The 72,089-nt window shown below is 46.9% G+C and overlaps 2 protein-coding genes and 1 pseudogene across 2 annotated transcripts; 1 reads left to right on the forward strand and 2 right to left on the reverse strand.

Annotated features, from left to right (window-relative positions):
• The first annotated feature begins 555 nt into the window (after positions 1 to 555).
• LOC149344960 (uncharacterized) lies at positions 556 to 1,768 on the forward strand (annotated as a pseudogene).
• A 45,189-nt stretch (positions 1,769 to 46,957) lies between these two features.
• LOC149344961 (cuticle protein 10.9-like) lies at positions 46,958 to 49,385 on the reverse strand. The gene is made up of 3 exons (XM_089542695.1): positions 49,368 to 49,385; positions 48,033 to 48,113; positions 46,958 to 47,317 (listed from the first exon to the last, which is right to left on the reverse strand). Exons 1-3 carry the CDS (start codon positions 49,383 to 49,385, stop codon positions 46,958 to 46,960), a joined length of 459 nt encoding a protein of 152 aa, XP_089398821.1.
• An 18,769-nt stretch (positions 49,386 to 68,154) lies between these two features.
• LOC149344962 (uncharacterized) lies at positions 68,155 to 69,197 on the reverse strand. The gene has a single exon (XM_089547329.1). It carries the CDS (start codon positions 69,195 to 69,197, stop codon positions 68,367 to 68,369), a length of 831 nt encoding a protein of 276 aa, XP_089403455.1. The 3' UTR covers positions 68,155 to 68,366.
• Between the last annotated feature and the right edge of the window lie 2,892 nt (positions 69,198 to 72,089).

Genomic DNA, 72,089 nt, shown 5'->3' on the forward strand with positions numbered 1-72,089 from the left:
GCGCACAACCACAGCGACGGCGCGAGGTGGGCCCCCGTTTCTCCACTGTCGTGACGTTATCGTGTCACGTGGTGTGACGTCATGTATCACGTGATTTGGAGGCGCACAACCACAGCGACGGCGCGCGTGGGCCCCCGTTTCTCTACTGTCGTGACGTCATCGTGTCACGTGGTGTGACGTCATGTATCACGTTATTTGGAGGCGCATAACCACGGTGAAGGGCTGAAGTGGTAGCTAAAGTAGTATGCTTCGCATAAAAGATATAATCTTCGGTTGAATTTGTCCTCAAATAAAGCTACTTTGCCACTGCGAATGAGGAAAATGTCTTCGCATCGCATCATCAATCTACGTGTAGTCAACACCATCCAGAGGCATGCGCAACCATCTGTATTATTTTGCTGCTGTACAAGCCACTAAGGGAAGTAGTTCAGAAAAATGACTATTTGGTTTAAGTCTTGTCCTCAGCTTTTCACTCGAGAGCAGTGGGGCAACGAAGCGCTTGGAAGCAAAAATTGTCATAACTGAACGACATTCTTCACGTATTCTTCACGTGGGCTCGGTGACTGCACTGTGGCGCAGGCACCTAGACCACTCCCTTTTGCGATGCAGATGACCATCCTTGGGTTTGGCAGCCTGCTGCTGCCGTCTCTGGCGTGCCTACCTATGGGGGCGTCATCGCCAATTGTACTGCTTCGCACTGGATATGGATACGGCTACTACCACCAAACACCCGTCAGCCGCACCCCCCGCTAGATCTGCCGCTAGAGCAACTTCCGGAACTCACCCGACCATGGGCAACCGCATCATCATCGACATCACTATGTTTAAAAGGTCGTCATCCACCGACACGACTCTGTCGGCTCGGTGACTGCACTACGGCGCAGGCACCTAAACCACTCACTTTTGCGATGCAGGTCAGTAAACCGTACGTCCTCTTCGCTAAAAAATCAAGTAACTATATGCTAGTGCAGTTCCCGAGCCCCCAGTGCTGTGTTGCCATTGCTGTTGAGTGCGCTTGTGTAATTCATTCTTTGTTAATGTTATCAGGCAACGTCGAAACTAACCCTGGTCCCGAAACTAACCCTGGTTGCTGTACAGGCTGCATTAGAGAAATTAACCGCCGGCCACACACAACTGATTGCCGAGATACACGGCTTGAAAACCCAGCTAAGCAAGACGGATGAAACAATTACAGACCTAAACAAACGAATTGCTGAACTAGAAACACACTATCAAACACTTAATCTCTTAAGAACAGATATAGAATGTAATGCAAGCAAACGCAATAGCCATGAATAATAAGATGTACGAACAGGAAGCACACCTTGACGACGCAGAAACTAGATCTCGTTGGAATAATCTTATTTTCTCTGGCATCCCCGACAATAGCACTGAATCATGGGATGAGTCCGAAAAAATAGTTATTGATATTTGTCAGAATAATCTAGGTATACGGGTGGAACCTACCGCCATAGAAAGAGCACATCGTCTTGGCAATCACTCAGCCGATCGAACTCGTCCTGCAATAGTAAAATTCTTGTCGTACAAAACCAAAAACGCTCTTCTATCAAATGGCCGGAAATTTAAAAACAGCGGTTACAGTATCGGTGAAGATTTTTCCCGCCCCGTTCAAGACGCACGGAAGCAATTGCTAACATTTGCCAAAGCACACTCTGACAAGTACTCTTTACGCTTCAAAACACTGCATATCGGTTCAGAACGTTACACATTCGACGCATCGTCTGATGCTGTTCGAGAAGTCGCATAGCAGTTGCATAGTCACCAAGCATCAACAAAACATCGACTTACCACGCCCCGCAATGTTCTTTCGTTTTCCATATTATTCACTAACATCCGAAGCTTCCTTCCTAAACGTGAACTCGTATCAAACATCATCTCGTCATCCAGGAGCAACATACTCATATTAATAAAATCCTGGCTAAAAAGTGATGTAATAGATGCTCATCCTAACTGATTTGCCTGATTTCAATGTATATAGAAATGATCGGAAAGATTCGCGGGGGGGGGGGGGGGGGGTGTCTTTGCTGCAATTCATAGGGATATATCATGCTCTGTTGTTGACCTCACTTCTGACATCGAATCATTATGGCTCATTTGTCACACTCCCCCCGTAACAGTACTGCTCGGCCTTTGCTACAGACCTCCGCAGACTAATCCTGACTTCCCACGTCATCTCAATAATACCATTCATAAACTTCTTTCCACATATTCAAATGCTTACATCCTTCTTTTTGGTGATTTTAACTACCTTGAAATCGACTGGCAGAACTTAACTAGCTCTGAAATAACATGCCATGCAGAGGCAAAGAACTTTATCGAAATGTGTCTAAATTTGACCCCACCCATTAGTGTCGCAGCCACTCCGTGTGACAGAAGAATCAGCAAACACACTCGACCTGATATTAACCAATAGCCCCGAAAAACTAACATATATCAGTTTTCTTCCGGAAATCAGTGACCACAAAGTCATACATGCTCTATTTTCATTTCACTCCACTAAAAAGCAGACATCTGAAAAACCAATACGTCTATACGATAAAGGCAACTATAACGCAATAACTGATGATCTTAGCACCTTTTCCCCGAATATGGATCCACATTTCCCACTCGCTCAATTCATGAAAGCTGGTCAATCTTCAAGAACAAATTAAACAGTCTCACTGATACGCTTGTCCCGACGATTACTTTTCGCACTATCGCAATAAACCTGGTTTACTCGGCCCTTAAAACGCATAGCAAAAAAAAAAACGATTTTTTTTTACTCCGCCAAACGCATCGACACGCCTGCCGCATGGAAAAAATTTTACGAAATCGAAAAATTATACTTACATTACGTTCGTGACGACAAGCACTAATTTTATCACCACGACTTACCAAACCTACTAATAAGCAACCCAAAGCAATTTTGGCAGGTCTTAAATCCTACGCACTGTTCCCATATTACGTTAACTAATGACTTGCGTGAACCTGTTGCTGATAACGACTGTGCAGATGCTTTTAACTATGCATTCGCATCTGTCTTCACCACCGAGTTTGACGCGCCTCCACACTTATCATCCTTTAACTTGGAATCCTTTATGCCGGCTATCACCTTCAGCGAAGAAGGCATCTCATCCATAATTCGTAATAATAAACTTTCGTCTGCGGCTGGTACGGACCTAATCAATTCAAAATTTTTGAAGAATGTGAACACTATTTGTGCAGCCTATTTATGTCTTTTTTTTTTCACAGTCACTGTCTTCAAGAATCATTCTAGCTGACTGGAAACAGGGCAAGGTCGTTCCAGTCTACAAATCGGGTAACAGAGACTCACCTTTGAATTACCGCGCGATTTCCTTAACTAGTGTACCGTGTAAAATAATGAAGCACGTCATATCCTCACAAATCATCAATTTCCTTGACGCAGACGAATTTTTCCATCCTTCACAACAGGGATTTCGCAAGGGCCTCTCATGCGAAAACCAACTAGCACTCTTCCTTCATTACTTACATGCTAATCTCGACCGTAACATGCAGACCGATGCCATTTTTCTAGATTTTGCGAAAGCCTTTGACAAGGTCCCTCACCGCCGACTATTACTAAAACTTTCGCAGCTTAACCTACACGCTAATATTTTAAAAAAGATTGAAGAATTTTTAATTAATAGTTCGCAGTCTATGTTAACGGCCACCTGTCTAAGTCCGTCCCAGTAACATCCGGTGTCCCACAAGGATCTGTCCTTGGTCCGCTTCTATTATTATATTGATACGTGGCGGCTAGAAGCAGCAGTAGAAAGAGCAGAGGTAACCTGCTACGCAAGGGACCGACGGCTTGGAGTAGTCGTTGGTTGGTTGGTTGGCCTCAAGTAGAATCGCACATACCCACTACGGGGGAGTGGCCAAGACACAGGCGGTGAACTGTTTGAATGATTAAGAGTTTTAGAGGAAAAGGAGTATTAATAGGGTATAGGCTGACAGATTGGACGACGCAACGATAGGGGACCTGTTAGCAGGGAGATCGAAGATGGGAGGACGGCATTATGTGCAAATTTGAATGCAACATATGGAATGATTCAATTTTGTATTGACTGAAAGAGAGACAGAAAAAAAATAATAATAATAATAAATTAAAAGTTTGAGAATCAGAAAATTTAAAACAAATAGAAAAAGAAAAAAAAAGAAAAAAAATAATATTAGCATGGGAGTCGCTGTGTTTCTAAAAGAAATTTTTGAACTGCACAGCGCGCACTCCTGTTGCTTCGTCCAAGCGAAGTAGCGCCAAAGGAAAGAACAACCTCAGAGGACACAGGCAGACCCAGCTGGTGAAACGGATTTTCTAATAGGCGCCTCCTCAAACAAGAGAATCGGCGGCAGAACAGCAGGAAGTGATCCACTGTCTCAGGCTCGGCACAAAATGGACACAGTGGAGAAACCGCCAGACCAGATCTGTGAAGGTAGAAATTAAGCAGAGGAACTCGGCATCGCAAACGCGTGAAAGAGACCTCCAGTCTGCGCGAACTCTAGTCTTTGCTGCTCCAAGGGTGCAGAAGATGCTTGTATTCGGGGGATGAAGTAAGCGCCGAGGCTGAAAATTCCTGAAATATTGTGTAACTGCGAAACCTCACCGCAGCTGTATATGCGCAGGTTGGCAGGACAGCAATTATTGGGCCACAGAGAGAGGCCCTTGCTAAAGAATCAGCAACATCATTTAACTGAATGCCCACGTGACCCGGTACCCAAAGCAACCTCACCGAATTTAGATGAAGCGGGATCAGCTGCTTAAAGAGGCGTAAAGCCCGAGACTCAGAGGGTGATGATAATGAAAAGCAAATAGACAGAGAGTCCGTCATAACCATGACTTTGGAAACGGCAGGATCTAATTTACGTAAGGCTAGAATGACAGCTAATAATTCGGCCAGATAAATTGGAGTGAAGTCAGGGAGACAGAGAGAAAATGACCATCCCAATGCAGGTGAAAAAATGCCCACACCTGCCTTTTCACGATCCTGCGAGGCATCGGTAGCAATGAGAATATGAAAAGGAAAGGATCTTAGGTGGTCCTGTAACAAACCGAGAAGGAGAGGAAAGGGCTGGAGCTTGGCATTCGATGGGAAAATGTTATCAAATGCAATCTCGACTGAAGGTGAGATGTTATGCAGTGGATGGATATCTGGGAGCTTAATGTTTAAGGGATCGAGGAGAGACTGCACGAAACATATCTGCGGAGTATGCAAACGAGACCAGGTGGCATTTAAAAAGACTGCGGGCTGACTAAGAAATATTACATTGGATGTGTGGAGAGGAGAGTCGTACAAATTTAAAAAGGTTTGGACTGTTAAAAGGCGAAATCTGGCTAATAAAGATGGAATTCGCGCCTCAAGGTGCAGGACAACATTAGCTACATACTTTGGAAGTCCCAAGCAGAGGCGCAACGCCTCACGCTCCAAGAGCACAAGCGGTCGAAGTTTATAGGCAGGAGCTCCTGAGAATAAAACACATCCGAACTCCAAAATTGGGCGGACATACATTTTATAGATCAGCAGAAGTGTGTGCCTTCTCATCCCTGACCTAGTGCTACAAAGCCGACGCAGGATGCCAATGGCCCGAGCTCCTTTTAAAGAAACTTGCTCAATGTGAGGCCGCCAGGAAAGAGTAGAGTCATAGATCACTCCAAGATACTTCACTGTTTGAACCTGAGGAATTATATGATTTCTATAAGAAACGCAGATATGTACAGGATGAGAAACCGGGAAGACCAACAAGGCGCATTTGTTCACATTGAGGGACAGATGAATACTTCCTAACCAGTTGTCAAGAATATTGAGGTAATCCTGCAAGATCTGATACAGAGAGTGAATATCTTTTGCAGAAGCAAAAAATGCGATGTCATCAGCGTACACGTAAGTTGACACATTATGGATGCATGGAATGGAGCTGAGAAAGATGTTAAAAAGAACAGGGGAAAGAACTAAGCCTTGCGGAACACCTCTTGTCTGTCAAAATTTCTTTGAAGAAACACCACTTCGGCAGCAATAAAATTCTCTGTTTTCCAGGAAAGCAAAGATCCAGGCTACGAAATAGATTGGGAAATTAAGGACCTGTAATCTGTGTAACAGCATCGAGTACTCGACGCTGTCGTAGGCTTTACTGATATCCAGAGTGACAAGCGCGGCAAACTGTTTAGTGCTGCGAGCTAATTTAATACGGCTCTCAAGGTCAGTATGAGCACACCAAATCGAACAGCCCGGCCTGAAACCAATTTGACAAGGATTCAAGATATCATTTGCAGAAATGAAATACATGATACGACGAAGCAGAACCCGTTCCACCAATTTCACTAAATTCGATGTTAATGAAATCGGGCGTATGTTGTCAGAAGTGAAACCCTCCCCTTGTTTTTTAAGTATTGGAACTATTTCCGCAAGACGCCACTCATGGGGAATCCATGGACGTTTAAGGGAATGGTTAACCAGAGCCAACAGATCTTCAGGAGATTCGGTAAACAAAATTTTAATCATAGATGTAGTGACCTTATCGGGGCCAGGAGCCGCTGGAGATAGGCGCAAAACAATTTGCGAAAGCTCAGGCATAGTGACCTCAATGAAATCACTTGAGATGCATGAGAATGTAGGTGGATAATGAAGTGCAGATGTGAATCGACGTTCTAGGCCACCCGCAATTCCCTCTAAGGCCTTAGCGATGTCAGCAGGGGATTGAACTAGGGATTCAATATTGACAGCCGGAGGAATCACTTTCCTTCTCCTCATAAAATTAAACAAGGCCCGTTTATTTCCTGACTGAGAAAGAAAATCATAATGACTTGTAATATACTCCTCCTTCGCGCGGGAGATAGTGCGCTTAAATGTTGCTGCGACATACTTATAATCCAACCAATTTTTGGGGCATTGGTTTAGGAGGAGTTTCTTCCAGGCTGCTTTCCGCCGTCTATAGGCACGCGTGCACTCTGCATTCCACCAATTATTGGTGATAGCATCCTTAGATCCTGTGACAATGAATTCAGACTTTTGCCTTGCGCGTTCCAACAGTGTGCATATATGTGTAGCTTTACATTCGGAACTCGTAGTGGTGTTTCGGTCCGAATCGATTGTGAGAGCTGATTTGAGAGTGTCTTTAAAGCGAACGTAATTTATGAAGGTGCGCTGTTGTCGTTCGGGAAGAGTTAAGTTACACGCAACCCTGAAACTAATCGGTAAATGGTCACTGTTTGTCGCGCAGTCAACAGGCGCCCAAGACGAGACAGAGACTCCTGGGGTGGAAAAAGTTAAGTCTAAAACAGAGCGGCAGAGACCACGTACAAATGTAGGCATTCCTGAATTGTTGCAGTCTATGTTGTTGTCGCAAATCCAATCAAATAGTCTAGAGCCGAAACAATCTGTTTTAAACCCCCACGTCACGTGGTGCGAATTAAAATCCCCAACTAATAAAACCTGAGATCTGCTGCTAGACATCAATGAGTCAAGGGGCCGAGTGTCATGCACACCTGAAGGGAAATATGCGTTAGCTACAGTAAAGGGCTGTTGACCTGGGATACTGAGATCAACCGCAAGTATTTCGCACTGACTGTCCGCATACTGAAAAGAAATGAAGGCCCTGTGACAAAACTTTAAGGAAATCAGCAGCAACAACCCTCCCTCTCGTGAAGACCTGTCTAGCCGGAACGAACGGTAATGTTTGAGATGATAATTAATATCTGAAGAAAGCCATGTTTCCTGTAATGCAATTACATCCGGTTGAAGTTGATTACATAGGCAAATTAAATCTGTTGAAGCTGAGGATATAGATCGGCAATTCCATTGAAGAACACTTAACGACCCTATCTTGGCGGGAGTGCTGCAGCGGCAACTGCCGCTTCGAGAATCCTGGTCTTAGGATTTTGATTTGCATGACTTTTCTGGGACTTGGACTGGTGACAAGATGGATCCGGGATACTCAAAGGAGACCCACTTCGTTTTTGGGCGCGGGTATCGAATTCCATCTCAACACATTCATCAGAGGATGCGTCCTTAACGCTGTTCGGGAGAGATTTTTCAGGAGTCGTTTGTCGCTCATGCTGACTTTGGCCCTGTGGAGCGCTATTGATGTCCACAGATGGTGGAGGAGCAGCCGAAACCATAGAGGACAAGAGCGGAACGGCGTGCGCTTGCAGCAGATTAGTCATCTGGGTAGCTACTACCTGTGAGATGCACGTGGATACCGTTTCCATAATACGTTCCATTGCATTCGCCACTGCTTTTTCAACCGCAGCGGTAATTGCTTGTGTCCAAGAGGCGTCCATTGCAGGTGGACATTTTGCAGCCACACTAGAATAGCATGAGGCTCTTTCTTTGACTGCGGCAAAGGCCTCTCGTCGCGTGCATCGACGTTTATCTATTATCTCTAGAACTTGCACTTCTTGAGCTCGTGCAGGACAATCAGGACAGTTGGCAGAGTGGGCACCACCACACAGGCAACATTTTTCTTGCTGTTCAGGGCATTCTTCTCTAGCATGGCTTTCGCCGCATGCACAGCAGCGTGAGCCCGATTTGCACGCTTTGGCGCTGTGGCCAAATCTCCAACAGTTCTGACACTGAAGGGGACGAGAGTTAAATGCGTCAACTCGAAACACTAGTGGCCACACTTTGATCTCTGAAGGGCACACTACTCCTGCGAATGTGGCTATGACGGACTCTGTAGGTATTTTCACCCCCTCTACCATTCTGCTGCAACGATGGACCGCAATGACGCCCGCAGACGAGAGGTTCTCCAGCGTTTCTGAAGGGCTCAATCGAGAGTCAACACCTCGGACTAAGCCCTTGGAACATGCTAGATGAGGCGGAATAAATGCGCTCACCGGGTGGTTGGCGAAGGAGGTACACCTCAAAAGGTCGGCGACACAATCCTTCTCCGGTGACCTGCACAATATCCCACCCTTGCCGAACTGCCGCACATCTGTGATTCGCATAAAATGAGGCGATGTAGATTGAAGGGCCACCTGCACCGCTTCCGGGTTGTTCAAACGAATGGTGCCTCCATCAGTTGGAACTAAAGCCACAGGAATGCTGGTGACTCCACTGCGAAAAAAGACATCGATTGGGAGCTGGTCCTGTGGAAGAGAGGCCGACCAAGGGGAAAACCCTTGGCCGGGAGAAGAGGTAGACATTAAGCCGTCGTCCCGCGCCCTATCACCCTATAACAGGAGCAGGCACAGAAAACAAGAAGGACAAATTGGGCAAGCTAGCAAAACACCGCCAGGTACTCAGCCGCTACCCCGCTGGTTATCGACTACGCCGGGACGAACGAGGAGCTGTTAGGCTCTGTCATCATGGAGTAGTCTCTCAGCACACAAGCGCGCACCTCAGCGTCGTCTTCGTTACAAACCACTTCGTCGTCCTCCCAGCGTCCGTAGCATGACCCCCCCTCGCGGCAAAAGCACCGTCCCGGTGCGCACTACACAGGCCAGCGAGACGGCGAGTTGTAAGGTTTGAGGCGGGACACATGGACGATGTCGGTGCGGGGTGCAGCGGGCGGGGATGGCGGATGTAGCGGGGTGATCTCGTACGTCACCGCGGTCACCGGACGTACGACCCGATAAGGGCCTGTATATCGGGGGAGCAGTTTTTCACAAAGGCCCACACGGCGGGAAGGGACCCAGAGTAACACAAGGGATCCAGGAAAGTAGGTTACTTCACGACGGCGACAGTCATGACGTCGTTTCTGATTGACTTGGGAGGCCGACAGCCGCTGGCGGGCGACAAGACGGGCAGCGTCGGCGCGAGCGATGGCGTCCCGAGCGTAAGGACTCGTGGAGGCGGTGGCGGGCAGTACACTGTCGAAGGGCAGCAAAGGATCTCGGCCAAAAAGAAGGTAAAAAGGGGAGAAATCGGCTGTATCGTGACGTGTAGAATTGTAGGCGAATGTAACAAATGGGAGGCTAATATCCCAGTCGCGGTGATGGTCGGAGACGTACATGGAAATCATGTTGGTGAGGGTACGGTTCAGACGTTCAGTGAGGCCGTTCGTCTGCGGATGGTAGGCCGTGGCGAATTGATGGCGGACGGAGCAGGAGCGGAGGAGTTCGGCGACCACGTTGGAAAGAAAGCAGCGGCCGCGATCGGTGAGCAGGTGACGGGGAGCACCGTGGTGGAGTATGACGTCGTGCAGGAGAAAGTCAGCGACATCAGTTGCGCAGCTGGTTGGGATCGCTCGAGTAATAGCGTAGCGCGTGGAGTAGTCCGTCGCGACCGCGATCCATTTGTTGCCCATAGCAGACACCGGAAAAGGGCCGAGCAGGTCGAGGCCGACACGGGAAAACGGATTGGAATCGGCTGAAGGTGTCCGGGAGGGAGAACCGAGGGCGTCTTCCGTCGTTGGCACAGCTCGCAAGCGGCCACATAACGGCGGACAGAACGGTATAGACCGGGCCAAAAGAAGCGGCGGCGCACGCTGTCGTAGGTGCTGGAGACTCTAAGATGACCGGCCGTGGGAACGTCATCAAGCTGCTCAAGGACGCTGCTGCGCAGGCGTTGAGGGACCACGAGCAAGAGGTCAGCGCCGTCAGGCCGCATATTGCGCCGGTAGAGGACGTTCTCATGGAGCACAAACGGGGCGAGGGACGCATCACAGCGGTTGGCAGTGAGGCGGTCGATGAGGGAACGTAGCGAAGAATCCAAGCGCTGTTCTTGTGCAATGTTGCGGAAGGCCGAGATGGATAAGACGCAGGCGTCAGCCTCGCATTCGTTGGAGGAGGGCGCATCGACAGGGTAACGGGACAAGCAATCCGCGTCCTGGTGCAAGCGGCCGAACTTGTGGACGACACAAAATGTGTACTCTTGAAGGCGAAGAGCCCAGCGCCCCAGCCGGCCAGTAGGGTCTTTGAGCGACGAAAGCCAGCATAAGGCGTGGTGATCCGTGATAACAGAGAAAGGGTGCCCAAACAAGTAAGGGCGGAATTTTGCAATAGCCCAAACCAGGGCGAGGCATTCCCACTCGGCGATAGAATATTGCGCTCTGACACAGAAAGGAGACGGCTGGCGTATGCAATAACGCGAAGCTTGTTGCGTTGCCGCTGAGCAAGTAGGGCGCCAATGCCATGGCCGCTCGCATCGGTGCGAAGTTCCGTAGGGGCTGAAGGATCAAAGTGTGCCAACACAGGTGGAGCAGTGAGGGCACTGATAAGGGCTTTGAAGGCGTCAGCTCGGGGGGGGGGGGGGGGGTCCCCAAGAGAACGGGATGTCCTTCTTAAGGAGCGTGGTAAGAGGTCGGGCTATTTCCGCAAAGTCCTTGATGAACCGGCGGAAATAGGAACATAGGCCGAGGAAGCTGCGCACATCACCGGAGGAGCGCGGAGTAGGAAATGAAGGCACGGCGCGGACTTTGTCGGGGTCGGGTTGGATCCCAGCAGAATCGACCAAGTGGCCAAGGACCGTGAGCTGACGGCGGCCGAAGGTACATTTCTTCGAGTTCAGCTGAAGACCAGCGCGGCGGAAGACGGCAAGGATGGCTGAAAGGCGATGCAGGTGGCTTTGGAATGTGGACGAAAAAACAATCACGTCATCTATGTAGCAGAGGCATGTCGTCCACTTAAAACCGCGCAGGAGGGAGTCCATCATGCGCTCGAAGGTCGCAGGGACATTGCACAGGCCGAAAGGCATGACTTTAAATTGGTACAGGCCGTCCGGGGTGACAAAGGCGGTTTTCGCCCGATCCCGTTCATGAACAGTGATCTGCCAGTACCCTGAGCGAAGATCGATGGAGGAAAAGTAACTGGCGCCGTGCAAGCAGTCGAGAGCGTCGTCAATTCGGGGCAAAGGGTAGACGTCTTTCTTTCTGACGGCATTCAGATGGCGGTAATCGACGCAGAATCGCCAGGTTTGATCTTTCTTTTTAACAAGCACGACAGGGGACGCTCAAGGACTACTCGAAGGCTCGATGATGTTGCGGGCCAGCATCTTGTCCACCTCTGCCTGAATAACACGGCGCTCTGCGAGGGAGACCCTATAGGGCCGTCTGTGAATAGGGCGGGCCTCGCCAGTGTCAATGTGGTGGGCGACAACAGAGGTTTGACCCAAGGGACGGTCCCCAAAGTCAAAAATATCACTGTAGGAGGACAAGAGGCTTTTAAGAGCTGTAGAATCAGCAGAGGGCAGATCGGCCGCGATCATCCGGGAAATAGAATCCTCACGGGAGGGCTGCGATGTAGGGACATTGGAGACGGCAGTCGTTGGGTCAGGAGCCAGGACAGAAACAGTGCAATCGGTCAATGGGGAGAGATCAGCAAGTGAAATGCCGGTCGGCAGTACCTGAGGGGACAGGCTGAAGTTGAGGACAGGGAGGCAGGTGCAGTTGTTGGTGAAGTGGACAATGGTATGGGGAAAGAGGACGTTACGATTCAGAATCACAGCGGTGATAGGGCAGGCGACGTAGTCTCCATCATGGACGGGAGGAGAAGGCGACATAGGGATGTAGACAGCAGCTTGTGGCGGGAGACGATCACACTCGGTGGATTGAAGGCGAGGTGAGGTGGTGGAGTCGTCATTGCACAGGGGCAGATCCAATCGGAGAAGGCCTGAGGAACAGTCAATAAGAGCTGAATGGGCGGTTGAAAAGTCAAGGCCAAGGATTATATCCTGAGGGCACCTGGTCAGGACGGTGAACAGAACGGGTATATGACGTCCGGGAATGCTGACTTGGGTCTTGGGTTCGTCGGGTCTTGGGTCCGTCGGGTCTTGGGTCGTCGTGTAGTGTGGTCCGGGCGGGGTACGGGGCTGGGGTGAGCGTCGAGGTCGGTTCAGGTCGGGCGGGCTGGGGCATAGCCGGGCGGCGTGGACCAGGCACTCACGGCCGACGTCCACGGCAGGCACAGGACACCGAAGCTCCGGAACCAGGTTGGCGATGAAGGGACCCCAGCACCTCCACCAAATGTAACACGGCGGCCAGCCGAAGAATGAGACGTGGTGAACCATGGCTATGAGATGATTTAATGGCCGCTGGCCTAGCGCGGGCGCTCCGTCCCGCGCCACTGCCAGCTTCGTCTTCGTCACAATATTGCCCCACTTAGTTTAGACATCACTCTACCGGGTGCTAGGGGCCTGCCGGCTGCGCTATTCCCAGTGTGCTCGCCAGGTACTGTTCGGCCATGGATAGAACGTTCTACCGGCGTCCGTGACATTTTTGGTGCAGCTGCTGGGTACGATCTATGTACGAAGAGGTCCCAGGAACCTCCAGCGCTCCGTCACACCCCCTGGACACGACCCCTGTCCACAAGTCAAGCCGCCGCTTGAAAGGCTTAGCCCGCGAGTACAAACCCCTCAACGCGCCTTCCCGCAAGATGACCTCTACGGTGGCCAGCCAGACATTCCAGCAATCTGTGAGTTCGCCACCGCTGCTTCTTCATACGCCTCGAACGCCCGCGTCGTTTCATGGTGACAAGTTTGAGGATGTGGAGGACTGGTTGGACGGGTATGACAGGGTCGCTGAATTTAATCTGTGGGACGAGGACCGCAAGCTTCGGAACGTCTACTTTGCCCTCCAGGACGCCGCCAAAACGTGGTTCGAAAACCACGAGTCCGCCATCCACACCTGGCAAGACTTCCGGCGGCAGTTGCTGGATACGTTCAGCAGCAACGAACGGAGGGAGCGTGCTGAATTGGCCCTGCAATCGAGAGCGCAGCAGCCAAACGAGTGTGGCGATGTTCGTGGAGGACATGACCCGGCTTTTCAACCGCGCTGATCTTTCGATGTCGGAAGCCAAGAAGGTGCGCCTTTTGATGCGGGGAGTGAAGGAGCAATTGTTCGCTGGGCTCGTGCGCGATCCACCGGCTACGGTCGCCGATTTTGCAAAGGAAGCGGCAGGCATGGAGCGCGCCCTGCAACAGCGGTTTGCGCACTACGGCCGTACATCAAACATCACTGCTGTGGAGTGCCACATGCCGAGGCCCGGGGATGAGAACACCTCCCTCCGAGAGCTCATCAGGAGCATCGTTCGCGAAGAGCTGCAGAAGCTCCGCCCTGTGGAGCAGCCTCCTAGTGTCACCGCCATCTCGGATGCTGTCCGTAACGAAATACGCCGCACGGTGCAGCCCATTCCACCTCCCCAACCTCCAGCGCCCTATGTGATGACATACAGCGAGGCATTGCGAAGACATGCGCCACCATCGCCGGCGTTCTACTCTCCTGCCCCTACCGCGCCGTCCCACAGATTCCCGTATACGACAGCGCTGCCAGACGACCGCCCACCCGTCACGAAGGCAAACATGTGGCGAACGCCGAACAACAGGCCCCTGTGCTTCCACTGCGGCGAAGCAGGCCACATCCGTCGTCACTGCCTGTACCGCCGGATTGGCCTGCGCGGCTTTTCGCCTGACGCACCCCTGCCACGCTATGGTGAACGACCCCGCGAGGTCGGTCAGTACCTAGCGGCCAACGTCCCACCTGCACCCACTGCCCAACGTCAGTCCAGGTCACCGTCGCCTCGACGGTTTTCTTCACCAGCCCGCCAGTCCTACGTCCGGCAGTCCTCCAGCCCGCGCCGGGAAAACTGAGGACGGCGACCCCCGGAGTTAGGGCCGCCGTCACCAGACATAATGACGAACATCCTCCGCTCACCGACGTTAGCCTGCGACCCGACCTCCGACCCCACGCCGCGACGACCTTTCGACGCCCAGAGACGCCTTCGCTTGACGCCTTAATTAGACAATCTGAACGACCCTTAAGTCCGACGACTTTTCGACGAACAGAGACGCCTCCGCTTGACGCTCCAACCCGACCGCGAGAACGATCCCCTAGTCCGGCCTCCCCCGCAAAGTGTTTTATGCGAAGCATACTAAAATAGCCCAACCCAGCTCCTCGAGCGCGGCGGTGTCGTTACCATTGACCTTTCGTGACCTCCATGTCATACCACGTGATGCGTGACGTCACAGCAGATGAAAAACAGGGGCCCAACTCGCGCGGTCGCGCGAGGCGTCGTGACCAAGGATGACCACATGGTGCGTGACGTCACAGCAGATGAGAAACGGGGGCCCAGCTCGCACCGTCGCGCAAGGCGTCGCGACCAAGGAGGACCACGTGATGTGTGACGTAACGACATAGGAGAAACGGGGCCCCAGCTCGCGCCGTCGTGCGAGGCGTCGCGACCAATGTGTTTCCTGCTTCTGCCGCTAGGTGCGCTGTAGTGAACACGTGATGCTGGAGCGGCGGTATACGAGGGGGTGCGCCTGCCTCTGCTAGGCGTACACGGGATAGAGATGCCTCCTGGAGACAGGGCTGCTCGTTGGAATGAGAAGCAAAAGTTGCGGCGTGCTACAGAGACTGATGAAGAGCGTGAAGAACGTCTAGCCAAGCGGCGTGCTCGATATGCAACTCGGCGACAATATGCTTCGCATCTGACTAGGCTTAACCTAAGCTAAGCCTCAGCCATTTTTTCTGAAGGTGACCAAGCTTCGGCTGAAATCTCGGTCATCGTTGACGGCCGCCGCGTGACTGCTCTCGTAGATACCGGCGCCGATTTCTCCGTCATGAGTCGTGGTCTGGCGCTTGTCCTGAGGAAAGTACTGACACCTTGGCCTGGAACGCACATCCGGACAGCTGGAGGCCATCTGGTGACACCGCTTGGCGTCTGCACCGCTAGAATGGAGATTCGTGGTTTCACCTTCACTGCCTGCTTCGCTGTGTTGGCTCATTGCTCGAAGGACCTCATCCTCGGGTTTGATTTTCTTCGAGAACACGGTGCGATAATCAACCTCCGCGAACTTGTCGTGACGTTCTCACCTCAGTGTGCCATAGCCGACAGCAGCGAGCCCGACAGGCCTGTTTTTCGCGTGTGTGATGACAATGTCACGCTACCACCACGCTCCAGTTTGTTTATTACGGTGGGATGCTCCAACCCACACACGCCTCACGGGGTTGCGGAAAGTAACCTGTCGTTACTGATGAGTCAACAAGTCTGCGTTGCGCGGGGTGTTACTTCCCTCCGCGGACTGCGAACGCAGCTTTTTGTTACCAACTTTAGCGCCGAATACCGCCACTTGCCGCAAGCAACCGCCATAGCCTATTTCGATGAAATTAGTGACTCAGTCCCCCACTGCGCCTTGTCCCTCAACGATATCCATGCGTCGACGTCTGACGCCCCCGTTATGACTGACGTGAACCCCGACCTAACCGCCGACCAGAAACACCGCCTCCACATGATCCTCGACTCTTTTCGTGACTGCTTTGCGACCACTTCTAAAGTTCGGCAAACATCGGTCGCTAAACACCGCATTGTAGTGGATGAAGGCGAGAGGCCTATACAACACCACCCCTATCGAGTGTCTCCGAAAGAACGGGAGGTGATTCGGAGGCAGGTTGAGGAAGTGCTCCGCGACGAGGTTATCCAGCCGTCAACAAGCCCGTTGGCTTCGCCCGTTGTGCTGGTCGCCAAGAAGGGTGGCACTCTCCGATTCTGCGTCGACTATCGTCGCCTCAACAAGATTACTAAAAATGACGTTTATCCGTTGCCCCGAACTGATGACTCGTTCGATCGCCTGCGTCATGCCCGATACTTTTCCTCTCTTGATCTACGCAGTGGGTACTGGCAGATCGAAGTCGATGAACGTGACCGTTAAAAGACCGCGTTCATAACCCCCGACGGTTTGTACGAGTTCAAGGTGCTCCCCTTTGGCCTGTGTACCGCTCCTGCCACCTTTCAAAGAATGATGGACCTGTCCTGGTTGGCCTCAAATGGCAGTCATGTCTCGTCTATCTTGATGATGTGGTTATTTTCGCTGCGACCTACGAAGAACATCTCAAACGCTTGAGTGCAGTATTGACGGCAATCCGATCAGCCGGTCTATCTCAAAAACCCGAAAAATGCCACTTCGCGTACCAACGGCTGAAGTTTTTGGGCCATGTTGTGACACCTGAGGGCGTCAGCCCCGACCCCGACAAGACGGCCGCTGTAGTTGCGTTTCCGACTCCCACTGATAAGCGAGCTGTGCGCCGGTTTCTTGGCCTCTGCGCATACTACAGACGCTTCGTGCAAGACTTCTCCAGGCTGGCTGAGCCTCTCACACGGCTGACAAAAGACGATCAGCCTTTCGTCTGGGCACAGGAACAGCAGGACGCCTTCGAAAAGCTGCGCAAACGCCTACAAACAACGCCCATTCTTGCCCATTTTGACGAGGAGGCGGACACAGAACTTCTCACCGATGCCAGCAACATTGGCCTCGGTGCAGTCCTCGTCCAGTGGCAAGATGGTGTTGAGCGCGTGATTGCTTACGGCAGCCGCACGCTGCCTCGGTCCGAGGCGAATTACTCAACCACTGAAAATGAGTGCCTAGCTGTTGTGTGGGCCATAACGAAGTTCCGGCCCTACTTGTATGGTCGCCCGTTTCGGGTCGTGAGTGACCACCACTCACTGTGTTGGCTCGCGAATCTTAAAGACGCCTCGGGCCGGCTAGCTCGTTGGAGCCTTCGCTTGCAAGAATTTGATGTAACAGTTGTCTACAAGTCGGGCAACAAACACAGCGATGCAGACTGCTTGTCCCGTGCTCCTATCCCGTCCAGCTCTGATGACCTCGAAGATGACCCTCTATTAATTGGTGCTCTGACCACGTCCGCCCTCGCTCAACAACAGAGGGACGACACGGAATTGCGGCCACTCATCGATTACCTTGAGGGTACCGCCTCGTTACCGCCTCGTCTATTCGCGCGTGGATTGTCGTCGTTTTGCTTGAGAGATGGCGTCCTCTACAAACGAAATTACGGCCCGACGGACTCTGGTTACCTGCTCGTGGTTCCAACGGCGCTCCGCACTGACGTTTTGCAGGCATGCCACGACGAGCTTCCTTCCGGCCACCTCAGATTTTCTCGAACGATGGCACGAGTTCGTCACCGTTATTACTGGCCCAGGCTTTCTGCGACTGTCAAGCGTTATGTATGCACTTGCCGCGAGTGTCAACGTCGGAAGAAACCACCTTCCAAGCCAGCTGGCTTGCTCCAACCCATTGCTCCGCCGAGAATTCCTTTCCATCAAGTCGGCATGGACTTACTGGGCCCATTTCCCACGTCATCATTGGGTAACCGGTATATTGTGGTTGCCACCGACTACCTCAACCGGTATTATGAAACGAAAGCCCTTCCCCGCGGCACTGCTGCTGAAATTGCTGACTTTTTCATCATCAGCATAGTCCTCCGCCATGGCGCCCCTTATGTTGTTTTAACTGACCGAGGCACAGCGTTCACGTCCACGCTTACTTAGTAAGTTATGCGGCTCAGTTTCACAAGTCATCGTAAGACCACAGCTTAACATCCTCAAACCAACGGCCTAACCGAGCGCCTCAATAAGACTATCGCTGATATGATTTCTATGTACGTCGACGATGACCATAAGAACTGGGACGAAATACTTCCGTACGTCACGTTTGCCTACAATACTGCTCTTCAAGAGACGACGGGGTTCACGCCATTTCGTTTGGTACACGGTCGTGAAGTCGTGACTATGTTGGACACGATGTTGTTGCCCGATATTGCGCGCCCGTCCGTTGCCGACGCTGATGCATTCGTTCGCCATGCAGAGGCTGCTCGCCGGCTGGCTCGGGAACGAACCTGCGTGCGGCAAGAAGTCGATGCTCACCGCTATAACCTTCGTCACCGCGAAGTCATTTTCTAGCCTGGCGATCAAGTGTGGGTTTGGAGCCCCATCCGTCTGCGCGGTCGATCCGAGAAGCTTTTGCGTCGTTACTTCGGCCCCTACGAGGTACTCCGCAAACTCAGCGACGTTACGTATGAAGTGCGCCCGCAAGGGAGTGTTCGTTCTTGCAGACGCCCGCCGACATCCGAAATTGTGCACGTCGCAAGACTCAAGCCATACCATGCCCGCTAGGACCACTCTCACCACGTTCAGTGCCTGGGATTTTATTAATGCCCACACGTGGCTCACCCTCACTTTCAGGCATCGAGTCGATGCCTTTCCAGAGGGGAGGGGCAATGCCGCACTTAGTTTAGACATCACTCTACCGGCGCCCCTGTGCGGTCTGTCTTCGACCTTCGTCGCGCGCCGGACTTCGTTCTTTTCTGCTCGGTGCTAGGGGCCTGCCGGCTGCGCTCTTCCCAGTGTGCTCGCCAGGTACTGTTCGGCCAGGGATAGAACGTTCTACCGGCGTCCATGACAATATATTAACGACTTGCCCATGCATGTTTCCTGCAACATTAGAATGTTCGCGGATGATTGTGTCATTTAACGTACCATTAACAATCGTGATGTTCAACACACCCTTCAGGCAGATCTTAACAGTGTATTAAACTGGTTCAATAATTGGTTGATGTCCCTTAATCCTACCAAATGCAAACTCATGTCTTTTTCTCGTCGTCGTAACTCTTATCGCTTTTATTACTCTGTTTCTAATACACCGATTGAGCTAACAGAATCGTACAAATATCTCTGAATCACCGTCTCTCGTGACCTCTCATGGCGCGCTCATATTAGTAACATCATTTCAGCACCAAATAAAACACTAGTTTTCCTTAAGCGTCACCTCCGTCTTGCCCCACCTGAGGTACAGCTGCTCGTGTACAAATCATTGGCAAGACCGAAATTAGAATATGCATCTGCCATCTGGAACCCACATAAAGTATATCTAATCACTGGATTGGAATCTGTTCAAAATCGTGCCGTCCGGTTCATTCATTCCTCATACTCGTACCACACCAGTGTTTAAACTTTGAAAGTGAAATCCGGATTGCCACTCCTTTCATTTCGTCGCCGCATCGCTAGCCTCGCTCTCTCTCACAAGTTTTTTTATTCTTCTCTCAATCAAGCACCGTAGATCACAGCCGCAGCACGCATATCTAACCGCACCAGTCATCCACTGCAAGTTGCACGCCCACCATCGCACACTACTACTTTTTCTGCATCGCTCTTTTCTCGAACAGCTTCAGACTGGAACGGCCTTCCCTATGACATCGTCATCATCACTTCGCCATTTGTTTTTCAAGCGCATGTAACAGATCATCTTCAATGTTAATCATTGCTGTTTTTTTTTCACATTTTCAAGTGTATTCCCAACCCTTATGTAACACCTCCTGAAAAGGGGGCCTTTAAGGAATAAAACTGAAGTGAACTGAACTGAATTGAAAAGTACCTCAGAGGATGTTGGAAGAGTGGGTGCTAAATACACAAAAATATTACATTTCGCAGGCCATCCTGCGCGCTGTTTGCATGCCTGGGAAACTTAGGGCCTTGTTAACAATCCTTGTGTTCAAAAGAACAAAATCAGCATAATTCTACGGAATTAGGCGACCCTGATATAATCTATGCCATCGCTATCAAGGAAGCACAAATAACCGTTGTCCTTTTTCAGTGCAGCCAGAGGCTGGGGAACACCGCAGTGCGTTATAACTTTTCGATTGCCGTGTAGTCGGAGCGATTACACCGTGCATAATATGCACTCAGCAAAATATTTTGCATATCAGCAATATATGCAAAATATTATTGCCACGGGCGAAACAACTAGGCGCTGTCTATTTGCAGTTCAGTCGCATCATTTTAGCCGCGACGAAGCCGCATGCAATCCACGCCTCACGCATAGCACGCAGTACGCCACTGGCGCATGGAAGCCAACATGCCGCTGTAAGGGGGAAATGGCGGCACGGGGTAGTACAAAGGGTGGCCCCGCCCTGAAAGCGGAGGCGAGCGGACACTAAGTCATGATGTAAAAAATAGCGCACAAGGAACACACGGGACGGAAAGTAAACGACGCAGACAAGCGCTAACTCACAACTGAGGTTTATTGCTGACGCAATAAACCAGGAGGGACTGTTTGTGGTTGTTTTTGTTTTATGTTTTTTAAAGTGACTACCTTATATTTCGCGCGTCAGCAATAAACCTCAGTTGTGAGTTAGCGCTTGTCTGCGTCGTTTACTTTCCGTCCCGTGTGTTCCCTGTGCGCTATTTTTTACATCATGAACGTTATCCAACTTGCCCAACTTTCCGCTTTGCTGGACACTAAGTCACCCTATTGTCACCCTTCGAGAGGCGTAACTCAGGAGCGGCGGTGAAAGGGGAAGAGGAGAGAAAATCACGCGTAGAGGGCGAGAGCTACCGCTTGTACATGGTGTCAGGAATTTTTATTCTTTATACGTCCTTTCTTGACAAGCCCTGGGCTGGATTGTGCGCGTCCCTCAGGGCGTTTTGCTACCTTATATTACAGCTTTACTGGTTAGCGAAGACCAGGGTGGGCCTAGAAACATGGCTGCCCTAACTTCTTTATTTGTGAAACATATAAAACTGGAAGAATAAGCATTAGACACCAGTATTGACTAGTCTAGCTAGAGGGTCCGTGCTTGGCACGTACTTCACGAATAGCTAGGCTTTAAGCCAGAACTTCGGTCGATAAATAAGGTGTTCGAGTGCTGTTTGTCTGTGCGAGATCGTTCATTTCAAGTTGCATTTATTGAATTTGTCTGCATGACTTCGTTTCTGTAACTTGCAGTTCTCAATCTTGTAAATTATTATAAATACATTTTCTCGTCTTCATCTTCTCTATTCATCGCTCGCCTCCACCCTCATCACCGCCGAATAACCATGTTTGAAGCGGCTTGTGCCCCTCCGAAGAAAGAAGACAACCAACCATCGAGAAATTTACTGGTATATTGCAATTTTCCGCCGTTGCCTCGCAATGAAAATTAACGTCCGAATGCAGTTAATTGTATTACAAACATAGGATACCTCGGGGGATTGCCTGAAACATTACGCCATTACCAGCCCTTCCGTGGGTTCGAGCTAACAGGCTCGAACCCACGCTAATTTACGCAGTTACTGATACACATCATACAGCTATTTAATAGTTGTCCTAATTAGGCGCATATTACCCCTCTCTGAAAAAACAAGCCCGAAGCCCCAATTTAGCCACAACAGCAAATACGTGAAGTTTTCCTCTCGTTACTGGCGCATGTACGCGCGGAAAGTGGAACTTTGCACTTTTATAAGTGCATAAAGATGTGCAATTTTGTATTTTGGATAAATACCTTGAAGGGCGACCGCACTGAATTATCGTTTTCATAGTGTTTTCCTCAGCTTCGTTTAAATGTCGAATACCCCGTCGTCCAGTAATGCATTAAGCTTGTTGTGAATTTGAAGACTGTTGAAGCAGTAGTGTGTTGCTGAGTGGTATATCGGTTGCAGTATGTCCAGAAATGTGCCATCCTACTTCTGCGAATCCTGCAGTGTCGTTGCAACGCCCTGGCAATATGTTGTGGTACTGAGCATTGTTTTCAAAGAAATGCTCACTTCCTGCGACCGGGAGCATGCGGCATGATATGCAGTCACGTTGAACAAAATCGTAAATAGATTGGTTGATACACATTAATAAATTTCTGGCGCTGAAACTGAAGCGCACACAAAACAAGCCTGACCATTGAAGTACATTTCTGCAAAACCTGATAATGTTGCTATTACTGTCCATCAGTGAGGTGCCATTCGGGGAATTTTTCTTTTTTCAAGGAACTTTAGGAGTGGAATTTGGCGCAAAGTGAATTCTTGCTGAGTTTGAAAGAGTTTTGAAAGCCAAATCTCTGAATTTTCCTAAACAAGCGGAGGTTTCATGGTGCCTCTGGAGGAAAGCACCTTAAATGGGATTTTTTCGTCCCAATGAGGTATTTCTCGGTTACGGCATAGAACATCACGACTGCCCATCGAGCCACTTCACGACGTATTTTAAGAAAGGTCGGTATGTTATTATGGCAAGTCACTACGTGACGGATATGTGCTTTGTACGTTTTCCTTTTACAGCGATATGTCTTCATTCTGCACTTTGTGCTCGAAGGGCTGCGGGCGTTGTCAAACGCTATTATATTTCTTTTTTGTTGTGGTTCTGCTTTCCCGATCAAAATCAATTATACACAAAGCTTCCGCTTCCACTGCAGTATAATAGTGGTGGCGGCGCTGAGACGATATTTTTCAGGTCACTTTCGATGGGAAACATTGATCCTGGGGGACGATCCATGGTATTGCTTTACAGCGTGTCAGCGTTACACTTCTGTGAACAAGTCAACGTCGCCTGACGAGCTCGCGCTATTGACACGTCTCTAAAGGGACGGCGGCGACTACGATCCCTTTCGAGCTGAGAAACTGTTGTGCGCTGAGCCCCTTTCGATCGGCATTAAAGCGACCAGTGTGAGCACTATTGCCACGGTTTGTGACATGCACTTTTCACGATCACTTCCTGTCCGTAATGCCGGAAGTCAACTTCCGGTATGCCGCCACGCTTAACCGAAGACAAAAGAGACATGACCTGCAGGGCATAATGACTCTCAGAGAACAGACCGCTGTCCGCAGTCGCATGTCCACGATGAACTTTGCTTGCCGAAACCGTGCGCTTTGATCGTTCCGATTATAAGAGTGCGGCACGGTGGCTTATAGGTCATGGCGTTTGGCCGCTGTGTCTGGCCACACATAACATACAGTGGTTGTAGCATTTGGCACCGCTATATATTTTCCCTATTTTCACTGGCATCATAACAATAGCGCGTGCCGTTGAAGATGTAAAATTGGGCTGAGGCTGTTGATACACAGCGCGCCGAGAAACGGAATGCTGGTTACATTACGAGCAAACATGACACGTGCTGCAGTGGGCATATATAATGGCAAACATCTAGCTGTACCCGGAAATTATGAACTTGGTAAAAGCAGCGTAAAAGCGTATGAGTGGATCCGTGCGAAAAAATGGCAAGATTTTCAGCTGTCATTGCAGTCTACAGAGACATGTTAAGATCAGAGAACTAGTAGGACCCTCTTTTCCACTGGGATATCTTGCAAAAAACTTTTAAAAAAGAACTACCTGCTACTCTTTATCGCATCCGGTTCCTACCTATAGAAAGTGACGAAGTGTCATACGACATGTTTATGCTACTGGGCCTCCACAGCATCTGGAAAACGAGGATGGCGGCTAGGCACGCAGACGCAAATGTACGACCAGTCAGAGAAAACTTTATAGAATGTGTAGCTTTTCTGAGAGATGTTCTCCGCAGTAAACTTCAGCCACCGGACTGGGTGGCAGTCATGGAGAAACTGATCGACAAGAAAAAGTTTTAATCCATTGCCTCAGCCAAAGTATGGCTAGCGATTTTTATTCTTGTGCATGTATTGTTTACCGGCAGTAAAAAAAAAATCAGAGAACTAGTGGTTGGAATCCTAGCCTCTGTTCTCCAGTTCTTCACTAATGCTTTTTTTACTTTTGTTTGTTTTTGAAAGTTATGTTTTCTTCTGTGACTATAATTTGGATTGATTTAATGGGCAGTGGCCAGTTCCGCACTCACCGCCAGTGCAAACAGCCTGGCCTCTGCCTGTTTCAAGGCAGGTGACTATGCACCCAAAGGGAATTCGTATCTTCAAAAAGAAAGCGTTCGGCGATCATTAGCTGGCAAGCTTTTTGTTGATCTTGTCTCGTCAGAGCCGACTACCGTGGGCGCTATACCGGCCAGCCATTTTACTCTGTCACAAGAAGCTCAAGTTGCGCAGCTGTTTTTTAGGTAGCGCATTGCTCACAGGGAAAGCATTAAATCGAATACCCACTGTACGGAGAGCGCATTGCTGGAGCAGCCGATGACACTGCGTCCATTGTCCGGCATCGCGCAAGCACCACTAAACGTTCCTCTGCAGAACAAACAACTTGTGTTTCGGGCAACCGCCCGTGCACTACGGAAACTGTTCCTTCCTCTAGTCGTCTCCCACTATATCCTTCATAAACCGGGAAATCCCCCCTGTCTCGTGTGCGGAGAGCATCCCTCAAACATTCATACATATTGGTTATGCCCCCGCGCCACTCATTCTCCCACCGTACCTTCCTCGCATACCGTGCCTCCCTCCTTTCACCTCACGTGGGCACGATGGACCGCTCCACCAATCTCTCAGCAGCCCACCCTCTGGCCGCTCCTCGCCGCCCACATTCGACACATCGAAGGGACACGTGGCCCTACTCCGCCACGGCCGATAAATAGCGCCCACCAAACGGGCAACTAAGAACGCTCGGACTTGAGCTGAAGAATAAAAGTTATCTCTCTCTCTTTAGTTGTACGCACTGGTTACGTCCGCAAGAAGCGGTGAGCAATGCCCCAGCACTGAATTTTAAGGGGAAATCCTCAGATGGTCCTTAAGCAGCAAAACTCGGTGTCCAGGATAAGTGATCCACAAAAATTCCAGTGCTGGCATCAGGAAAGAAAAAAATTTCTACCGAAGGTGCGGTGAATTGAACCAAGCCCCTCAGATCGCGACTCGAGCTCGCAATTCACAGGACTTTAAACGGCGTCGCTTCTTGGCGAATAAAGGTGGACCTACTGTATGCGTTGCCTATATGCTAACAAGCAGGTGCGTTATTAAAAAGGAAGAGAAATATATAAATTAATAGAATAATAAAATATAAATTATAATTATGTTAATAGAGTAATAAAAAATATAAAAAATGATAATGCTTTCGCATTCCAAGCTGGAAAGTAATCTGAAGTGCCCTTCGTAATTTTAAGCAATGCGAAATGGGAATTACGCCCGCCGCTCATTCGGGGCCGCTACTTCGGTCCTCAAAGCGCCATTTGCGGAGCGCTTGTCAAGCGGTTATAATAATTATTTGTTCTAAAATTACGCCCGTGGCTCATTTAGGACTGCAACTGAAGCGCAGATTGAGACAGTTGCAAGGCGGTTGTGGAGCGGATATGAATCTTCTTTCTTCTGGTGCGCAGAACCTGACATTGTGCATCGGAAATGCATTGCAGTTTAATTTGTAACTACTCTATAAGAAGTCGCAAATTTAACACAAAGTCTACGCCTTCTTTGTGCCATCTCAACACTTTTCTGAGGCGCACGTTGAAAGCTTGGGAAAGACCTAAGGGGTCTAACTCTCTTTAAAGGCGGAGTAAATGCTTATGTGCCTTGTGGTAGTTAAGTGATCTAAGAGACCACGGTATATCGTACACTAATTCCATGCTGAAAAAAACATTACAATTCCTTTTCCTCTAAAGTAGTGGTTCGCTGCCTCAATGCTATTTAGTTTGATAAATGTTAAACTGATTCAAGTGTCAAATCCAGGTCTATCGTGAGATCTCCATTAAACTGCAAAAAACTGGTTTACTCCCAAGTGTCATATCTGCCTTTAAAAGCACAGGTTTTTTTCCTTCAAAGAGACCTACGGACCTAGTCATCAAGAAAGTGGGCTGAAGCCACCAGCGCCCCGCGTGAGTAATTAGTTAGAATCGTATTTGTGCAGGCAGTTTCGCTCTTTGTCGACGACAGTTCTTCAGTACACCGTGACGCCATGATCGACTGACCAACCTAGACTACCACGTGCCTGATGACGTCGGCGACGCGGACATGCACCAGTTCTTTTTGCGAACAACCAAGGGGGCTGGGGACGTCAAAATAATTAGTGCTAGTGCCCCTTCAAGGCACTCGATGTGGCCGAAAATCACATTAAATTATGTTACTCACAACGCCTGCGACGACACTTGCTAGAAGGCTCTTTCGCGCATGAAACAAATCATTTAGTTTGTTAGGGATCGAAATTTTGTTTCTTCACTGCTTTATTAGAAAAACGAAGATTTAACCGCACTACGCAGATGGATTCGTGACACCACAAAATTTTTCTTACGCGATATTTCATTGTAGCTGCATCACACTTAGCTAACTGATTACTTCGCAGCTTGTTACAAACAAAATGGAAAGCGTTACGCTCCGTCTCCAGTAGCTTTGCGTCCGCATGAATTTGAACCGAGCCTCAACGATACTGTCCATGATAAGTGAAATTTGGGCCCTAGTTTCCGCTGCTTTATCCAAGTTTGTTTGGTTGTGAAGAACAATGCCAATGGGAGTTGTACATTTTTCTATAATTTCTCTGTACATTTGACTCAAGAGCTATAAATTTACACTAGAACTCTGAAATTGGACGAAGCCTCCCCTTTTAAGGCCGTTCTTAGAAAACGGCTGCACTAGGCCGGTTAAAAATCAGAAATTGAGGACAAGCAATACCTCACAAGTTCGATACTTCGAAATACCTGGGTCTCCATGTCGTTGCGCATTTTGATTTAGCCACCTCCGCCGCGCCGACTGTGTGGTTATGACGGTCTTTTAATTAGTTGTTTAAATCAGGCAATACGCGAGAACACTCTTGTACTCCTGTTTTTGGTGCAGAAGCTTCGAATTCTTGATGTTAACCTAAGACTTTCAGTCCGCCTGATGTGTAGACATCTAAGTGATAATCACATTTTGATCGTAAAAATTATTATTTTGCGGTGTATTGCGTTAACAGAAGATTGAAGCCACAGTAGCAGCCCCATAGCGAAGAATGGTAATTTTGTTAACACTGCAACAGCACGAAAAAAAGAACAAGTGACAAGCGTACGTATGCAGCCTTCTTCTCTTCACTGTCGTGTTTTGGTGCTGTTAGTTTCCAGCAGGAGCCCAAAACTATCGTAGTAATCGATTGCAGGGCAATAGGGTATTTGAGAAAGGCGAAAAAGAAGCAGTTAACATTAGAAATATAGTTGTAGCAGTATTGTCATTAAGTATGCCAGAAACGACGGCTGCTATACACGGTTTCTCTAAATTTAGCATCCGCGTGCATGTGTTTCGTTTTTAAACGATAGCTTTAAGGGTCTTCATCGACAGAAAAGGTGCTGGTGTCCGTTGCTGGGAGGGAAAAATCAGGATAGGTCGAAATGGGGGCTACGTCACACGTGCAGAGGCGGATATGAAACTTTATTTAAACCATTAGAAATCTGATGATCAGAAGGTGGCTACATGACTCAAATGTCATTAGGAGATGTGCGAAGTAAATGAATTTAACTGAAAAGAAAATTGGGTAATTAGTAATGAATCGAACCCTGTCCTTATGGTTGGGAGCCAGAGAAGCCACACGTAGGGCACGCTCGCACAACCCCTACGCCTTTGTTAAAGCGGGGCTTTCTATGTATGTCATGTGGTCTATTACGTTAAAATTCAAAATTCAAATTCAAATTTATTTAGCATCAACAACGATGTTACAAAACTCGTGATGCTACGGGGTGCTAGCAAAAAGCCTGTAACGGCTTGACAAAGGCCAGCACCCCGTTCACAGAGCAATACAGCAGTGGACAAAAAGAGATAACGATATAAAGAAAAGATATATATATATATATATATATATATATATATATATATATATATATATATATATATATATATATATATATATATATATATATATATGGCGACGGCTTTACATCATCATAAAAACATATTAAGTGATCGGGCTAACATTGCGGGTTTATAATTGCGAGTGTTAATGTCTTGAGTAATTATACATACACTGATTGATAGATCACTTGGACGTGTTATCAGAAGAGTTAAGAGCGTGTGGTAGTGTGTACGAGGGGGTACCCAAAAGAAACCGGACTTATTTTTGTTTGAACTTATTTGTTCACATTTTAAGCACAGACCTTCAACCTCCTTCAAAGTATTCCCCACTTGCAATGACACGCTTGTCGAATTTTTCATTCCATTTTGCAAAACATTGTTTAAATTCATCTTTTGTGATGCTTGACAGTGCCTCCGTCGTTTTTTCCTTCACCTCTGCAACATCAGCGAAACGCTTTCCATTCACCTATTTTTTCATTCTAGGAAACCAAGAAAGTAGCACGGGGCAAGGTCGGGAGAGTAGGAGGGTTGAGGAATAGGGGTCATGCCATTTTTGGTCCAAAATTGTCATAGAGACAGGGCTGTGTGAGCAGGGGCATTGCCATGATGAAAAAACCAGTCACCCGACCGCCACAAATCTGGCCGCTTCCACCGCACACTGTTGCCCAATCTTTTCAAAACATGCAAGTAGAAAGCCTAGCTAACTGTCTGACCCTGCGCAACAAATTCTCTACGGACGACTCCTCTCACGTCGAAAAAACAAATCAGCATTGTTTTGAGGATTGGTTTCACCTGACGAGCTTTCTGGAGGCGAGGTGAATTTGAAGTTTTCCATTGGCATGATTGTTGCTTTGATTCAGGATTCGATTCAAAAACACTTGAGTTGTCCCCATAGCATCCTCCTTGTACGTCTTCCTTAATATTTCAAGAGTTTCCATTCAACTTTTTCCGAGCAAAAATCAGAATTTCACCGGCGCACGATGTTCACGAAAATCAGCCATTGCAAAAACGACGTTCACACAAAACAGTCATTACTCTAAAACTCTGCCTAAACTAGTCTGACCTCCTTCAACGACGGCACTCGGCTTACTGACTCTGGAATGTTCATTCTATGCGCTCCTAGCGGTAAAACGCGGTACCACAGAAGCTTTTGCCTACCAAAAAATTTAGTCCGGTTACTTTTGGGTACCCCCTCGTACATCATCATTTGGCGGCCATAGTTAGTACGGGTGTGAGGAATCTTCCATGTCTGACTGTTTCGTGTGCTATATGCTTTCGCAAATGGAGAGAGGGACGCAAGGTTTTCAAGGAAAGGGTCATTATTCAGATGAAAGGCATGATGACGTTTTAACTGAAGTGCATTCAACAGGTTGGGTAATGGTTGTAATCTAAGGTCATCAAAAAGAGGTTTTGTGTGTGCGTCATTGCGTTCATTTGAAATAATTCTTACAGCTTTTTTCTGCGGTCGATAGATTTTGGACAAGTTTGTGTACGTTGTTGTGCCCCATATCAAGTAGCAATACGATAATGTGGATGCGAAAAGGGAGTTATACAAAAGTAATTTAATGTGCTTTGGCAGAACGTAACGAAAACGTGCAAGAATACCAACTATTCGGGATAGTTTGGAGTGAACGAGGTCAGTGCGTGCGTTCCGCTGCATATTTGATGAAAAAGAACACCTAAGGTTTTTATTACTGGTACCACCTCTATGACTGAAAGACCAAGTTGCAGCACAATATCTGAATTAACTGGTTTATTTTTAGGGCGAAAAAGAACTGATTTTGTCTTCGAGACGGTTATAGTTAAGGAATTATTTAGACACCAAGTGTTCAATAGATCAAGTACTGCATTCGCTTTCTTTACAAGCGGGGGTAAACTGTGATGGGAGAAAAATAAGCTTGTGTCATCGGCATAAATAATAAATGATGTATTTAAATTTATGTTAACAAGGTCATTAATATATAGGTTGAAAAGTAGTGGCCCGAGAATACTTCCCTGCGGAACGCCATGTAGCAATGGTTTGAAGCTGGATCAAGAGTTATTTATGTGCACCCTTTGTTGGCGGTATTGTAGGTAGGATTTAATAAGAGAAAGGAAACAGCCTATGAAGCCATAATATTCCAATTTTATTAATAGTGTAACGTGATTTATTTTGTCAAATGCCTTTGAATAGTCTATGAAAATTCCAAGTGAATACAATTGATGTTCAAAGGCGTTAAGAATGATTTCTTTTTGCAGTAGCAAGGCGCTTAGTCTTGTTTCCAAGGCGCTTGTTTCCAGACATAGTCTGAAAACTGTCCATGTCTGCGTAGACAACCAGAGCTGCTGCCGGAAGCCACTAACGCTCCCGCGTCGTAATCCTGAAGGTGGGGCTTTAGCGGCCCCCTAGTTTTAATTTTTTTGGATGCTAAAAAGTCTCAATCAAGTAACATTTTCATGGCATGTGGCGTCGTTACGTAAACAGATATGACTCGTGAAACGAGCCTAAATTTTCATTTTCAATGCAGCCATACAACCTAGACGCCTGTGTTATTCATTTCTCGCGTCATAACATAGTATTCTAAATTGATGACAATGTTCTCTGGATCGAGGAGGTCGTTTCCGGTGCCCCTCAGGTGTCCTATACAACTCCAGCCGTTGCAGCAATGGCGACTAATTTGTCCAACCTTTTTCTCATTTTGGGGTTCACGAAAACGTCTCTAACGCAATGACTAGTCCTAATTTATTCCTCAACATGAACTTTGCCCGCCGATAAAAATAATTAGTGGCTTGTTTTTTGTGGAGTAGCAATTTTAAAGCAAATTACTGACAGGCACATCGCAATCGCACATGCCTTTATTAAGAACGTAATTCTTTTACACCCTATGCTGGGAATCTATCTATCTCTTCGTAATTATCATCACCATCTGACTAACTGCGCCTTATGCAAGACAACGGCCTCTCTCATATTCTTCCAGTCAACTCTGTCCTGTACCAGGCGCGCTCACCTGATCCCCGGCAACTTCTTCATCTCATTCGCCCACCTAACTCTACCGACCCTTGACCACCACTGGTTATCTTGCCTTCTCATTACATGCTCTGCCCAAACCCATTTCTTTTTTTGATTTTTTACTACGGTGTCCTTAACTTGCGTTCTTTCCCTGACCCACTCTGCTCTCTTCCTGTATCTGAACATTACACAAATTTCCTTTCGCTCTCTTCCTACAAATCTCAAAAACAATAACGCACTGCGTACAGTGTTCCTACGTTCCTAATACTGCGCATACCTGACATTTACTGTTTAGATGCTGCCCTGTCCGGTGCTAGTCGTTTGTGGTGTGTTGCTACGCCCTTGTACTTTTGCGCCTTTTGTTGCCTTTTGCGTGTGTTCATAGCGTGAATGCGTTCCTGTGCGCTTGCGTATGCATGGTATCTGGCCTCCGTTTTAGTTATTTTATTGTTGCGTATTTCATGGCACTCAGGAGTGTTTCTGGTTTAGTAAGATGTATTCTATTCGGCTTACTGTTTCCAGTATTCTCTTCGTTCTATTACATGTGGAAGAGGTGTAGAATTACAACCTATGTCTTGCATTAATTAGAGAAAGGAGGCAAAACAGCAATATCCTCGTAAATTTGGGGAAATAAAAATTGAAAGCTCCACCAGGTCAGTTGACAAGAAAACTCGAAGTCCGGAAAGTTTATTCCTGCCGAACAAATTACGCTGTACAAACCCTAAACCACCGCATTCCTTCGCTCTGAAATTCCTACTTGTCCAAAAACACCGACGTTTTACAGCAGAATGCTATAGGCAGCAAAACAGTATTTTCTTCAGTGAAACATAAACCGTACAAGACCAGTATTATTCTTGTATAACTAATAAACTAATTTTTCATTGTCATTTCACTTCTGATGTATTTCTTTTTCGGACAGTGTTCGAATCCAATTGTGCTGCAATTTCAAATGTGCGAGAATTTCATAGTGCTTCATTTTTGATGATTTTGTAAATTTGCATTGCACCAGAGAACATGAGGTTTGACTTCTATGTATCTTCACTGTCAGCACTGTGTAGCTACCATGTCAACCAGTTTGTGTTTCTAATCCTTTTCTTGCATAAGTTATGCTGTCAAGTGCCAGCTGTCGTTTTCGTTTAGGGTTAGCTTCATCTCGCCCCCCCATCACTGATGGAAAATAAAGCTTATCTCTCTCTCTCTGTCTCAATGGCGCCTTGAGAACATTTTTTTTGTTTTTCAGTTCTCTTCTTGAAGACGTGCTTCCTCTCAATTTTTGTATGTGTTCATTTGTGCACTACAAACATTGCATCTTGTGCCTTTGAGGCGATATGGCTTTGTACTTCTTTGACTTTAGCGCTTGTAGGATTGGACGTGCAAACTGCTGCTCTAATATAGTCTGTCGCATGTACTTGGCCATGATTTTCTTAACAACTTTTTGCCCAGGTAATTATCTGGAGTTGTGTACACGTTTTAAACAAATAAAGTAGAAATCGAAAGTGTCAGTGTTTATAGAACTCCGCCCTTACGAAACGCTACCCTCTTGTAGGGTACCAACAACTGCATCTAATTGCTACGTGTCCCGCTCACAAGCGCTCCCTGCTTGTGGGCGCTTAGGCAGTAGTTTATTTTAGGCACAATGAAATTGTATTCTCTTTGTCGCATTGCGTTATAGTGTGCATTGTGTACGCTTAAACGTTTGCACATTATTCGTGAAACTCTGAATTGAGGAGTACTGATAGTCCATGCATTTTGATACTCCGTCCCCAATCGGGCCTTGTTTGTGACGCTGCGGCGGACAGTACAAAAACTAAAATGAGTGCTGCACACCTGCCGCGATGATGCCCTACACAAGTCGCCAAGTATTCTGATGAATCCGTAGGCCAGGTTCGTAGTTGACGTATTGTTAAGTGTTGCGCGCGTGGCCCTGCGCGTGGTTCGCAATTCCTACAGTTACACTGCCGCGATGCAACAAACCATGCCGGCCAGTCACCCCTGCGGACACGTGTCATCGCTTCCGAGCAAAACGCAATAGAAGTAGAGGGAAACTGCGGGCACGTTTCTTAACCGCTCTTCGCGCGAATTGGGGCGAACGAGGAGGCACCGGACGCCGGGTGGGCGTTGTTTCGCCGCTCTTCCTTTGTCCGCCAGCCCCGTGGCGCTTTCGGCGGACCACAACCTACGCCGAGACACGGCCGCGAGCCGGGCGCGGCGTTGTCTTCCGACTCTGCAGTGGAATGCCAGCCTGCTCAAAAGGCAGCGGCCCCAGCTGGACATTGCGCAAATGGCAGCGACGCCCTGAGCCACACTGCTTTGCGTTCAGCCACGGGAGTGCTCTAGCGGATGGTGCGCTATTCGTTTTTTTTTTTTGTCCGCATGAGGGCAGCCATTGAGATGTTTCGCTTTCGAGCTTTTCCTTTCGCTCGGAACAAACAGGCCGTGCTCTTCTTGCGGCATCTCTGGCTTTCCGGCGGGTGCGGTCCCGTGAAGGGAGGTGATTAGAATGCGTGGCTTCAATCGAGATCCAAAGTGGTCTCCGCACGCACTGTCCTACCGTAAGTGCACTGCCCAGCGGAAGTTTAGCGGGTGACTGAAAAGACCTTCCGCGTTTTTTTTTTTTTCATGGATGGTAAAAAGGGCGACTTTCTATAAACAGGGGTCTCAAATTGCTTGCGAATGCTACGTGACCGACTTTGCAAGACGGTGGGCGGAAACCAACCGCACAGTATGTCTGTACGGAAGATAGTCGGTAGTGCCGTTATCACGTTCCGCTTTTCGACAGATTTATTTCAAAGCTATTTCGCTGTTCAGAACAAATATAATGTCACTTCGAGCTGTCCGTAAGCGCGCTATCAGTACCGTTTCCGGCACCTTCCAGAAATTACCGCACAACGGAGCAAATCACTATTTTGTTACCTGGTGCCACCTCAAATTTAGACGTGAAAAAGAAACTGACTGCATTCTAAGCGCATCTGATTCGTCAACTGTTCGCTCCAACTTACCTTAAGGTGACCGGACTCGTCTTTCGCAAGCACCACAAAAAATTAAGAACTGAGTCTTGGTGAATGAGAAAGCGATTGAAAAAAGCAGGAATTTTTACTCGCATTTTTACGTCCGGTTACCTTAGTAATGTACAGGATAATCGACGGAGTGTTTTCGATTAACACACGATTTTATTGAATAAATTCGGTATTTGTCTTTGCTTATGCAAGGCTTAAGAGGGCTTTCCCCTCTCCTACTTAAGAGGGAGTTATATCTTTAAAGGACCCCATATGTGCCAAAATGTGACATCTTGGTGTTTTTAGGGCAAAGGTAGTGATGATCACTTGATTGCTTTGTTCAAAGCTCTGGCTTTGTTTTCTCCTTCCTTAGAATACCGCGGGGGAATAATTGATTGCTAAAAGGCGTAAGGGAAGCATGAAGAAAGCTATGGATATAATCAAGAAGCCGTGGTGCTGCGGAGCTTTAACGTCTCTAAAAATGGCTTCTATCGAAAAGAGGGCAGGTAGATTGCTTTCTTGACGCAACAGAGAGAGAGGCAAAGAAACCCTGGTGTACTGCTTCCGACCAGAAAACGTGGCTATTTGTACAAAACACTGTGACGTTGTAAGTCCGGTAAGCAGCTTGAGTTGAGAATTTAGCAATCTCTACAGTGAATGCCGAGATGGCACTGTAGATAATGTAAAGATCTCAACTGAAGCTGCTAACAAGACTTCAAAAAAAAAATAAACGCTGGCATGGGGAGACAAGTTGATAAGATATTGTATGAGCTTATCGAAGCGGCCATCGTACAAACGTTGAAAGGTAAGTTCGTGAGCATGCCTTCAATTTAATTGTCAGAAAAAGAATCAGTCTTTCTCTCAAGAAACTGCAGATTTACGCAAAATTCTTTAGCACGCTATGTTTTTCTCACCTCTAGTTTGATTTGTGCTTTTTAGTAGATGACCGCTGTTTTTACCTCTTTTTTTTCGCTGTTATTTGTTGAGCTTTTATTCTTATACCACCAAGCCTACTACTCATATATTCACCCGATCATCGGTGTTTTTAAGTTTTTGCCGTGTTTTTTCTTGGTCTTTTATTATTTTTAGTCTTCATATTGTTACCCCTGATTTCATTGCGGTTTTCAGCAATTTTAATTTCTAGCAACATTATTATATCTTACTCACCGTAAATTAATTTCGTGCCATTGTTCGACCTTCAAACTGGTCCTTTGGCACGGATTTATTCTTGGTTGTTGATTGAAGAAAACTCTTCCAAAGTCCGTTTCTGTGTGTGGGAGTGGCGGTTGCTCTGGAGCCATCACCCGAGATGTAGCTTGATTCCTTTTCAGAGATTCACCCTAGAAGGATTTCAGTTGTCTTGTGGTCAAGACTTTTCTTTCGCTTCAGTCATTGGTTTCATTTTTACATTTGGTTTTTGGCTCTTAAATGCGGCTTCGCCTCTTTTCGAGATAAAAGTTGTTGGTTCAGCGCTCCGCCCAGTCGTCTTTCTTCTTCTTGTGTTCTGTTCATCCTAGCGCTGTGTCCTGCAAACATGTTTATTACAAGCCACACTAATACCTTCATCTAAGAAACGCGTGTCATTTTACCAAGGAGGTTGGAGAAAATGAGGTATTTTCAACTTTGTAACAGGAATTTTTTCTGCGTTGAGCTTGAGCAGGTCGTTCTTATTTACTTAGAATTATGCTAGGCTAATGGCAAGTAACCAGGTAAAAAGTTCTTGTTGAAAGCCGTGAAAAATAAGCTGAAGGCTATGCTTTGTAAATCTGCGTTCCATTTGGCCCCATTCTTCGCGAGGTGCTCGAGAGCAAGGTGCTTGTATGCATATTGCACTCGACTGAAAGCTACGCGCAGTATCAGAGCATAAAAGAATGCTAAAACGCAGCAGTGCTACTCCGTTGCAGAGGGCTAATTTTTTTTTATTCCACTTTATTCCCCTTTTTCGTTCCTTCGCCTCGTAATGTTCTAGGAAGCCCAACACGTATTCAGTCGTTCCTCGGTTGTGACAGTCAGACTTACAGCAGGGAATCGTTGCCAGCATTTCCTGTGCCTACAAGGCCGACATTTTCAATTAATTCGTTCCTTACCAAGCCTATTCAAATTGTTCAATTTGAACAATGGCAAAAAGGAACCCTTGGGCGTGATGCCAGCCGCTCGCCAGTATATTGAAAAAGAACTCTACTTCGGTTTCGAATGCTTTTTTTTCCACCGCTATGAGAGGGTGTCTCTAAACTGATGACAAAACCTATGCAAATGTACTGATAACAGCAAGAATGGCGTCCGAGATAGCTTTCTCGCCTCGCTTCGACCCTGCTCAATAACGGGGGTGTGCTGGCTATTACGCAGCTTGACATTTGATTTTGTAGACGCAAGAGAAAGCTCTTTGTGAAAAGGTGGCGTCCATTCGTCTGAGTTTTGTTCGGACAGAGATGATTCCTCCACCCACTCTCGACAATCATCAGGTGCTAGTGGGCAACTTTGTTTGCGCCGTTTTCCAGTTAATTCGCTGCTTTTCGACCCTCCCTGAAGGTGCGGTCTTTGCCAAAAGTAACTAGGCTTCACGGTTTGCTTCTCAGTCGTATATTACAGCTAATATGCCAGCCGTCAAGCTCTAAATCTCTGCATGGTTAGGAGAACCCCTGTTTTCACCTTCAAAGAAGTTTTTGATCTTTAGGGTAGCCATGAGGGCTCGGCTGTGCGGATGAAAGGAAAACCACTCAGCCTGGTTTCTTTTGGCAAAGACGGCACAAGTCATGTTCTAAACGATTCCAGTGCCACTACTAGTGCGGCGAGTCGAATTCTGGCGCGGGATTTACTTTGGAACTGCAGTAATCAGTGGTCCAATGTGATTTGCGCTAGGAATGAATTTTTTTTCTTGATTGCCAAATTTCTACGAAGGATTCTTTAACTTTGTATTCTCGCTTCGGACATAATAGACCATAAAAGAAATAATGTATATTTTTATGCGCCAAATTTCTTACTGCATATATTAGTTATTTTTGTGAATTTTTGTGCGAGTTGTTAAAATTTGGCCAACAAATTGTTTTTTCTTTATAAGTAATTCATATCATGCTTTGTTCTTCATATCACTAAAAAGATTGGCCTTCTAGCTACACTACGATGTTCTGTAATAAACTAAGAAGTTTTTTATCTAATGGTTGAACAAATGTGCGCGAACCCATCTAAAATTGCATGTTTTCCACTGATTAGAGAACAGTTATAATTTAGAAATATTTATATACTCATCTTTAATATAGTAGAATAGACCAAATTATACTTTCATAAATACACACTGGTAGAGGAGGTGAGATAAAATATAAGTGTGGTTGACAAATTTTCGCCCTTTTTACAACCATCCAAGCCAGCACTATTTTTTTGCGCTTGATACAAGAAGGGTCAAAGTCACCTCCATAATGCAGAACCTATATTGCTTTGAGGATTATTTTACCACGTCTTATATTTATGTACATAATCCATTCGTTTTCACAGCATACCGACTTGGCTTGTACAGAAGAGCATTTTTTAGGCCGAGGCTTTTTAGCAGCACCGTTGGTACGACAGCGGACAACTCCGTCGGTTCGTTAGGCACATTTACGGACTGATCTCAAACATTGGTAGAGATGCCTCCTGGTATAACTTTCGCTGATCAGAATGTTATCGGCGTTGCCAGCGTCTTCAGTGTTGTCGCCGTAGAGCGTCGTATGTTGAGACTCCAGCGTTACGCCAGAAGGGTACCGCGGGGCGGGTGGTGGCTACGTTTGCGGGCGGTGATTTTCCCAGTGGAGGGAAGAAGAGCCCGAGCGGGATGCTCACAAAAGTGTAGGTTTTTTTTCCCTCAACACAATTGCTTGAAGCCGAGGAATCCAGCCCTCAGAAAAGGGAACCTACGCAGATCGCGAACTTTCTGATCGAACACATCTCTTAACAGGTAATGTGTGCGAGCGTTCTAGCTCCGGACTGGACTGTGGTGCGCCATGTGCGGCAGGTGTTAGGTCGCCGCTTTTGTAGCGCGTTTATATTTGACTAAGTAAGTAGTGACTATGTGCCTCATTGAGTAGTGTGGAGGTGAGATAAATTAGGAGTCCTGCAAGGATTGGTACTGCGCAAGCTAGTTTTCCTTTTTTACGTGAATGGCATTATCGAAGACATAAGAACACCTGCAATAATCATTATTGGAGACGACTCTTTTCTTTTTATTAAAAAAAAAGCAAGGCATTGGGTGCCATAGCAAATCGGCGAATTCTTATTGAAAGGAATTGTCGATGTGTTAGCAGCAAAACAAACTTCTGTTGAAGGGACAAAAAATGCAGTGCATAGTTTTTGAGAAAAACAATAGGAATAGGAAAAAATTGCTCACTTAAACTACAGAGGGCAAAACCTAGAATGAGTGCGTGCACAAAACCTTCTTGGGGTATGGTTCAGTAAAGACCCTTCATGTCAACCACCTCCTCTCCGAACAAGCGAAGACTGTCGAATATTTCCGGAAAAACAGCCTCCCTTCTGCCTTTCTGGTTGAAGCATTCACTATATTATTCGTAGTTCTATTCTAAGCTACTCTGTGGTATCCTTGCCTCAGCAACAATGATGAAAGCCAAATACGAAAGCGTACAGTTTCGACAAAAAGTTTTCTGTTTGTTTTTTGCAATATTCTGGCCCTTTTGGAATGCCGTAGACTCAACCGCGCTTTCTAATGTTTGACACTTTACCGCCATATAAATTTTAGGTTTGGAGATTGGCGCAGCAAACATAAAAAAGAAACTCCACTCTATTTACACGTCTTTGCACACAATGGCATTCGCATCCGCAAACGTAGAACTAAATATCTTAAAACAAACTGCGGTACGAAAGGTCGGGAGTATCAGGTGATGTATACGTTAAACCACTACGCTTCTAGTTCGGATTACAGTTTAACGTCAAAAGCATTTAGGCAAAAATAACGGGCAATTTTCTTGAAACCATGAAATAGCATTGGTAAATGTACTCTTCTGCTCAATATGCCGCTGCGAACTCCAGCACTGTTAGCGATATTTTGTAAGATCTGAGTGAATGCTATATGTGGTAAAATAAATGATCAACAAATCTCAATAACTCCTGTCCACAGGTGCACGGTAACTAGAAAGATGGCGTACAGAATAATGTGCTAATTGTTATTGTGCCCATCTGTTCTCTGACCAGTATTGATATTAAGTGTTGTAATTGCTTCCTCGTGTAGTTAAGCAAGCTGTTTGATGCCTTTTGTTAAGCGGGCCAGAGACCTAGTCATAGAAATGTGCTTTTTGTCTCTACCACCCGCACGAAGTTCCTCTCAGTTCCGGAAAATACAAACTGACTGACTGGGTAAATCTATTCAGCTGGGCAAATAGTGCAATCTAGGGAACAATACTAAATAACAATGAAAGTGATGCCTTAAGTTATATCGTATAAAAGTAAACATGGTGTAATGTGTCTGAGACTTAAAGAATTCGAACATGGGAAAGCTGAGCACAGAAATAGTACCAGACAAACCGCGCAATGGCCAATCAGTAGACGAGAAGTTCGTATAGCATATAAACTTCCTGCAAAAATGTGCATTCTGATTTTAGCAGCGTTAAAGGGACCCTGAAATGATTTTAATGGGCATACTCTAGGGCAACAGTTCCGTAGACCTGATTTTTGCTGGTTTCTGATTTAAATTTAAAAGCTCTACGTGGACCTTATAATTGAGAAAAAAAGTAATAAATTACAGGGTGCACGCAGAGCTTTCAAATTTGACTCCGAATCCCGGAAGGATACTCATAAATATCTGTTGCACTTGAATTTGCACAAACAAATCATTTGAGGGTCGCTTTATCACGTTTTCAGGCATATGACGACGTAACTCGCGGGAAACCCTCGCGGGAGGTGTAACTCAAGTTACACCTGCTAGGAATGCAAAATGACTTCGTTCAAATCAAATCAAATATTTATCTGCAAGTAATGCAGTACATTGCACTTAGTATGCAGGTGGAACCGCAGAACTGGTGCAAAAGTTCTGAGACTAGGTCCTATTATCAATAATCTTACAAAAGCAATCAAGTAAAATAAAAAAAAAACACAATCAGAAACATAACTTGAACACTATGCAGCCTCGTTGGAAACTACTCATTCATCAAAATGTACTGTTTTAGTGTCCTAGAAAACTCATTGTAGTTATTTATGCTTGCAATGTGCTGCACCTGCAGATGAGCGAGAAGAGTGAGTCGTGCAGCGTTGCAGAAACATTGCTGCACGGCAAATTACGATATTCTTCAGCATTTTCAACATTAAGTTCGTAATACACTACTGGATGCTTTTATCGACGTTCAGAACATTAAGTAGCAGACAGATGACAGCAACAAAATCTCGTATGCGCAAAAAGTCTGTTATGCGCGAATGAGTATATTGGGCGACCTTTAACGTTTGTAATGTGGAAAGATACGTTGAGCCGTACACAACAAGTGCATAGAGAATATGAGAATGTAGAAAAAAGTTATAAAGCGTAATCAGAGTTTTAGTCGTGAAATCATGCCGTAATCTATAAAACATGGGTGTAATTCTGCAGATGTTCAAACATGCTTGTTGCACGTGTGAGCGCCACGTTAAGTGATTGTCCATCACAACTCCAGAGAATTTCGTTTCATTACTCTTTGCAAAGCGGTGTTATTCAAGAAAGGTTGGAAGTTTTTGGCAGGCGGGCGTTTTTTGCACTAAAAATTATGCAGTTATTTTGGATATGTTTGGTGTTACCTTAATGATATGCAACTACAAAGGCAGTTTTACTAAAGTTCTCTGAGTCGGGATGGCAATAATGTCCTCATCTTCAGTAGTTATGAATGTTTTGTTGTCAATGGCGTATAGTGTACAGTCCTGTGAAAGGTATTTTGTTTATTTCATTTCATTTATTGAACCCTCAAGGCCAAAGGCATTAAAGAGGGGAGTGGTTACAAAAAATAGAAAATACATAAACAGATGGAATACATGATACAAAACAAAGTATTATCATATTCCTGTTATAGAATGTTAGCTAGTGCGGAACGAAAATGCTGGTTATCACTTATGTCGACGATATCAGCGGGAAGGCGGTTCCATTCACGTGATGTACGAGGCAAGAGAGACTGAGATGCAATTACAGTGTTACACGTTTCGATGCCAACTTTGTGACGATGGTTAATCCGGTTTGACACGTATCTGGGGTACGAAATGAGGGCATCATGTAGCATGGGATGATGGTATAGCTTATGAAAGAGGCTCAAACGAATTGTCTGCCGGCGGGATGTTAAAAGAGGCAAAGAACGATTAGCTTTAATGCTTGTTACACTTGCGGTACGGTTAGAGTTGGACAGGATAAAACGAGCAGCGTTATTTCGAACTAGCTCAAGCAAAGTTACCAGTTTTTCATGATGGGGATCCCATATGGCGGCGGCGTATTCCAGATTAGGGCGTATTAGTGTTTTATAAAGCAATAATTTCAAGGAAGACGGAGTTTTGGAAAAGTTATGGCGCACGTAGCCCAACATGCGGTTAGCTTTGTTAGCAATGTACTAAATATGGCGCGTCCAGTTAAGGTCAGCAGAAATAGGCACGCCCAGGCATTTATATGAATTAACCGCTTCTAAGGGAACGTTATTTAGGCACACAGGCGGAGCGCTGGCACTTCTTGATATTCGTATAATTTTGAACTTCTTAGTGTTAAGTTCCATAAGCCATTCATTACACCAAAGAGAAATGTTAGAGAGATCACGCTGAAGAAGGTTAGCATCGTCGGGGGATTTTATTTCGCGGAAAACAACACAGTCGTCAGCAAATAAAAGAATGTTAGATGATACAATGGAAGGCAGGTCGTTGATGTAAATAAGAAATAAAAGGGGTCCGAGCACTGAGCCTTGTGGCACGCCCGAGTAAACTTCGCTGAAAGGTGAGTTAAAATTATTAGCGGAAACGAACTGCGATTGGTTAAGAAGAAAGTATTTAATCCAGTTCAGAACACCGTAGTCGATATTCAGTTGGGTTAGCTTTAAAAATAATAAGTGGTGACATACCTTGTCGAATGCTTTAGAATAATCAAGGAAAATGCAGTCAGCTTCTGATGCGCGATCGAAAATATGGTGAAGTTTGATAGTAAAACTGGCAAGTTGGGTCTCGCAAGAAAAGGACTTCCGAAAGCCAAGCTGTGCGGGTGAAAAAAGGAATTAGACTCGAGAATGTAAGTCGTTAACAAACGTTATGGTAAGTGATGGTAAGTCGTTAACAAATGTTAAAAATAGAAATGGAACTAATATTGATACTTGTGGGACACCAATATTAGCTTTCTTTGTTTCAGATGCTTTGCTGTTCACTACCACGTACTGCTCCCTATTAATTAAAAAGCTTTTAATTAGATCTAGCGGCACCCGCTGTGCACCATACCTTTCTAGTTTACATAACAGTAATGAGTGAGCCAATATATTGTCACGTTGTAGTGACGGCAGTCCAGCGGTCAGGAAGACACCAGAAAGACTTGCAAACGAAGCTCTTTATTTGGGTTGACTTGCGCCCGCAAAAGAACTGAATCACTCGGTGGCGGCGTAAGCAATAAGCGTGCTCGTCAATCGTCGAACTACGAATGCCCGCTGCTCGCGGCATCGCTCAATTTAAAGCCGGCAAGGAAACTTCCAGATAAGAGGTCAAGATCATCTACAGTAATCTGGAAAAACCTAGATGCAGCCTTTCATGGCTGCGATCAATCGAGATTAGTCTGGTCGCTTCTCGCGTCACGAACAAGTGATAACGACCCTTTCCTGCAGCCTTGAGCGTGAACGAACAAACACTACAATGATATGTGGCATTACCCCCCTACCAAAAAAGCATCGCCTCGATGCTTTAAAATGAAAATAAACACGGAGAATGCTAGCTTCGAGTCCTTTAGCATTCATAATAAGGTTTAAAGGCAGCGGTAAAAGCTTCAAGTCTGGCCGTGTCGTCGTCGTCGTCGGTTTTGTCGTAGTTTTCGTCGTCGTAGTTGTCGTAGTCGTAGTTGTCGTAGTCGTAGTTGTTGTCGTCGTCGTCGTAGGGGTCGTCGTCGTCGTAGGGGTCGTCATCGTCGTATCGTGGTCGTGTCGCCGTCGTCGGTGTTGTCATAATTTTCGTCGTCGTAGTTGTCGTCGTCGTCGTAGGGATCGTCGTCGTCGTAGGGATCGTCGCCGTCGTAGGGATCGTCGCCGTCGTAGGGATCGTCGTCATAGGGGTCGTCATCGTAGGGGTCGTCATCGTAGGGGTCGTCATCGTAGGGGTCGTCATCGTAGGGGTCGTCGTAGTTGAGGCATAGTCTTGTGTTTTCGTTGATGGAGAATCTTAGTTCTTGCGCTCATAAGCAACCTCACCTCCAGAGGCTGCTTTATTCAGTTTAACCTTCGGGGCCTGGGGGAGCGTCCACGCACTGCGTAGCCTCGGCTAGGAGATACAAAGCGCGGTGACGATGGCGACGGGGAACGTGATAGGCGGCTGGGCGGTAAGCATTCTTCCCGACGCAAAAACTCCTCGATTTCCGCTGGTCGCTGGCCGGGTCGGGGTTGGTGGCACCCGGGGCTGCTGAATAACGATTGGAGTAGTCGTCTGGGGCAAGCTCATGGTGGACGTTGGTGCTCGATTTCGCTTCCGGGTAGAGTCCGGCAGAGTCCCGAACTCAGGTGCTTCCCCTAGCAGACGTCGGCTTGCGCGGTGGACTGGAGTCAGGTCCTGCGGTAGATGACTCAGACGGCTGGCGTCACGACTTGTAGGGGGTGTCCGGAACATGAAAGGCTACCCAGCACCTCCACCAGATGTCACGTTGTAGTGACAGCAGTCAAGCGGTCAGGAAGACACCAGAAAAACTCTCAAACGAAGCTCTTTATTTGGGCTGACTTGCGCCCGCAAAAGAACTGAATCACTCGGTGGCGGCGTAAGCAATAAGCGTGCTCGTCAATCGTCGAACTACGAATGCCCGCTGCTCGCGGCATCGCTCAATTTAAAGCCGGCAAGGAAACTTCCAGATAAGAGGTCAAGATCATCTACAGTAATCTGGAAAAACCTAGATGCAGCCTTTCATGGCTGCGATCAATCGAGATTAGTCTGGTCGCTTCTCGCGTCACGAACAAGTGATAACGACCCTTTCCTGCAGCCTTGAGCGTGAACGAACAAACACTACAATGATATGTGGCAATATGGAGACCTTTAGTTAGGTCGACAAATATGCCCATGGTGGCAAGATTATTTTCCTTGTCTTCGCGTACTTTTTGTGTGACGTTAACCGAAGCCAATTCTGAGGAGTTTCCTGGCATGTATTCGTACTATGAGTCATCTAAAACATTATTTGACAGGAAATATTTATTTAAACGTCAAAGTGAGAAAATTCGTTTTGATAACAGATGCAGCCAGCCTATTCTAAAGACTGTTATCACTACAACAACTCTTGTCCGGAGTAATTTAGTGCGACTGCGTTTATTGTGTTTTATCTCTAAAAGCCGCATTTATTATCGCCAATTTATTCCGTGCGATAAACTTGGCAGTATTTTTCGTATGACAAGCTGCTCCATTATTCGCGTGTAGCATTAGCAACAATTCTTAAAAGTGTTGACGAAATGTTTAGGGGAATCCCCCAAGGTGGAGTAGATTTGTAATAAGGGAGTAATTACTCACTGAGGTCCACCCAAGCGCAGCCATACGGCTACAAAGGAAAGCTATACAGCTTTCTCTGAAACTTCGCAGTTAAAGAAAAATTCGTCCTGGTCCGGGGTTCGAACCCGGGACCACCGCTTCACCGGAGCAGTCGCTCTACCAATTGAGCTAACCGGGAAGGCAAGCTTATTGTAGGGCGAGAGCGAATTGATCAATAGCTCGAAGTGGGAACAGTATGGGAACAGTGCGGGAACACTGTTGTGGGAACAGTTGTGGGGACACAGTGTGGAACACTGGGAACACTGGAACGAAGTGGAAACCATGTGGGAACAACCGGTTTTAGTTCCTTTGGCTGCCACCATGTGACGAATAGCTTTGAACATTCGAAAACAGCGTGTTCACAAACTTTTTAACATAAGAAAGAAAGAGAATGACCGAGTGGCTGCACAACAGAAGATGATAGGTCGGTAGGCTTAGCGGCACATGGCTGGCCGCTTACCCGAATCCCTGGTAGTATGTATGTTATCTTGAACAGCACGAAAAAATTGTTGGCAGATATAATTCAAGAATTTGTTTTCTTGTTTTATTTTCCCTCGCAATACAAACCGATAATAGGCTTTAGCATACTTTCCCACCACCTGGATGCTTGCACAAGCGAGCTATACTTCATCCCGATCTCGTATTCAATGATTTCATAATGTTTCGTACACAGTCCGCACCCACTACATAGTCCGCAGGAGCCCTGTGTTGAATCCGCGCATTAAAATATGCGTGCACAAACTATTTAGTATAATCAGAACTGTCGAAAGAAGATCCGCCAATAATCGCTATCTTCACTGTTATTCTCTTCATAGGGCGCAGAAGTTTAGAAAATGATTTTAGTGAAACGACTCACAACAGCTTCTTTAGACATCACTTTTTAGGATTCTCTCACCTAATTGCACACTCTTATGTGGGGTCATGTTCTTCAAAATCGAGGTAGCAATTAGTGTCACTACGCGCGCGTGACCACTCCGGCAAGCGATGGCAAGAGAAGCTCTGCGCAAGTTGAACAAATCTTCTTGACACAACCCCTTTTAGATCATTGCCCTATATTTGGCGATATTTAAAATAAAGGGCAGCATATACTGCACCCCCGGGTAGTCCGCAAAGCTATAAATTTCAAATTTTAGACATGCGTAGCCCGCAGGGTGTTCACCAAAAATCACGGTACTCTTAACTGGAGCGAGTATGTTTCCATATGTAATTTTCGCTACATGCAACAGCTGTAATATGTTAGTAACGAACTTTTACAGCAGTGCCTAGGGGTTTAGCTATGCGAATGAGTAAATAAATCAGCTCATCAGTATAAAGGGTGCTCTGTCCACTAGCTTCAGCCTGGTTGAGGTAAGGAAAAACTTATGTGCCTGCGGTACAGTTTCCGAGGTTGTAGAAAACCTAAATAAGGAAATAAACAACTCTGATGTTATCTAATTTCCAAAAGATAGAAGTGTAGGCTCCTTGCCATCTTGCCTTATGAATGCGTGATTTGGCGCGCTGGTAGTAAAGCACGAAAGGAGGAGAAAAGGGAATCGACAACACAATATAATTGAGTTCCACTGCGGTTCCCTGCAAATAATGCTTTTTTGCGACTTCTCATCTTCAACAGCGCCCGCTTATGATCAGGTTTACACATTTTCTGTCATTTTCAGCGCGAACACACGAGCGCGATGACTGTGTGATTTCTACCTCACCCTGCTCGCTCTCTAATGCAAACCAAGCCTACCTGGATGACACTTGTTAGGAGAGTAAATTTTCGCAAATTACCCATACATGGCACTCGGTTCGCGGGCGACTGAGAAATGTTTCGGATGCGAAGGTTACTTCTGGACTGAGAGAGACGATCGGGCTAATTGTTGTTTCATTGCGAGCATTCACAGCGGACAGATCAGGAATGAAACACTGAGAACCGACAAACATTTGTCCGACCATGTCTCTCCATTTTTCACCTTTTGTTAAATCTGTTTCCGCTCTTCAATCTTCCGAGCAAATTGTGGAGGTGTCCCTCTAAGACATCTATGACAGAACACAATAATGCGTACAATTCCTCAGCAACGATTTTTATTGCACATACATTCTCGTTTTTATACAGGTGGGTGCCACACAATGGCGAAAAGCAGCATAGCAGATTGGCATCAAAGCGCGTTTCTTTAATAATATCCAGCGTGCTTAGCCCGCCCAGGGTCCACCAGCGGCACCAGCGCCACCGTAGCCCCCTCCCCTGCCTCCCGTGTAGCGTCCCGGGGACACCTTCGCACCGCCTGCGGCCCCCGCTCCTGCGGCGACGGGCTTAGCATTAAACACAGCGTCAGCACTGGAGCCAGGGGCGGTGCCCGGCTCGTTGGTGTCGACCGTGGCACGGAAGCCGTTCGCGTCGGCCACGTAGGTGACGGTGCGATAAAGGCCGTTGGCGTCCCGGTATCCGTAGGAGCCTGTCTTAGCGTTGCTAGCATCGCCCTGCTCCTTGTGGAAGAGCTGGGTTCCGAACTCGTCTGTGGTGTCGTAGCCGAAGCTGTACGGTTGTGGAGGCTGGTGAAGTCAGAAAAAAAAAAGAAACATGGAGCCAAGAAATACGGTGCAAGGAATGTGATCGCGTTAGACACCCTAGGCAGCAAGTAACGCGAAATGAAATGACAAGGGAGGTCGCGAATGTATTAAAAGCGCTACGTATGCCCCACGTTCTGATAATGCGTTATATTGTTTTTCCTGTCCGCCATAAGGTGAGAAGCGTCATAAGTATAAAAATGAGGCTTCAAGTTACGTCGGAGAAAGGTCTCGTAGGAGGAATGATGGGAAAGCCATTTTGGAAAAGATTCCTGTGCGAAAATTTAGCAGCAAGGACACAACTGGCAGCCACTTCAGGGGCCTGTGTAAGAATTTAAGCTTCAAGGAGGTGGGGCCAGCACCTAATATGTGTTGTTTTCATAGGTCCGGTTATACTTTGGCTTCTGTTTTCCTTTCTGTTGAAAATATACACGATGAATGCTGGAAGGACTTTTATCACGCAGTATAACGTTATGGCTTAGCATATAGTGACCTCCGCGCATCAAATTTTAATAATAAATCTCTTTTTGGTTGTCGTTTTCACATACATGATTAGCATTCTTCGGCACAACTTGTGGGCTTTTGTGCGACTGCCTTTTGATGCTCTAGCGAAGACTGCCATATTTCGAAAATAGTGAATCATGCCTTATAAACAGCACGCGAATTTTCCAATATTCTTCAGTAATAGTGAGGTACGCACGCCCGACTGTCCAGCAGCACCACCGCCGCCATAGCGGTTTTCGGAACAGACGAAGGAGACGATGCTGACCAGGAGGAGGGCCTTGTGCACGAGAAAAATCCATGAAAGTAACAAAAAAGCACGATTACCAAAAGCTAAACAAATAAAAAACGTAATACCAAACGGCTCGAAAGAATGTCTTGAATGTTACAAATAGACATATTCTGCTATATACGTCGAAGGCACGGTGAAAATAGGAATACATTCAGCAGCAAAGAAGGCTATGAAAATGTGGCGTTTGCCTCGGCTGGCTGGAAAAATGAAAGAACAGTAAAGCATCGTTCCTTTGCAACTCCTGCTGAGAGAATGAATTTTGTATCTTGAGTAGCCATGTGCCGTCAAGAGCGATAGAAACGCACCATGCGCTCGTTATCTCTTCGTTATTAGGAACTATGTCAGCTGTACCAGTTCTTAGGATTCTGCATTGTTTGTTAACTTTTACTTTGCGCATCTGAAGTTTACGATTTATTTAAGTAGCCTCACAGCTTTTGCAAGTGAGAAAAACTGCTAATTCAAGAGCGTTTAATGCAGAATTTTGATCCGCAGGCTTATCATAGGCCAGCCAAAGGCAGTGTTAAAACACCGAATACGGAACAAGACCTGCAGGCGTTTTTCTCTCAGAATGAAACTGAAGGCGTGCGCTACGAAGCATTTCTGATAATCTTTACGAGATGACAAAGACAGCAGATTCTTAAAAGGAACACGTTCGCCTAAACGAAGCAGTTTTGTCGGCGCTGGTACGCTGGTATCATTTTTCCTTGCCTACGTAAAGGAGCTATTAAACAGCGGATAGGGTCGTGGCAGAAAGGCAAACTAAGTTAATATCCTTTTAACACTTTTTGCCACAGATACTTCTGAAACCGGTGATGAAAACACGGGGATCTCTTTTTAATCTACTGCACTGTCGCACCACGCTAGAAGATGCTACTAGTTTTTGCAGTTCTAGCGTAAAAAGATGTTTCCGACTAGGCTGTCAACTACAACAATGGAGATTATTGCCCTCTGATTTTTTTTTTTAAATTTTTCGTTAGAGTTAATAAAAGTTCTATGTATTAAGGTTACCGCAGAGAACTGGTGATGCAAGGTGAGCCAAAGATCACTGCGAATATTTTAGGCGAAAAAGTAACATAAGCGTTTAAACTTCTGGTGGCAAATATGCTAGGGAATCAACTGATGCCATTTCAATCCCCGCTGCTTAATATCTCTGCAGCCAATAGACGAATTACAGATCATGTAGAACCCCCAGTGATGACCGTTTGACCTAAATCGCACCGCGCCCGGGTAAGTGTTTCTTACCTTGATAGTTATATCCATATCTTCTCCGACTTCTGCTGTGCGAACTCACTGGTCTTCTCAGAACACTATGCGCAGCGAGGCTGGCGACGGCTGTGCTGTCGGCGGAGCCGCTCTGCGCTTATATACGCCTCGGCTGACTAGGGACAACCAGTGAGCGCGGCGGCGAGTGATGAGAGGGGAGAAGGAGGCGGCGTCTTTCTGTTCTTCGGTGGACGCGCCGTTGAGAGTGAATGGCTGTTTCCTGGGCGTCATCTTGCTTTTGCACCCTTTGTGCGTCCTCTTGCGTTGTCGTGAGATGACACGGTCTGCTTTCATTCAGCCCGCCAACTCCAGAAAACCAGCATAGCGGACAAGCTTCACGATGAAGGTGGCCTTAATACGCACTGTACGTATGTTGAAATCTGTGTTGCGTTATTTTAGAACCGAAGAACGTTAGCGGTAATCAGTAACGGGCGGGAAAGAGCGGGCAGGGGTTGAAATTCCAGGAAGAAATATTTGCCTTCCATCCGACCAGAGCCAAAGGACTGTGAAGAAACGTGACTGGTCCGGTTTCTGAGATGCGGCGTGCGTTTCCATGGAATCAGATATTTTCCTTGCGTACTTCTTGATTTCGGCAGAATGCGCTGCTACGGAAAAGACGAGGACATTGGCAACGAGGAGCACACAAAACACCACGGCAGCAGGTTAAGTTTTTGTGCATGGATCTTATAATTCATTTTTGCTAACTTTGCTGAAGCACAGCAAAGCAACCCAAGAAAAGACACCGCACATAAGCATTAATTAGTAGCGAGCTCTTGTAATATTAAAGAATTATACCAAGCATATTGTACCTTTTCCGCCCAGCATGGAAGAAGCGTGCAGTACACCAATAAAACATATTTCACGAAAGTGCCATGTTATTCTTACAGTGTGAGCCTGGAGTCCTCATGGAACACCGTAAGCTCTATGCTCAAGTCTGTTCTACAGAGAAATCATGCACCTAAGAACCAAACGACACGATCTCTCGGTGGTTGGCGCAACTGTACTTTCAAAGTACACCTATTCTAGCATCTATACTGAACTGCATGTCGGGTAAGATGAAAGCGTTTTTAGCTTAAACACACCCGAATCGTCAAATCTTAATCGAGACTACTTAAGTGCTTTTCTGGCCGGAGGCTGGCTTAGACCACGTGGTTAGGATCCATGGTATCAAGGGGCCCAGCAGGGCAAGAAAACAAAAGAGAAGGATCAGCTGGACGCAAGTGCCGCTGCACATACATTTGATTTTATTATGAAATTCCAGACTCTTAAACTGCGATTATTACACCTAATCGAGTCACAATAATCCAAAAACACAACTTCATCATCACACAACTACAGGGAGGGCATGATGGCAAAATTTTTGTTCTTTTTTGATAAGATGGAAACGCAGGTTTTTTTTTTAACTTTTTGTTAACATGTAAGCATAGTTTTTTTTTTCAAACAGGGGTCTGCATAGGCGGGCTCTACAATCAATCGCAAAAAGTCCAACTGTACCATCTTGAACCCGTTTATTGTGTCGATAAGCGGTTGCATTAAAACACGAGGGCGTTTTAGCGGGCGTATTGAAAGGGGAATGCTGTAGATAATCTTAAATCGATCCGTTTTGTAAAATAATTAAGCGAGTGTGCCGCGCTTTTGTTATCCCTTTGCTTTCTGTTCTTTTCTTGTTCTCCTTTTTGCGCTTCGATCGTTTGATATTTCCGCCTGTCCCGATTCATACAGTTACTTCTATGAATAACCCTGCGCTCATAACAGCTTATAAGGAAGTAATTACTCATTGGCATCCACCCAAGCGCAGCCATACGGCTACAAAGGAAAGCTATACAGCTTTCTCAGAAACTTCGTAGTTAAAGAAAAATTCGTCCTGGTCCGGGACGAATTTTTCTTTAACTACGAAGTTTCTGAGAAAGCTGTATAGCTTTCCTTTGTAGCCGTATGGCTGCGCTTGGGTGGATGCCAATGAGTAATTACTTCCTTATTAGAAATCTACTCCACCTTGGGGGATTCCCCTAAACATTTGACCATCATAACAGCTTACCAACGAAACCCCTCAGAGCAGCAATAGAAACGGTTAATGATCTCAGCGCCCGCCGACCAATCAGATATATAAAAGGGAGGGGGGGGGGGAGGTCATGCGTGATAAAGAAACAAACATAATGATGTGTCGAGAGGACATAAAAGAAGCCGAGCTGCTCTTTCAGGAAGCAAAGCCCAATCACCTCCGAAAAAATGACGAAGGTGTAGCGCCGGTCCCGAGGCCTTCGACTCCTGTCCTAGAAGTAATGTCGGCCCACTAACTCCGACATAAAAAATTATCTCTCGAACATGACGCCGGCCAGAGAAAGACGTCTTGTAAGCTTTAGTTCCGATTCGAAGTACATTACTCGTGAAACAACAGCTCAAGGTATAATGCAAGATACATTGCTATTTAAGATTTGTAATTAACTTTGTTTAATACCGCAAACGTTCATTAAAATGCACCTTGCGTTTAAAATGATGTCTTCCAGTTGAAGACAAAAGCGGATAAATTTAGAAGGATGAGGAGTAAAAAATAGCACTGGGACAATATTTCCCCGTACTCGTGATTCAAATCTGGTCATTCTGAAAATGCGTCAAGCTTTCGTCACATCAGATTGAAGCACTGGAATGATTTTTGCTCCAGATAAACCTGATGCGCAAGTAGGTTTGAACTGTGCCATTTTATGAATCAGCTGGGCAGATGTAGAAATTTGAGCTTTCTTTCCATCACATTAAATTGATTCCTATACAATGTTTTGCGAGCTGGCATCTCCTGATGAGGCAGTGATCATTTGTAAGGAGTAAAGTAACAAATGAGGAATCTCGGTTCCCTTTAGCTAAAACAAAACTGACGTTGATTATTTATTTTAGTGCTGAAGACATAATTACCAGATATTGATTAGTGTGAACAGCAAAGCTCTTCATAGCGCAAAGTGATATGAATTTCTGAGATGCTTGCCCTGTGCCTGCTGCGCTTGCTGCGCTTTCTATGCTTTTTATGTAACACAACGTACGGCGAAAAAAAAACCAGTAGCTTATAAATGTGTGATTTTATTTTTTAAAACGTGCAAGTACACTGAATGTGAATGGCTTGTGGTAGCATCATGCCGCTTCCATTCTGTTCTTAAAACAGGCAAGCGTTAAGTAAAAAAAACAATGAAAAAAACTGACAAGACGTGAAGCCACCCTCCCCTGACACCGGACATAAAACTAACTACATATAACACTCCGATCTTAAAATGCCACTCCTATGACTCCTTGGCTTCCACACACAGCAAAACGGCCGCGCTAGCCATGCTCCACATCTTCTCAATCAGACGACATCACAGATCCTCTGTATGATTACCAAGGTGTCCCACAGAACTGAAGAAGGCTGACGCCATCAGGCAGGTTCCGACGCTACTGACCAGCCATATCGCACCATCATCATCATCAGCCATCATCAGACAACGTCCACTGGAGGACAACGGCCTCTTGCTCACCTCTCCAGTGACCCCTGTCCTGTGCGCACTGCGGCCATCCTATCTCTGCAAACTTCATCTCATCCATACACCGAACTTTCCGTAGCCCTCTGCTATGCTTTCCTTCTCTTGGTATTCATTCCGCTACCTTTAACGACCATCAGTTATATTGCCTTCGAATTACAAGACCTTCCCAAGCCGATTTTTTCTTCTAGATTTCGACTAGGATGTCAAAAACCCGCTTTGTTCTGTAACCCGCTCTGGCGTCTCCCAGTGCCTAAAGGTTACACCTATCATCTTCCTTTTCAGAGCTCGCTGCGTTGTTAGCCTTAACGTTTCAGCCCCACAGGTGAGTACAAGCAGGATAAGGTTGTTTTACTACGGTTCCCAATCCAAGACTCTGATACCTCGAATAAACAAGCGGTGAGTAGCATTACCGAGATTTTTCTGCCTGCCTGGCAGCCTTCCTTGTTGGAATTTAATTCATAATTTTATGGAGGACTACGGTAGCTGTGAAGCTGTTACAGATATCTTCCAGTCTTTTTACATAAGGGGTTATCACACACAGATCCTGCAACGTGCGCATGACCCCTATGGTTTCGACTGAGTCAACTGCTTTCTCATAATATTTGAGGGCTATATTTAGGGGTTGGTTGTTTTTTGCCCATTTCTCTACAACCTCATTGATAGTGTGACTATGGTCTATTGTAACTTATCTTTTAAGGAAAGCCCGCGTGAAGATTTGGTTGATGAAGTCCAAGGCTGCCGTGACTCGATTAGCGGTTACCGAAGTATATTCGTTATAGGCAACGGATAGCAAACTGATGGGCGTGCAATTTTCTAAGTAATTCACGTTGCCTTTTTTCTGAATTAAGTTGATGCTAGCATTCTTCGAAGTTCCTCGCACGCTCGAAGTCATAAGCCGTTGCGTGTACAGCAGAGCTAATGTTTCTTGTACAATCTCCCAGCCATCCCTCAACAGATCTCCTGTTACCTCATCCTCACCAGCTGCTTTCCACTTTTTCGTTGCGCCTAAGGCTTCCTTTAATATTGCAAGGCATACGGCACCCATTACCAACTCATCAAGATAGTCCAGATCGACATTCTTATTCATAAAGCCTATAAGCAAGCACTTAACCTAATGCGATCTATATCTTCCGACAACTTGATTATTCTAAGATTAGATATTAAGGCCAGATAACTAACACAGGGCTCCTTGGAAGCCAAATACAGAGCTTGGCCCTCACCACCACCGAACGCCGCTTCTTGCAACACCACAAATATCCCCCCTCCCCCCCCCCCCCCCCCCACCATAACTCTCTAATAGCACTCTTACCAGTCATTAAAGTACCATCTACAAAGCGCAGCCTTTCCCAGAAATGTGCACCTAACAACCACACTGGACGCCGGAAGGCACGACAGAAGACACTGAGTCACATCTGCCACAAACCACCAGAACTAAGCTAAACGCACAGAGCTCACTACATCGACCTGCAAAGCCACCACTACAGCGTCTGCGAGGAAGCACTCGATACGCCCGCAGCAGCATCCATCACAGTCACCACATTCGTGGAAGCGCACGAAGCCGCCATAACGCTAGCAGTTGTCTCCAGCCCTCCAAACTACCCCCCATACGTCATCACAGAAAAGGAGCTTGTCAAAACTACCGCAAAGCCCTCGCATGCCCGTACATGACCAGAATCCTAAGCTCCTACGCTACCGCTTCGTCCAAGACTACTGGTATGGACCCCTGTTCAACAGTACATTCCTGGCAATCAGCGCGCACACGTTATCGCCTGAGCAAGTGCCTTCCGGGCACCAGGAGCCCGCATCGACCGCAGTCCCTCACCGGAGCGAGTACCGAATCAGTACGCAAGTCGACTCCAGCATCAACTCCTGGCCAGGCATAGGTAACCACCACCGTACAAAGACTCACGAGAAATGAGGCCGTCATCTGGCGACCACCACAAACCCATATATAAACTACAATACAATACAAATAAAATAATCATCAGAGCTTGCTGCATAAAGTATACCCCAATCTCTAGTCTAACATCGTCATCATCATGAGCCTGACTACACCCACTGCAGCGCGAATGCTTCTCCCATGTCTCTCCATCAACCCTGTTCTTTCCCAAATGCAGCCATCGTATCCCCGCAAACTTCTGAATCTCATCCACCCACCTTACTTTCTACAGCCCCCTGCTAAGCTGGCCTTCTCTTGGAATCCACTGCGTTACACTTAAGACCAGCGGTTACGTTGCCTCCGTATCACACTCCCGGCCCAAGCCTAATTATTTCGTCTTGATTTCGACAAGGATCTCATTAACCCGGGTTTGTTCGCTAGCCCACTGTGCCCACTCCCGGTCTGTCAACGTTACACGTATTATTTTCCTTTCCATAACTAAACATCCGAACATATGCGCACACTAATGGCTACTCTTCCCTGTACCATACCACCTGGCCGAGGTAACTCAACCCGGCAGTCAACCTTATCCACAACCAGAGCGCCGCGCAGTGAAATGCTGTGCTGCTCAGCTCACACCCGGAATACCAGCTCAAGCCGATGGACCGTGCCAGGCTGAGGAGATCTGCTACAAGAGCACTGGACTTAGGGCCCCTCCTGGACGGGGCAAACTTCTCTAATTAGACCCAATAAATGTTTCCCATGATCATCGTCTTCATCAGCATGAGCCTTTTTCTTACATCGTCTGTCCACTGCTGTGTAAATTGGCTGCAGCTTGCTCTTCTTCGACCCCAAAACACAGTTCCTCGTTGGGTTCAAAGACCTCCAGCGTGCCTGGCCTCTCGATGTTAATATTCAGCAGTCTCGAATTGAGGTGTCTGCTCCCTATGTCGCACCGGTTTCACTGTCTCTGCGCAGCTGTTAATGATGCTGGAGCTTTCGCGCCCGGCACGTGAACTAATAGCAAAAGTGGCCTTAAAAAACGCTTAGTGCCTTCGGGCCTCAATTACACAACAGTCATCGGCTGGCCTTCAAGCGGAAGCAGCCTGTCTGCTTAAGTGAAGTCGCGGCGTGTGAAATCCCAACGGAACCAAGCCTACTCGACGCGTAACGGAGCCTCATGTTTTTTTTTTTTGCTTCTGGGGGCGCTGCAGTACCCTAACTACGCTTGTTCGCTGATTGTTCGTTCGGAGCTCTTGTTCAAGTCGGTATGCACACATTTCGAGTGCTGTAGGCTCCTGAGGAGTGGGTAGTATATTCATACTGCCGGTTAATTTGTTAAGTAATTCTTTTGTTCTCGTCTAGTATTTCCGTGAAGTGCAGAAAAATCTAAGAAAATAAGGCAGAGTACTATCAGCGTCAATTGAAACGCCAACAAGTCAATTGAAACGCGAACAGCACAACTCGCAGATATTATACTAGGAAGGCAAAACCCAGCTTAGCAGGGAAATCTTTGAAGCCTACTGCATAAAAAAAGAAAATGACCGTTGCATCAGCTCCACTTCAGTATCTTTATCTAAGAAAGAGTTAAACTACCTAGATGTGAACTTGTGCCACGCGCGCCCTCGTGCCTGTGTTATTTGATGGTTTCGGCTGTTTATCTGGTGTGATTACGTTTCCTGTATAAATGTGGTTTTCCCGTAGTAAACTTTAGTTGAAGTTCCGCGTCTTGTCCTGTGATTTCCTTTCTTGTCCTGCGTCGTTTTAGCGCGGTTGCAATATGCACTCCATTGTCAACCACCAACTAGCCCGCCTTCACTTGTTACATGTGTTAGAAGGCAAAATACATGAGTAGTTGATTTTCCCATCGAAGCCGAAAAGACCGCTCTTCTGAAATGTTAATAGCCCACGCCTGTATTTCATCTCCAGCCTCTAATATGCTTGATTTTTTGTGCTCGCGTTCCAGTTGTTTTGATCGCGTTTCATTTCACGCTGATAGTACATATTATGTGTTAAAAAATTTGTTCATCAACATCTGGTGCCGTTTTAAGAATGAGGTCTGGAACGTCACTGCACTCGTTTCCAAGGGGACAGTCATGCGAGACTCGAACGAGCTAATGTGTCAATTGTTGGTTTAGCTCGTCACTTAAGCTCTTCAGGAGGCAAGGTTCCCCTTGCCTCGCCAAAAAAAAAAGTATTTCCATGCTCTGTATGAAAACTATCAGAGCCATTTAATACAGCTGCTTCAGCACGAGACCTACCAGTACACGAGATCTTGCTCATGAGTGATTGTCGAAGGGGCTGACTCTGCGCTAGGTCTCTGGCGGTGCTGGCCAATCATTCCCTCCTTGAAGATACAAGCTTGAGCTTTGTTTTTTTTCGCGAGTCCACTTGGATGTTGCGGTGTTGACTGTAAATTCCTGCCCGCATTACTGCTCGTTCCCCTCGCCGGCTGAGTTCTCCTTTTTGTTGACCATGATGGCCACATCTCGGTCCCTGTTTGTCTAAAGTTATTCTAGATCTACCAGCACTCCGGCTGTCGCACCAGCGTGGTCAGGCGCTGAGCCTATTTTTGGTCCTTGTCTTACTGCTGACTTAGCACCTGCTGCTCCTCAAAGCTTCTTGGTCATCGAGAAACTACTTCTGGGAATGTGGCTGAACCGTAGCCTGCTTATAACGCGTCTTTGCGGAACAAGGCTACTGAAGGAAAGATGTCTCTGGCATCCTTCCGAGCGCATGCCGTCATACTTAATAAAACTGATGATATTAATAAGCTGAGACAGGTAACTGGCAGTAGATCGGCAACAGTTACAAACCTCCTTAACAAAGTAGATATAAAGCTTTGGTGAAATGCTTCCAGGTTGTAAAAAATATTGCGAAGCTGATTTCATCACTTATGGAGTTAACGCCCCACAGCCGCCAAGGCTATCAGGGACCCCGTAGAGCTCCAGACAATTTCGAATACCTGGGGTTCTTAAATGTGCACTGATATCGCGCTGAACACTGCCTCTAGCGTTTTGCCTCCATTGAAATGCGACCGCCGCGGCCCTTCTAGAACCCGCATCTTTCGGCTCAGCAGCCTAGTGCCATAACAACGGAGCCACCACAGTGGTGCGAAGCAGACTTCAGAGGCGTTGCAATCAATAAAGCCAGTTTATGAAAAGGTTTTATACTGTATGTGTCATATTCTATTCGCCAGGCTTAATTGCACTGATCTGCTGGGAAGGTCACTTTAAAAGATCTTAAAACGGGTTGCAGTAGCTGCTTTACTAATGTACAAACCTGATCACAATTCGTGATGTTAAAGCTTTTAGACACAAAATGCTTTTAGCTCTTGTTCTGAGCAAATTCATGCGAACTTCGTGAAAGAACCGCGGTGAACCATACCTAAAATATGAAATCCAACCATAAATGAACATTGCGAAACATTACCGTTCGAATGGCTGTCATCCCGCCGGTGAGCGGTGAGGAATTTCGGAGGCTCTACGTTTCATGCCTAGATTAGATTGCCGGCGCAGGTGCTACAGCCATTATATTTCGTGATTCAGAACTTACTTACTGCTCGTAAACATCTTTAAATAAAAAAAAGGCTTTCTGTAAATAATATCAAGGCGTAACAACGGGGCTGCGTTGGGAAGCGCGCAAATGCACGCTCGAGCGAGGCTTTGGATGTTTTGGTTCCGTTTTTCTATAGATATGTGCCGCTGGCTTGTCAGTGCCAACGTCCGTTGCTACTTCTGAATGTCAACGAGGCTGACGGCAGAAGTGCTTCATGTTACGGCGCGGCATAGCATGACCTAGATGAGACCTATTTCAAAAGTGCAGCCAGCGCCTGACTATTACTGATGCTTGCTAGAGCAACGTCAGGTAGTGCAAAGTATTTCGTGCTTACATCAGCTCTCGACGACTATAGAGTGCATATTTTGCTCATTCATTTACGCACAGCATACCTGTGCCATCATGGGGCCAGTATCGGAAGGGAGATGACTTGCGAAGTATACTTAATAATCAGCATAAAACAGATAGGTATACTATCGCCAAGCTGGCTTTCGAGTATTTAAGTTCATGGTTTTCGAAGCGAGGAGAAGCGACGACTTCAGATTACTGTGAGAAGTTGCAGGAATGCGGTGTGCAGTGACCCAGGGGCGCGAAAACCATTTCCTGTCCCCCGTCGTGTCTGCTGTTCATTAAAGAAACGACGTGCTCAGTCAGAGTCGTCAGCTTAGTGCGCGAACTGCCCCGCTGAGGTCGTCCGTCAGTTTCCAATTAGTTTCAAGGGTCGACTCTGCGCGACGCGTTGCTCTGCCCCTCTTTGCTGTTTGCGGCAGGTGGAAGTGCCTCTGTATTTCCGGTTTCGTAACCAGCGAGACAAGCTGCCTCAACTCGAGACCTTCTAAGCCTTCGGCAGGGCTCCACCGGCGGGGAACGAGCGACGGCCTCTCACATGCCAGTTAAGTTGAAATTCAGACTAAGTTTTGATCCCTGCAGCGTGCTTTTTGATTGTCCAGTAAAAGCCTCGCCAATATGGTGCCGAACATTCTTTATGCAGTGAGCCGAAGTTTTCGAGAGCGAGGGAGAAGTCACCAACTTCATGCATCCTGTCAATTCTGCCTTCGAAAACACTACAAAGCCTTTCCATGATTGGCTGTTTAGCTAGTTTATGTGGTACATATCTTTTACTTAGTGTTCGTTGTGTTTCACATCACCCTGCTCTAGTATTCGAACATCGTGCTACGGTCTACGCCTGCTGATCCTATTCTTCAAGCCAATGGAGCTACAGGTCACTGGTGAACATTCACTACGGTAAAAGCGGTGCAGGTTGCTTGGTATCGACGACTGCGTTCTAGATGCGTGTGGCCTGAAGTTAGGATCAAACCAACCAGTCGGCCGCTGCGCTGCAAAGACGAGCCCTGAAACGAGACCATCGATTGCACGACCTGCATTCAAGGAAATACTGGGAGAGTCCGTGGCAGAATTTCCGACCTGTTACGAACATGTCACTTTAACTCTTCCAAAAGCGAAACTTAGGTAATATTTTTATACATTTTTATGGGACTGTGAAGTCTGCAAATGGTGCACAACACAACTCCTAATCGATGCGACATACCCGCTGACCGAGTCGTCTGTGAAACTCAAGACCTGCTTCAGCAGCCGCCGTGCAGGGGTGATCGTCCATATGTGACTCCAAAGTCGTGTACAGTTCCCATGAGAGTCCCCAGAGCACTAGTTTAGCGACGTTCTGCAGTTGTGCGCCAGAGTAAACCCCGAGATTTAGGATGGAGACCAACTGTGGCTCCTACTGCGGCCGTTCGCGATAACACAATAATGGTATTCGAATTTTGATGCCAGAGAAATTGTAGAGGCTCATGCACTGTGCGATGTCAGTACACTATAAAGAAATACTGGTGGTTGAAATTACCGGACCCCTTAACTACGGCGTCCTTCATTTGCACGAGTCGCTTCGGTACGTTAAACCCTCATAAACCATCATCTATAACCCGAAGAGCTGCAACAACTTCCTGCAGATACTCCTGGTCCTCAGCCAGGCCACATCGATGGCCCATACGCCTCGAGTACGATCGACACCAGCAAGCACCACCTACTTTACAGGCGGACCCTACGCTTCTGGTTTGAAGATCCCTGCAAGACCTCAAAGAGGTGCTACGCCAATACGGCCAGTCCAGTCGACTGAAGCTGCGTCTGAGAATCTGCACGTAAAACCCACGTGCACAGCGGCAGCCCACGATAGCAACATCTTGAAGGTGAGCAAAAAACTTAATGTACCTCCCGCGTCTATAGTGTCATTGGCAGAACGCCTTAGGAAATTCGAGCAAAATGTATGCCTCAGCGGTGCGCCGTTACACCACTGAACATCACGAGTTGAAGACAGATGAACATGATGCAATTAATGTAGTCCCAAGGGCCACATACTGCGCAACAACAGCCTGCGGTGGACAGATCAGGACCGCACGCCCAGTGTCCTGCGCGACGCGCGCAGTGAGCAGCAACCGAAACGGTCTTACTTGCGAAGTCGGCGCAGCCGATCGGTTCTGCACGATAACAAAAAAAAAAAAGAGCTTTTCAGTGTGCCTTTCAAACCAAATATCCAGGAGACAACCCAGGCTTGTCTATGTTTGCTTGTCCATGAGTGTTATTTGCTCTTCCACCGCAGCCAAAATTGCTTGAAGAGTCGAGAAGCGCGAACGCACTCCCTTCATCAGAAGATTAAGCGGCGATTTATCGTCGTTGTGGAGCGTGAATAAACCACATTAAAGGACGAAATAGCTGCAGCTATTGGAGTCCGCGATGCTACTAACACGCAGAAGTTAATTGCTCTCACAGATTGTCTTTGTAAGTTTTTGGATTATCACCTATTTTGTCATCTACCACACTTGCTCACAATTCTGGAAAGAAGTCAGAATCGAGAGCAAGGTTCACGCCCTAATCATCGTTATATAGAAAGATGCTTTGATTAAAGTTCCAAGCAGTAATGACCTCTAAACTGAACGCGAAAGCCGGACACGTTTTCGTAATTCTTCTTGAGTAGGGTTAAGACACCTTAAGTCGGGCGATTTGTACATTCTTGCATTAACCTGCCTAGATACTTGTACAGAAAACCGGTTTTGCCAATTCTGTAACTTTTAAAGTGAGACGATCCGTTTACAGTAATTTTTAATGGCTCAGCGACACCACTGCCATGAAAAAAATCTACCGAGGTCAGTTCAGACTGCTTACGTCCTATGAATGCGAAATCATTGTGAACTGCCATTGTTTTCGTTGATGCGTTTGTGTTTTGTCCATTTCTGTATCTTAGTTCGCGATGGTCACCAAAGCGCACACAATTCGGAGCTCCGTGCGTTAATGCGCATATATGCAGAGCTGGTCATTCTCCACTTGGCATTCATTGATGGCGGCGAGTCCCTCATACCACTACTAGTTTAGTAGCGCAGCGCTTAAGCGATGCGCCACTGCACTTGCAGGTGGCTGTTCCTGCCACAGCCACCCGTAGGGAATGTGCGGCCCATGTTGCTCTTCCCGAACACAGATGGCACGACGCTCCTCCGAGCTTACCCCAGGTTCCTCCTATTGACTGCAGCTTGCGCGGTGCTCCTCCGATCTTACCCGAGCTTACCCGAGTTCGTACCCGATCTTACCCGAGCTTACTCCCACTGTCTGCGGCTTGCGCGGCATTCCTACGAACTTACCCGTCCTTACCGGAGCTACTACCGAGTAACTCGGGTAATAGCGGGTAAGTGCACACTTTCTGTTAACAGTTTTCGTTAAGGCTTTCTGCACACACTTTCCCTGGCGGCCACGTATAAGCCACGTAATTCTGACGCATTAATAATAAAATTACTACTCCTGAAGACGGTCGATATGTCAGTCTTGTGTGCAACTTATGCCGAAAACCGGTCTTGGCAGCTTGCTAGATATGAAGTGAAATTTCACGGCACACTGTAACCGCCTGAGTGACACCACCGTCATGAAAACACTTCACGGGACGTCTAAGCTCCGCCTCGAGCCTATGACGCGATAGCGTTAATCCTTTCCTGCAGTGGCCTGAAATCCTGTTTGTGTATCGCTACGCAGACGCGGTGATTCTCTACTGCACATTAAAAGATCGTGAGGAGCCCTCAGACCACCCGTGGCTCAGTCGTGCAGCCATTAAGCGATGTGCCACTGCGCCGACTGGTCGCTCTTTCAAACACGCTCATTGGTGGGGGCTTGTGAGTTTCAGGTTGTTCTACATGAGCAACTTCTTGCGATCAATCATGAACTCGCACCTGCCACAGTTGGCAGTTTGCTCACAATCCGATGGGCAAGTTGTGATGACGTCACCCGTCACGTGACCTAGGTGGCGATGAACCACCTGCTTATTCGATCACATCGCTGACACCACCGACGCTGGGATTTCTGCAGAACTGGAGCGTTAAAAAGAACCAATTTTTTCTTTCTCCAAAGCCACCCGCGTACGACGCGCCGATGCTCTACCTGTTTCCACAGTGCAGCGTAATGCTGAGGAGAAGGGGAAGAAGCCGGTTAGCTGTTTACCTTCTCGCAGTTCGCGATGTCTCGCAGGGCTCGGAGGGCATGAATTGTTTGCGCTGGCGTGGTATCATGCCTCGTTCCCAGCTTTCTGTTATTCCCATGCTGTTATGGCTGTGAGATACGTGTAAGTGCACGGTCCGAGACAGCCGTGCGTAATTCGCGCTACGTTGCCAAAGTTTCGTACGTGCCCGCCGAAAACTAATGGCCCAGAATTCATTCTGGCAGCGCCTAGTCGGAGAGCAATGCCTCTTCATGTGCTAAAGAAACGTAAGATCAGCGCATAACAGCGCGGTTAGACAAGGTTCAACCCTTTGCACTTGCCCGCGACGCCGTCTGAAGGAATGATGAAAAAGATGCAGAGATATGCATTGCGGACTGCGCGGACGCATGGTCAGCAATGTATATAGAAAAACCACACCTCAAACTCAAAAGGACTGCCGCTTCTCTTCGTGATGCAGGACTGAAGCTGCTTCAGTCTGACAAGGAGGGCGTTTTTGTAGCCATTGCATTGGAGTAATACTACCAGAAGCCACAGCAGGCACTAAGCGAAAACTTCCGTCTATCTGGAACAGTTCCCGAGGGGGTCAAGAAAGAGGCGATAAGAATGTGCGAAAGAGCCGGCCTAGCACAAGTTGTGACGCCAATGAAGAAGGAAAAAGTGCCCTGCCTGAAGCCTTTTTTTTCACGGCAAAGACGCACAAAGAAGGATCACCTTTCCGTGGCATCGTTCCCGAAAGGTTCACCTGGGAACAGCTTCTAGGTCGATTTCTGCAGACAGCCCTTTCTTGTCTGAAGCTCGAGAACACATTCCTGGTGAGGCGCCCTGCAGATGCATCAGAGTACTTGGGGGACATGCGACAGGGTTATAAACATGCGAGTGACTTTTCAATTGACCTCAAGAAAATGTACCTGTTCTTACCGCATGCTGAGATAACGGAAGCCGTCAATGAGGGTACTAACAGTTTTGGAGGACGTGCGCTTCCAGAACGCGTGCTGGGTGAGAGTGGACAAGTTTATAGACATATTTTGTTGTTACCTTCTCTCCTTGATGGTACAGATCAGCAATCAGTGCTATGTGCATAAAGGAGGAGTGTGCATAGGATCTTGTCTGTCACCCATCCTGAGTGATCTTCCTTTGGCACAGCACGATAGAAAACTGGCAAAAGACTTGCAGCCACGCGATGTCGTCAATGTCTTTCGCTATGTTGGCGATTTCTTGATCCTTTTTGAATGTGAGGAAGAACACCCTGAGAGACGCTCCTCGGGCAGCACTGATGTGCTTATGTAAGTGGAAAAAAACTTCAAGGTGGTAAAAGACATGCCTTCAAAGAGGACGTTGCGCTTTTTGGACATGGAGGTCATGTTCATAGCGCCCCACGTGTGCTGGAATTGCGCTCCGCGATCAAAGAAAAGTTTCTTCCGTACTTCTGTGCAGAATCCAAGGTTGCGAAGCGTGGAATCGCAAAAGCGGCACTGACTCAAGAACGCCTTGGCAGGTCGTGCCCACACGAGATGTACGCAAGTGCGCAGTCGCAGGCGGAGAGACACTTAGACGCGAGTTCCTCCAGCTTCGTGGCCATGACAGTGACAGAGTCCCTTCTGAAGGAACAGCGGAAGGGGAGAAATGTCGAGCGACTTGTTCCTGCAACATCTAAAACAGCCGTCATACCATATCTTCACAAGCTTTCACATCACATCAAAAATTTTGCGGAACGCGCTGGCATCCGAGTAGTTTTCTGTGCCCCAAACAAGCTGAATGCCTTCTGCCGGCGTGTGAGAAATGACGGACCCTTATGACCCTCATGTGACACGAACTACCGGGAACTATGTAGCGATTTTCAGTGCGGTGTCGTGTATGATGCGCCAACATCTTGCGGCAAAACATACGTAGGGCAAACGGGTCGTTGTCTAAACACAAGATTAAGCGAGCATGCCAGATAACATAAAACGGGCACAGGCAGCAATCTAGCTGCACACATTAAAGGGCCACTGCCCAGGGTCCGGACATTTTTGAAAAACAAGCCCACTGCATAGATGAGGCATCGAATATAACCTCTGCAAAATACTAGAGCCATGCGCGCCCCGAAAAGCTGCGAAAATTCAAATCAAAGCCCGTTCGTTCTTTCCTTCCTTCAAAAACGGGCCCGGCCCACTACTCTGCACCCCGCTGACGTCAAGGGGGGCTACTTTCGCTAAAGGCACTCCATTGGTGCATCGTTCTGACTGACGGGAGAAGGTTGGGCGTAGCCTTGGCGTCGCGTCGTCTGCACAAGGCTTTCCGCAGCGCCTTCTGTTCTGGCTCATGCCTACAAACCCGCATGAAGGAACAAAAAAAAAAAACTGCGGAGGGAGCGTGCGGCGACAGCCTTGAACCCTAGCCATAAAAAATAAAAAAATTGTAAAACTGAGGGAGTTGGTTCGCCCCCCCCCCCCTCCCCCCCCCGCCGTGATCACGTCACGAGACGCTCTGCGTGCGCGCTCCCTTCTCAGTTTCTTTTCTTCTATGCGAGCCCCCCAAAACAAGGTTTTAATTAGTAGTGCAGCAGAGCCTTTCCCTCGCTCGCCCACTTGACAGCTCCGCACACACACCCCTTATCTTTCGTGCATCTTTATTTATTTATTTATTTATTTATTTATTTATTTATTTATTTACTCTCAGGGCCGAAGCATTACAGAGAGGAGTGGGTGGTACACAAAAACAGAACAGGTAACGCAGCACTACAATGTAAAATCAATTACAGCGTTTTTAAACAAGTCGGTGTTTGTAATGGAGGCGATGGAAGCGGGAAGGTGGTTCCATTCCTTAGCAGTCTTGGGAATAAAAGAGGCGAAGTATAAGTTGGTGCGACTGCTGGGTACGCCAACTTTGAACTGGTGGTCGCTGCGGGATGAAATGTAAGATGGCGGTACAAGCAACGTATATCTGAGATGATGGTTTGAATGGTAGATTTTGTGAAATAGGCATAGACGAGAAATTTTTCGACGAATTGAAAGATCCGGTAAGTTTAAATTTGCTTTCATTTGAGTTACACTTGCAGTTCTATGATAGTTAGAGAAAATGAAACGGACAGCCCGATTTTGAATGGCTTCGATTTTCAGAATTAGTGAGTTAAGAGGAGGGTCCCATACAGACGACGCATATTCAAGTTTTAGTCTGACTAATGTTTTGTAGAGTATAAGTTTCAAGTTAGTGGGCGCCATAGAAAAGTTGCGACGTAAGTAACCGAGAGTACGGTTAGCGTTACTTGTGACATAGTCCACGTGAGCTTGCCAGGAAAGGTTACTGCAAATATGCACACCAAGGTACTTGTATGTGGAAATATGGGTTAAAGGAGTATTACATAGTGAATAATCACAGGAAACTTGAGTAGGTGAGTGGCGGGAAATTTTCATAAACTTGCATTTACTTACATTCAGCTTCATTAGCCAAGTGTTACACCAAGAGGAAATCTGATTAAGGTCCGACTGGAGGGTAAGGCGGTCAGCACAGCTTTTAATTTGACGGTAAATAACACAATCATCAGCAAAGAGTTTTATGGAAGAAGAAATGTTAGTAGGTAAGTCATTAATATAAATTAGAAAGAGCAACGGCCCCAGCACTGATCCCTGTGGAACACCAGAGGCTACACCGCAAGGATCAGAGCTATGGCCGTTAGCAGTTACAAATTGTGTGCGGTTAGACAAGAAGCATTCAATCCATTTTAAGACGTTCGGATCAATGTTAAGTCTGCTTAGTTTCAGAAGTAGTAAACTATGGCAAACAGTATCGAAAGCCTTGGCGAAATCAATGAAAATGCAGTCAATAACTAAGTTAGAATCAAGAGCTGAAAACAAGTCATTTGTAAAGGCTAAAAGTTGAGTTTCACATGAATAGTTCTTTCGAAAACCGTGTTGATGAATACTGAAAAAAGAGTTACTCTCAAGAAAAGTTACTATATGGCTATAAATTACATGTTCCAGTAGCTTGCAGGGAATGCTTGTTAGTGAGATCGGTCTGTAATTTGTAGGAGAATGAACGTCACCTGACTTGTGCAATGCAACCACCTTCCCCACTTTCCAGTCCTCCGGAAGTTCACCACATTGCAAGGACTGCGAAAAAAGTTTTGTTAACAATACTGCAGAATACGCTTCAGTGTTTTTCAGGAATTTCGGACTAATATCATCGATGCCTGGTGAGGAAGAAAGCTTAATTCCAGATATTAATTCGCATATACCGGTCCAATCTAAAATGACAGGATCCATATATGGGTGATCAATCTGAGACACAATAGGAAGGGTAGAGGGAACGTTTTTCAAAAAGGACGCTGAAAACACTTCATTCAAAACAGTACAACAGCTTTCCGGAGAAACGACAGATTGATCAGCAGCGAGTAATTCAATCTGCGTAGTGTCATCACCGCGGACAACATTCCAAAATTTGCGCGGATTTGAGGCAAGCATCGATGGCAATGTGCGTTCGAAAAATGTGCGTTTGGCGATTGAAAGTGCGTTTGTGTACGCTGCTGCCACGCGATGATAAGCCTCCCATCTTTCTTCGCACGTGGATAACTTGGCCTTCCGGAAGATACGCTTTTTTTTGTTCAGTAATCGCTTCAGTGACGCTGTAAACCAAGGTGCATTGGAGCTGTTTTTTATTCTACGTAGGGGAATAAATCGGTTAGTAAGCTCCAGTATTTTCGATTTTAAAGCAAGCCAGTTTTCTTCTACTGATCTGTCAGAAAATCTAGAAAAGTAATCACTTGTAAATTCTGCCAGTCCTGCGTTAATAGATGCATAGTCCGCTCTTCCGTAGTCCCTAATAAATTTTGTGCTTACTTGCTTGCGAGGGGAATCATTCAGCATATTAAAATGTATGACGGAGTGATCACTCAAGCCAGGAAGCTGAGAAAGTGACTGAACGAGGTCCGGATGTGTGGCAAGTACTAGATCAAGGATACTAGCGCTAGACTGAGTAATACGTGTTGGACTAGTAACTAGCTGACACAAATTAAAGTCGGAGCATACTTCAAGAAAGGAAATGCATTCAGCGGAGTTGTCATTTGCAAACGGCAAAGGTACGTTCCAAGTGATGTTAGGAAAGTTGAAGTCGCCTAAAACGAAAGTGGGTGATGAGGGAAACCTGGCGTGCAATTTACTTAGAACATCATGCAAGTCAGATGAAAAGCTACTACATGAATTGGGAGGACGATAACACGCGACAAAAATAATATCTTTGTAGTTGAGGCGGATGTTCACACAAACCAATTCAAGCGAACAAAGAATAGGAACATTAAAAGAAACCAAGCCGTCCGCGACTGCTATCAAAACGCCACCTCCAGGTCGAGTTCCACGGTCACACCTGTAGAATTTGTATTTACGTGCGCAATTCAAAATTTCTTTATCATTGATTTTAGCAGAGAGCCAAGTTTCTGTCAGGATCACCAGGTCCGCTGTGCATGTGTCGATCAGACTGGAAAGGGCGTCGCGTTTATTGCTAACGCTCCTTATGTTGCAAAAAAGAAAAGAAAAGCTGCGTGCAACGGATCGACTTTCGATATTATCTAGTTATGGTGACAGCGGGGAGGCGCTTGCGCCGGGATTAACAGAGCTAGCCGTGACCGGGGAGAGTGCGCTATCAACATGTACCTCGCAAACGCTGTCCGTGACGGGGCAGTAGATGTAACTTTTCTTGTCGATGACCACTTTGTTGTATCTCATGGAATAATTCTGCCCAGTACTTTTCGCGAAATCAAACAGCTTTTTGCGACTAGCTCGCGTGGCCTTACAAAAGTCTTCGCTCATGCTGATTCCCGACCCTTTCAGCTGAGATCTTTGGGCGAATATTGCATCTTTCGTTTTAAATGCTGAAAAGCGGACTATAATAGGTCTACTTTTGTCCGAAGCGAACGAGCCTAGCCGGTGCGCGCGAGAAATTCCATCTTCTGGTAACTGGAACTTGAGATTATCTGATACAACTTGCCGAATTTTTTCTTCGGATTGCGTCCAAGTTTCATCAGCACAATCAGAAATGCCATAAAAGACTAAATTATCTCTCCGCGAGCGATCCTCGTATTCATTTAGTCGTGATTCTAGATTGACAGTTTCGGTGCGAACTGCGGTAGAAACCATTTGTTGTAGGCGAGGTTCGTCTTGCAAATGTTCAAGGTTGACTACTTTTTCTTCTAGCGTTTTTAATCTTGACGTCAAATCAGACACCTTGGAGTCGAGCAGCTTCTGGTTTACTTTAAGCTCATCCATAGATTTCAAGAGCTTATCGTGCCGGTCGTCTAGATGCGCGGTGAGGCGTTCGATGGCAGACAATACATCAGTGTGAAGCTTTTCGCAGGCCCCAGAAGGGCCTGGGTTTAGCTCGACATCTCCGCCCAGAAGAAGCATTTTCGCAACATGAACACAATAAACAACAGTACGGACCAAAGTATGTGGGCATGGGAACAGCAGCAGACAAACGTTGTTCGATCGCTTTGCGAAAAGAGATGGAACTCCACCAACCTGGACAAAAAAGCAGAAGTGGTTTTGGTCGACGAACATTGCTGCTGCCATTCCATGCCCACTGAAGGGTGCCGGCTTAGGCAAGTCGTTTATATAGGCCAGGTACGGTGTTGTCGATGTCACAGCGGCTGTTTGTTCCAGCGTCGATCCATGGGTTAGGCGAAGTGAGGCCAGCCCTTGGTCTGTGGCAGGAATCGCATCCAGGAACGGACACACATCAGCTGCAGACGCCCCTTCGAATGTTCCAGCGCAGGCAGGAACGCACGTGCCGACGGCGATAATCGTCTGGACAAAAAAGCAGAAGTGGTTTTGGTCGACGAACATTGCTGCTGCCATTCCATGCCCACTGAAGGGTGCCGGCTTAGGCAAGTCGTTTATATAGGCCAGGTACGGTGTTGTCGATGTCACAGCGGCTGTTTGTTCCAGCGTCGATCCATGGGTTAGGCGAAGTGAGGCCAGCCCTTGGTCTGTGGCAGGAATCGCATCCAGGAACGGACACACATCAGCTGCAGACGCCCCTTCGAATGTTCCAGCGCAGGCAGGAACGCACGTGCCGACGGCGATAATCGTCTGGACAAAAAAGCGGAAGTGGTTTTGGTCGACGAACATTGCTGCTGCCATTCCATGCCCACTCATCTTGCGTACGCCTTGACTCCAATGAATGACATATGCTTTGGAGCGGAGAAAAGACACAAACACACAGAACACAAACACGCATGGAGAAAAGCAAACGGGCGGTTGCCGGGTCCGCGCTTCGCCGTGTGTTTCGAACACAACCGACTTCCGCCCCTCCGCTCGTGAAACGGTGGGGAGGCCTAAAAGAAAATGAAAAGGTGGCTCGTTAACTGGGAATGACAAACAGATGTATGAAAGGATGCGCTCGCTAACAAGTCTAGGTGGTCGAGCCGATCGCGCCTCTCGATCGTTCAGTGTGCGGAAAAAATGCAAAAACCAAGAAAAGAATTCTATTGAAGGCGGGGCCATGACGTCGCCCTGTGACGCACTCCACAGACACCACGCCTCCGGCTTACACCGGAGAAGGAAGGGGTGATTTTGCCTTGCCGAGCCTACTCGACGAGGAGCGGGAGAGAAGAATTTCGAGGAGGGAATGGAAGGAGAGGAGGCTCGCTCAAAGAGAGGTAGAGAGTGTCTGCTGCGCTGGGGTGGGCACGGGCCCTTTAAGGACTGTCTCTCACAACTTGCAGGCCTTTCCTGCACCGCACGAGTGTGAGCAAGAACTAAAAAACCAAGAGAGGGCATTCTTCGAGGCACTGATTATTCAGCAGATAGGCCAGAATTGCATCAGTAGCCATCTCTTCACTTTATCGAGAAAGAAATCACCTATTTCTCCTGTTCACTCGATAATGAAGCATCCCTTGCATCGAGCTGTCTTTTATGTTGTCTTTCGTTTTGCTTTGTTATCTTTCTTTTCCTGGGTATATATTTTGCTCTTGGCAGATTAAACTTAACGTGCTTGTCAGCACGTTGTGTGTCGTTTTCTTCCTTCGTCCTTTCTTTTGCGCTGGATTTACCTTTCTTTAGAATGTGTCATCAACTTGCCCGAGCTTCTGCGTTGGCCCCTTGATTTTAGCTGCCTACCTATGTTTTCGTGGTCATACAGAAATTTGCGACGGAAGCCTCCAATGAGAGCGTGAGAAACAAATGTCAGACACTTTTAGCTAGAGCAGCTGGCGTCTAGGGGCTACCCTCAGCCCTGAACTATAGCGCGCGCGGTGCTCGCATGTGTAATACACTGGCTTCACAGCGTCTTTTCAGCTTATCTGACCAAGTGACATGATCACGACTGGAAGCACAGCGCTGTGTATGGTTATACCATCACCCAAAAGAATTGCGATGCTGCGAAGAAACATCTGTACAGCACTCATGATGTTCTTGAAGAAGGCAGGAGCACTATGCACTTGTTGCACAGATTTCCAGCTGACGTGGATCTGTATAAACGCTGGATTTACGCTGTAAATTGGATTGACTTCGTCCCTGCGGAATCGGCGTGGTTTGTTCTGTTCTCTTTATCGACGAGAACTGGACGTCCGAGAACCCCGAGCCCATTCCATGCCTTGGGTGCGACATAAACGTAAGATGCTTGACGAGCGCGATCGTTTACTGATGTCAGTGCGCGTTAAAGAACCCCAGGTGGTAGAAATTTCCAGAACCCTTCACTTCGACGCCCCTCATATCCTGAGTCGCATTTTGATGTTAAGCTCCCTTAAACAAACCAAATTTATCGTGGCTCATGAAGGTGCAATGGCACATCGTGAAACATGACATAGAAGTACTTACGAAGAAGGGCTATACACGTCGCTAATTCCAGAAGAGGGCAAATACGGGCTGGTTGGTACATGTTTTACGAATTGGAAAAACAGCGCAATCAAAGACGAGACACAAGAGCGCTGGTGTTTTGTCCTTCTCTTGTGTCTCGTCTTTGATTGCGCTGTTTTTCCAATACGTCGCTAATCGCGCTTCGAATTCTTTTCAAGGGAGCACAAGAAAAAAAGCCCTCCTCTGGCGAGTGTACGCGTGACTACCAAAGCGGAATTTATCCAAACAGGCTTCCACGCTATCAGTGCTGGCTCATGTTTGTCCAAGCGCTAGACCTAAGAAAAAAAATTTGTACAGATACAAGCCAGGAGGTCTGCTCGCAATAATAGCTTGCAACTTCTTTGCACTGATTCTTTTTCTACGGCATGTGCTCTCGTAAGGCTTATTAACAATGCTGTAAAACAACATAGGCTATTATTCTGCTGGACCCGCCATGGCGCA

This window comes from Amblyomma mixtum, chromosome 5, assembly GCF_055824585.1.
Source record: "Amblyomma mixtum isolate Tamu chromosome 5, ASM5582458v1, whole genome shotgun sequence".
Taxonomy (NCBI): Eukaryota; Metazoa; Arthropoda; class Arachnida; order Ixodida; family Ixodidae; genus Amblyomma; species Amblyomma mixtum.

Excerpts from the sequence above, each read along its gene's own strand:
- LOC149344961 (XM_089542695.1), bottom strand. Across the intron at positions 47,318-48,032 it reads GTGCTGCTGGACAGTCGGGC|CCTCCACAACCGTACAGCTT; the intron begins GTGCGTACCTCA and ends TGACTTCACCAG.
- LOC149344962 (XM_089547329.1), bottom strand. The coding sequence starts at position 69,197 with ATGCTTCTTCTGGGCGGAGATGTCGAGCTAAACCCAGGCCCTTCTGGG.